General features: G+C 45.3%; 1 protein-coding gene across 1 annotated transcript; it reads left to right on the plus strand.

Annotated features, from left to right (window-relative positions):
• The first annotated feature begins 17,283 nt into the window (after positions 1-17,283).
• LOC115097377 (BPI fold-containing family C protein-like) lies at positions 17,284-46,788 on the plus strand. The gene is made up of 16 exons (XM_029613134.1): positions 17,284-17,394; positions 17,744-17,881; positions 18,760-18,868; positions 21,331-21,459; positions 23,530-23,685; positions 24,625-24,688; positions 26,290-26,350; positions 26,556-26,647; positions 28,128-28,304; positions 31,069-31,098; positions 32,967-33,137; positions 35,427-35,506; positions 37,023-37,062; positions 38,277-38,340; positions 46,143-46,219; positions 46,582-46,788. Exons 2-16 carry the CDS (start codon positions 17,776-17,778, stop codon positions 46,630-46,632), a joined length of 1,407 nt encoding a protein of 468 aa, XP_029468994.1. The 5' UTR covers positions 17,284-17,394; positions 17,744-17,775; the 3' UTR covers positions 46,633-46,788.
• Positions 46,789-72,089: the final 25,301 nt, after the last annotated feature.

Consider the following 72,089-nt stretch of genomic DNA (forward strand, 5'->3'; position numbering starts at 1 on the left):
TAACATATCTCAAATGAAATGAAATGTTCCAATACGTATTAAATTGCTTAAGTCTTAGGTCTTAAGGCAAGAAATACAGGAAAATAATATAACAAATATCACGTAGTGGTCTGTACATTGTTTTAAGACTCCTATGTTCTCTCATTACACTTTATTCCTCATGCTTCAATTAATATCTCTTATCTATCTTGTTATTATAGTTCTTTACATTTTTATGTTTTTAAGTTAGGTTATATGCATTTTTGAATAGCCGTGTTTTTAGCTCACATTTAAATCTCTTTCTATCTGGTATTACATGTAACATTTCGGGTAGAGAATTCCAAAGCTTTGGACCTGCGATGGAAAACACACACAGGCCAATACAGTACAGTGTGCTCCGGTGGAGCGCACTGTTAGCCCAGATTTGGACGCGCGTTTTTGACGCACTAGCTTTACCCCTTATTCAGTAAGGGGTAATAGCGCGTTGATTTTTAATTTTTACTTTTTTTTTACTTTTGGGGCCTCTGACTTAATATCGCTTTGATATTAAGACGGAGAGTGTACAGAAAAGCAGTTTTTTCTGCTTTTCTATACACTTCCCAGGTGCCGGCCGAAATTAACTTTTGGGTAGGCGCTAATTTCTGAAAGTAAAATGTGCAGCTTTGCTGCACATTTTACTTTCTGTATTGCACGGGAATAACTAATAGGGCCATCAACATGCATTTGCATGTTGCGGGCACTATTAGTTTCGGGGGGTTGGATGCGCATTTTCGACGCGCTAGCTTTACCCCTTATTCAGTAAGGGGTAATAGTGTGTCATACCGATATTAAGTCAGAGGCCCCAAAAGTAAAAAAAAAAGTTAAAATTAAAAAAAAAAAAATCGGCCAATGGGTCGGAAGACAGATGCTCAATTTTGCCGGCGTCCATTTTCCAAACCCGTGGCTGTCAGCGGATTTGAGAACCGACGCCGGCAAAATTGAGCGTCAGCTGTCAAACCCGCTGACAGCCGCTGCTCCTGTCAAAAAGGAGGCGCTAGGTACCTAATTTGCATAGGCCACCCTCCTGAATCGCGCACCTGGGAGAGTGGACTGTGCGCGTGCCGGGAGAGCGGGCGAGCGCCCGCTCTCCCGCGTGTTTTTCTGTATCGGCCTGACAATCTCTTACTTGAGTCAGATGTGTGCTCTGTAATGTGGGAACACTCAATAGTTCTTTATTTTGAGATCTTAGTGTTCGCTGAGGTGTGTATGCTTCTTATGTTACATCGATCATACCAGTAATACTAGAATGAATGATTTTGTATATTAACATTAATATTTTGAAATAGATTCAGGATTGTACAAGCAGCCATTGCAGCAAGATCAGTAAAGTTGTATTGTGATCAAATTTCCTGGTTCCTAATAAAACGCTACCTGAAACATTTTGTAATAGTTGTAGTGTTTTCAAGAGACATGTGGAAAGACCAAGTAATAGAGCGTTAACGGTAGTCTAAATTTGAGACAATAAAAGTTTGCAATACAGTATGGAAGTCTTCGAAAGTTAATAAAGATTTCAAGTGATGTAATATGCAAAACTTGGCGTAACCTGTATAAATTAATTTATTGATGTGCTTTTTCATAGTAAGGTTTTCATCCAGCTGGATACCTAAATTCCACACTTGGTTTGTGGGAGTAATTTGAAAAATACCCAAGGCTTCTGACTGAATCTGCATTCATGTAAGGGAAGATGATCAGCTGAGCTTTTATTTTTCCATAGCTTCTTTCCATTTTTTTCCATTTTTTACAAAGGAAAATAGATCTTAAAAGATTAAAAAGAGAACGTGAATTCAAAACAGAGATGGGGCAAACTAACTGTAGCGAAACTCAAACACTGGCCTGGCTTGGACTTCAAAACAAATTGATTTGGAGATATCGAGAAGCACTAGTAGGAAGGAATGCCCTTTGTCTAGACCCATGCTGAGGTGGTCTGTAAGGGATATGAAAAGGGTTTCAGTGCTTCGCGATTTGCGGAAACCATATTGTGAAAAGTGTAGAATTTTCTGTTCTTCGAGGTATTCCGATAGTTGACTGTTGACCACTTTCTCCATGATCTTGGCGATAAAAGGCAGGTTGGAGATAGGGTGGAAGTTGTTTGGGTCTCCAGGGTCCAGGTTTGGTTTCCTGAGAATGGGTTTGATTGTGGCCAATTTTAGAGAGTCTGGGTAGATCCCTTGTGATAGTGAGCAGTTAATAATATTGGTCAGGTATTTGGAGATAGTGTCCGGCACCAGTAGTAGTAGTTTAGCTGGGATTTGGTCAAACGGATGTGTGGCGGGTTTCATTCTCTTTAGAATAGTTTGGATCTCCATCTCAGTGGTAGGTTCAAAGGAATTCAGTGAAATTTCAATATTTGGAGGGGAGTATGAGGAAATGGGCGACGGTTTAGGGTTAGGATGCAGCCGTGTTAGAAAGTTGGATATTTTGCTCTGGAAGAAAGATGCGAGTTCATTGGCTTTCGACTGCGCTTGATCATCTGGGATAGGTAGCGTAGTGGTTTTAGTAAGTTACGATACATAAGAAAATAGAGCCTTCGCATCAAATATAATATTGTGGATTCTGAGAGCGTAAAAATCCCTTTTTGTTCGTAATGTTACATTTCTGTAGAAGTGGAGAGCAGCTTTATATGATATGATAGAGATCATGAGAGGTCTTGAACAAGTAGATGTGAATTGGCTATTTACACTTTCGAATAATAGAAGGACAAGGGGGCATTCCATGAAGTTAGCAAGTAGCACATTTAAGACTAATCGGAGAAAATTCTTTTTCACTCAATACACAATAAAGCTCTGGAATTTCTTGCCAGAGGATATGGTTAGTGCAATTAGTGTAGCTGGGTTCAAAAAAGGTTTGGATAAGTTCTTGGAGGAGAAGTCCATTAATGCTATTAATCAAGTTTACTTAGGGAATAGACACTGCTATTAATTGTATCAGTAGCATGGGATCTTCTTAGTGTTTGGGTAATTGCCAGGTTCTTGTGGCATGGTTTGGCCTCTGTTGGAAACAGGATGCTTGATGGACCCTTGGTATGATCCAGTATTGCAATTTCTTATGTTCTTATGTTCTTAACTCCCTAATAAATATATTTTGTTAGATCACGAATGAGAATAACTGAAATAGGGTTGGCATGGATTCTTTGTCAGCCAGTATGGATTTAATCTGAGCTCCACTGGGACAGAGATGATTGTGACCCATAAAATCTAAAACACAATATTCCCTTGCTATGTTTGCCAATTGTGGTGGCTTGCTGCAACCGGATGCACTCACCCCCGACACAGTGGCTTGCTCCGATTCCGGGCCCTTCTCTTCATAGCAGGAATGCTGCCATCGCATTCTCCTTAGCCAGCACTGCACCACCCTTTAGGTGCACTCATAGATCCCTGGATTAAATGGACTCTGTGATCGGAAGCAGAACCACCGTTGCACACTAATGATGTCACACGGCTGGATATAAAAGGCCCAGCCATGCTCCTTACCTTGCCTCAGCAATGGGTCTCCTGCTCTGCAATTCATGTTGTCAAGCCTGCCTCACCCAGCCTTGCCTCATCCAGCCTCATCTCGTCCAGCCTCGCCTCATCCAGCCTTGCCTTGCCCAGCTTCATTCAGCCTTGCCACGTCCAGCCTTGACCCACCCTACCTTGTCTTGTCCCTGCCCTCAAAGCTCTGTCTTGCCTTGCCTTATCCATCTTGTTCTGACTTTTTCTCCATGTCTTGTCTGTCTTGGCCTGTTTCCCTGGTTCTGACCTCAGCTTCGGATCTTGAACATTCCCATGCTTGCCTCCTGGACCTGACCTTAGCCTTGAACCTTGCCTATGTCTTGCCTGCTGCCAACCATGACCTTTGGCCTGGCTCAGGACTATATCTTAGATCCCTTGAGCCACTTAAATCCTGCTGGTCACTGGAACCTAAGGGCTCAATCTGCGGAGGAGGCGGCGGGTACAGGTGAACTCCAACTGGTCCACTTCAAGGCGCATTCTCCAGCTGCCAGCAGAGGCCTCGTGGTGTTGTGATGAGATAGCATCAACTATGCCGCAATAATAAAGACTCACACTCACACCACTCCTTACAGATTACTAAAGCCATGAGCTGGCGAACGCATGTCTGGTTCAGGCCTTTGCCAGATTGGTCTCCCAAATGTTTGAGCAAAAAGGCAAACTGAATTTCCTGGCTGGTCTTCTGCAAGGTTGCGATCTCTTGCTCTTGGGCTGTTGGCTGCCAGTAAACAAAATTGCCCAGCCCCATCACATGGTAGGAGCAATGGATGGCCCGCACCATTTTTAAAGATGGTGCCGGCCTTCCATTGCTCCTACCATGTGACAGGGACCGGCCAATGGCACCAATAGCCCCTATCACATGGTAAGGGCAAAGGGCCATCGGTGCCATTTTGTTTACTGGTAGCCAACAGCACGAGAGTGGGAGATCGCTCCCAGGACCCCCACTGGACTACCAGATACTTTAGAAAAGTTTTTTTTTGGGGGGGGGGTCAGGAGGGTGCGGGATTCTGAATAATTAGATTTAAATGGTCGGGGTGGGTTTGGGGTTTTTTTTTCTGTGTGCCCTTTCTCCGCCCCCCAAAAACGATAAGAAAACCACACGAAAATATTGTGGAGTTTTTCTATTGCTTTCGGAGACCCCCCAGATACTTGACAGATTTGAAAATATCGTATGATATTTTCATCCCTCAGAAAATCGATTCACATCCCTACTAGGTAGTGTAGATGGTCGGCAGACAGTGAGCAAGTGAGGTAGTCATCCCGATATATGTGCCAGTCCAGTATTTTGGCCTTACAAAAATGGTGATACCAGTATTGTAGAATGGTACAATGTCCAGACCATGTCTTTACACACTGCTACTGCTGCAAGTGGTAGAAATTCTGTACATGTCAAACCAGCGCCAACCAAGAAGCCCCTTTCGTTGAAGGTGCCTGTATTTTCTGAAGTGGCTCGTGCAGCAAAATCTGAGACCGGGTGTGTCAGACCCTTCAAGCAGCAACAGCCTGCACATGGTGGTGGAAGCCATCATAGATGAACCCCCCTGCGGGTGGGGCCAGCAGTGATCTCGGTCGGTACACTCTCCTGGGCTGAGCAGATGGAAGTCCAGGAGCAACAAGAACTGGAAGCAGCAATAATACTTTCAATGTATGGGTGAGGCCGGCGGTCAGCGAGATTGGTGGAGTTGGAGACTGCGGCTGTCAACCCCAATCAGAGTCCTTCCCAGGCAATTAAAAGCAACATCTGCTCTTCATTTGGGCCGGGGCAGATCAAAATCTTTGGACACCATATCAACCAACTCAGTGTCATTGGGTCATCCAAAGCCTGAATCGTATCATCAACAAGCAGAGTGTCAGGAATGGATAATGCCGATTATACCAGAGCAAGTCAAGGAGAAGTATGGAGTGTTTACAACAAAATTCAACCTCATGGTCAGAGGACCCAAGACTTTTAGAGAGCTGTGCTGGAGAATGATAGAACTGCCTATCTTAATTACCAGTTCAGGAAACTCCTCCGGAGCAGAGTCAGTACTTTATGGTGAATCACTTTATGCATCAGGAAGGATGGTGACAGCAGAAGGTCATTCCTCTCTGGAAGCTTCTAAAATCTCAAGTAGTGGGGCTCTCTTTGACCAGCCCTTACCATCTATGGTGAGGGACCAGTCCTGGGTAGTGCCCAGTGCCCTTGGTGGAAAGACCCAATATCTACAAGTTCTCTCAAGGACAGCATCTAATAGACCAAAAAGTTAAAGGCCTTTTTGGCCTTTACTATCATTATATTCCAGTTCATATAATGAATTTTGTGGAAGAGAACAGGGATACCTGGCTGGCAGAGTATGCCGACAAAACTATTATGACAGACTCTAGAAATCCTCAGGGAATATGTGAAAATATGGATTATCAACAGACTTTGGACTGAAAACTGGCAGACCTGCATCTAGGGCAGGAGATCTATAAACACGCTGTCATTTATCACCTGCAAAATAGAAAACAGAGGCCCTACTCAATAAGTTGCATTCTGCCCAATGGAGTGACAATAAAAAAAATAAATCCTAAGCATTATAAGAGTTGCAGAATTCTAAAGAAAAAGGATGCCCCAAGTGAGGACATAATTTCCCTATGAAGTGGGGTAAAGCCAACCATAAAAGAGTGTTCCTGTTGCCACAGAAGGAAATTTGTTTTGTCTCTCTTTTTGTTGTGTGTCTTTTGCTTTGTTCCAGAATATCCTGTTAGCTGTTGAAATTCCAGTTACAGAGACTTTTGCCTGCCCTCCAAGGGAGGGTGAAGAAGAGATATCCCCTCTGGGAGAAGGTGGACTGTACTCTGAAGAGACTATTCTTCATTCACCTAGCTGACCTGGCCTGGACCAAAGGCCAAGAAGAAAAGAAGATTTTTCAGTCTCTGAACTGTGATAGCAATTTGGGGAAGGGACTTATATTTAAATGTGCTCTCATTGGAGGGTTATTTATGCCAGTTCCGATTTGAATTTCCGGCTCATTGTTGATGTGACATATCTTAATGATGACTCTTTATTCTTAGTCTATAAAGTTAAAAAAATTTTTCAAAAAATGAATGATTTATTTATTGTCATTTTTATGATTGCCTATTGCTTTCCTTCGCAGGTGGAGTTTCCTAACAGGATTTGACACCCTTCACATTAATTCTTTATTTAATTACAGGAAATTACTCTGCTGATGAAATAAAAATCCTGTGTCCCAATCATTAAGGAGAAGCCTGTCATTTTATGTGTGATGGGAAGGAAAGAGGAAGTTTTAAGGAGAAGAGATTTCCATTTGATAATAAATTATTCAAATGTATTCAGTTTTGATTAGTGTCCCCTCTCAGGGATGCACCAGTTTGAATGGGCTAAGATCTAATGGCTTTTCCTACAGGGATAATACTAGAAGATATTGTCTAATCAGTATTGTGCAATGTGTTTACAGTCCATCAGGGTGAGTGCATCTACCTCATTCCTGGGTGGTGGTAGCACCCTTTATGTTCCAGCAGTGGCCGTGCCGGCTGTGGTTCATACTAATTACTATTCATCCTATAGGAGATAATGGCCATAGGATGTTTATATAATGTAATGTATTTTATATGTGCCTTTCTTTTAATGTAAGACACAGTGTCTCCTGACTATGCTGGTCATAGCCCCTAGGGAAGGTGCGCCCCCTAGTGATCAGTTGCTTACTATTGTATTTTAAGAAGAACATAAGAACATGCCATACTGGGTCAGACCAAGGGTCCATCAAGCCCAGCATCCTGTTTCCAACAGTGGCCAATCCAGGCCATAAGACCCTGACAAGTACCCAAAAACTAAGTCTATTCCACACTACTGTTGTCCATGTCTACTTGTGAAAAATTGTTTGTGAGTGACTTTCCTCAGACAATTTTTCCATGGGGAGGCAGAGTATGGCAACACCGCCCCACCCCAGTTTGGCCACCAGTTGTCACTGTCCCTGTACAGAACACACTATTAAAGAGCCAGCCATCCCCCTCAGTCCCTCTCAACTGGAGGACTGTGGTTGGATGCCTCAATACTATTTAGCCCAGCCATTTTAGGACACTTTAGGATCAGTTTGAGAAAGCAGTGGAAGGGTAAAGATGTCTAAGCTTTGCATCTGGTGAGGCTGCCCAGCTTCACCCAGATGGAGTTTCTGTTAGAAGTGACTCCTCATTGTGCACTCCCTGCCATCGGGTCCTTCTTCTATTAATTAAATTACAGAAGAGAGAGATTTTTATGTCTGATACCCTTTTGGGGTGAAAGGGCTCTCACCAGGGGACCAAAGACCTGAGAGCTCACTCTAAACCCTAGGTAGGTAATAGGGATGTGAATCGTGTCCTCGATCGTCTTAACGATCGATTTCGGCTGGGAGGGGGAGGGAATCGTATTGTTGCCGTTTGGGGGGGTAAAATATCGTGAAAAATCGTTAAAAAATCGTTAAAAAATCGAAAAATCGAAAAAACCGGCACATTAAAACCCCTAAAACCCACCCCCGACCCTTTAAATTAAATCCCCCACCCTCCCGAACCCCCCCCCAAATAACTTAAATAACCTGCGGGTCCAGCGGCGGTCCGGAACGGCAGCGGTCCGGAACGGGCTCCTGCTCCTGAATCTTGTCGTCTTCAGCCGGCGCCATTTTCCAAAATGGCGCCGAAAAATGGCGGCGGCCATAGACGAAAAAGATTGGACGGCAGGAGGTCCTTCGGACCCCCGCTGGACTTTTGGCAAGTCTCGTGGGGGTCAGGAGGCCCCCCACAAGCTGGCCAAAAGTTCCTGGAGGTCCAGCGGGGGTCAGGGAGCGATTTCCCGCCGCGAATCGTTTTCGTACGGAAAATGGCGCCGGCAGGAGATCGACTGCAGGAGGTCGTTCAGCGAGGCGCCGGAACCCTCGCTGAACGACCTCCTTCAGTCGATCTCCTGCCGGCGCCATTTTCCGTACGAAAACGATTCGCGGCGGGAAATCGCTCCCTGACCCCCGCTGGACCTCCAGGAACTTTTGGCCAGCTTGTGGGGGGCCTCCTGACCCCCACGAGACTTGCCAAAAGTCCAGCGGGGGTCCGGAAGGACCTCCTGCCGTCCAATCTTTTTCGTCTATGGCCGCCGCCATTTTTCGGCGCCATTTTGGAAAATGGCGCCGGCTGAAGACGACAAGATTCAGGAGCAGGAGCCCATTCCGGACCGCTGCCGTTCCGGACCGCCGCTGGACCCGCAGGTTATTTAAGTTATTTGGGGGGGGGGGGTTCGGGAGGGTGGGGGATTTAATTTAAAGGGTCGGGGGTGGGTTTTAGGGGGTTTTAGTGTGCCGGCTCACGATTCTAACGATTTATAACGATAAATCGTTAGAATCTGTATTGTATTGTGTTCCATAACGGTTTAAGACGATATTAAAATTATCGGACGATAATTTTAATCGTCCTAAAACGATTCACATCCCTAGTAGGTAAACACCTGCTGTAAGAGACAGTGAGGGCAGAAGATGTAACCGGTTTAAACATTGTTTTTTGGACTTGAACAGTATGAGGATTTTGGATCCCCTCCTCACTGGGATTGCAATGCTGATGTATAGCCTGATCCCACTCGACTTTTCCCCATAAGAAATTCCCCATAATAATCAACTAAGGATGCAAGAAAAAGATCAGGAGACCCCAGTCAGATTTCCACACCTATGGGACCAGGACAGGTGGGGTGTCCAGAATGGAGATGGAGTAAGGTAGAACTTTTGCTATGAAGTGTGGGACCCCTAGAATAGGATTCCCAGATAGATACTGGGTGAGCTTTGCACATTAAATATAAATAACACCATGGGGCTCTACCTGAATAAAAGGACACCTACCTACAGAGAACTACACTTGTACCCACAGTTAAATTTAATTTCATTCTTATGGACAGATGGACCTAATTTAATGATTGCCAATCAATAAACTTGATTTTACACCCAGACCCCGGTCCTGACTGATTAATCATAGCCTCTTACCTCATGAGATGCGTATATATTATTAAGCACAGAGGAAATGCCAAAAGCGAGAGCTTACTCCCATAAAATGAATCCCCCCAAGATTAAGATTTGATCATGGGATGTGGATTGCTAGCTGGAGCAGCCCCGAAGAGGAATAAATAAGTTTGTTTGCCCTTGGGACTAGACATCTCACTAAGGGCCAAATTTTAAAAGGTGCGGGCGTAGATTTGTTTGCGCAACCCGGCGTGAACAAATCTACACCCGATTTTATAACATGCGCGCGCTGCTGCATGCATGTTATAAAATCCAGGGTCGGCGCGTGCAAGGGGGTGCACAATTGTGCAACTGGCGCGCACCTAGCCGCGCAGCCTTCCTCCGTTCCCTCCAAGGTCGCTGCGAAATCAGAGCAGACTCAGAGGGAACTTTCCTTCTTCCTCCCCCCACCTTCTCTTCACTTCCCCTCCCTAACCCATCCCCCAGCCCTACCTAGAACCCCCCCTTATCGTTGTCGGGTAAGTTGCACCTGCCTACCGGCAAGCGTAGCTCACACACGCCAGCCAATGGCCGGCTCGCGATCCCGGGCACAGCGGCATATGGCCGCTGTGCCTGGAGGCTCCAGCCACGCCCCCACCCTGCCCCTGGACCGCCCACACCCCGGGACATATGCGCGTCCCGGGGCTTGTGTGTGCCACCGAGCCTATGCAAAATAGGTTTGGCGTGCGCAGGGGCAGATTTTCTTGGGTTACGCGCATATGTTACATGCGTAGCCTTTGAAAATCTGCCCCTTAGGTTACATGACTCTGATTAAATCCAAACCAGTTCATCTTACCTATTTCCTATCTGCAGTCTTAAGAGCACCTTGCTCTATACATCAGTGTCAGCTTTCCCCAATCTGCATTTTCCCTGAGTTGCTTAAGTTTAATTTTAGCTACCACAGGTGTACCAGCCGATACTAGAAATAGATCATTTTGAGCTTGGCAATTCCAGGTCATAATTTGTGAGATGACTGGTTCATGGATTTTTTCTGGATCATGATCATCACCGGAATTCACAATGACCATACAGAATTAACACTCAGAGTTGGAAAGTTCAATCAGACTGTGCATCTCATGCTTCTATGTATGTCAGGTTTCTGTTTCTGTAGGTCACAAGCCCTGCCTCTGCTCTCTGCCACAAAATGTTATCCCTAATGTGCCTTCTCTTTTAATTATTTTTGACAGGACATGTGTCTGCAATGGCATTGTTCAATATAAAAAAAGAGAATGAGGAATATAGCATATTATCTATCTATCTATCTATTTATTTATTTATTTATTTATTTATTTAGAGTTTTTCTATACCGGCATTCGTGATTAGAAACCACATCATGCTGGTTTACATATAACAAGGGGGTGTGAACAAAAAACGGAACATAAACAAGTGCAAAGAGATCAAAAGTTACATTTCAACAAGGATCTTATAACTGGGGAGAGAATTAGAGTAAAATAACCGAGTAGTTAGTCAGCTGAATCCACTCTCATAATAGGTGATTTTAATTATATATGTTAATATGTGATTTTAATTATATATGTGATTTTAATTATATATGTTAATATGTGATTTTAATTATATATGTTAACAAAACTACCAAATCCTCTGCATGTGAAACCTTCCTAGGAACTATGGAAGCAATGGGATGGTCACAATTTGTAACTGAACCCACACATAAAGCTGGACATACCCTTGATCTTATATTTGCCAACCATAACAATTACACGATAAATATCTCTCACATGATCTGCCTTGGTCCAGTCACCAATTACTGTAAAAGCTGACATAATCATCCTCAACACAACAATACATAAGCCAAATATCAAACAGACATTCACCTTCAGAAAAAAGAGAGAGCCAGATTTACTCGCTGACACAGTAAAAGATAAACTAATCGATCTCAACTTCCCTAATGCCTCCCTATCATTTAACACATGGGATATCATGGTTAAGGAAATAGCGGACAACCTTAGCCCACTCCAAACAAAATCAATCCAACTCTATCAGCATTCCTTGAAACAAAAGAAACCTTGGTACAATGAAGAACTACGATGCGCAAAACAACTATTGAGAAAATCTGAGAAACTTTCCCAGACATCAGAATCACTTGGAAAATATAGAACACTTCTTTCTCAATACTGGGCTTCTATTAACAAAGTGAAGAAAGAACACTATGATAAATAGATTCAAGTAGTGATATTTAACTCCAAATTTCTCTTTGATGTCATTAAACACCTAATCCAAGGACCTATCGTCCTCTATTTCTAGCAACAATTGCTTCCCTAAAAATGCCGGCAACAACTACACCAATCATTTTTCAGAAAAAATAAACAGACTAAAAAATCAATTCATTGCATACCCAACAACCAGTGTACAAGAAGAAAATCATGAACCAGCTAGATGGACCACTTTTGACAGAACATCTAAATTACAAATCACAAATAATTTCTAAATTAAAACCCACAAATCACTCCCTTGAACTCATTCTAGCCAGCTCCTTAAAACTAATACAAACCACAATCACTCTTACAATCACATCCCTAATTAATCAGTCTCCCATGGAAGGTCTTGTCCCAGACAGAGCGAAACAAGCAGAGATAAAAACTATCCTAAAAAACAAAACTAGCAGCACTAACAATTGGGAAAATTATCGACCTAAATCCAACCTGTCCTTTCTATCCAAAATTCTTGAAAAAGCCATATTATCACAACTTGAAGACTGTCTAGATGACCACCAAATTTTACATCCAAACCAATTTGGATTCAGAAAAAATCACTCTACCAAGACTTTACTCATATCCCTTATGGACCCCATATGATGGGGATTTAACAACAGCAAATCTTATTTCCTGTCAATAATTGACCTCACAGAAGCCTTCAACACTGTTGACCATACCCTTCTATGCCATCAGCTAAGAAAAATCTGAAATGATAGCAATGTAATGAAGTGGTTCACCTCCTGCCTATCAAAAAGGGCATTCCAAGTCAAACTGGGCAACCACATGTCTGACACCTTCCCGATCAACGCTGGTGTCCCCCAGGATTCAGCACTATCCGAAACTCTATTCAACATCTACACGCTTCCACTCTGACCTACTACTTATATGCTGATGACATGCATCATCCATGCACCATCTATGCCAATTCTTCAGTGTATGAGACAGGATTAATCCTCTGAAGGGTCAAGCCAAATATCCACAGACTCGGCCTAATTATATGTTTGGCAGCAGGCAAAAATATATTGAGGTCCCAAAAACTCCACTTATATGGGTTTTACTATTTTCTGTGCTCTGGGTGATTTGTAGTTTGCATTTTCTATGGTCTCCATGAGCCATATCCTTTCTTTTTTTATTGCAATCATCTAAACACCCCTCAGAATGAATTGGTTCACACAAAACAATTGTGTTCATCTCTTGATGATATGAATACAACATAAGGATCCTCATCCGGAGAAAGGATAACACACCTAAAGCTTTCAGAGAGCAGTGGAGACCTGCTGGACATGTTTTGACAAGATTTGCATGGACACGTAGGGCAGACTGGTAAAACACTAGCATGCAATCCTACTCTGAAGGCTATGTATGCACTGGATGACTTTCTAAGTTCCTCCACACTCATTAATGTTAGAAATATTGGTTATACTATTACTAACAACTAACAATTAACATGCTTCTTAAATTACTGGACCAGTAGTCAGTGAGATTTTTGTGACTTTCAGTAGTTTTGTGGCAGCTCTGATTTTTCAGAAAGCTATGTCTTTGAAGACTGTGCTAATGACTGATGCTATTAGGAGGGTGATTGTCTTCAGACCAACGTGAGTTGAAAGGTATGCACTGAGTTAACCCGTGCCTCAATAGTGATAGGCAAACACACAAAGAAATCACCCATTATAAGCACACCACACCCAATGTTTACAAACTTATTCATAAATCTAAGAATGAATCATTCCTGGTATACAATTCATACAATATGCATGTACATTCATGGCTCATCTTCATGACACATGCCAGGGATTTCATACGAGATAAACTGATTACAGCTCAGCCAGGGGAAATAGTTATACAGCATAGCCCTCATTCAAATTCATTCATAGAATAAATATGGTGTGGTTACCCTTTTAGTTCACTTGGATATGCAGAAAAAAAGGTCAAATAAACAAAATGTAGATGATACCTTATTATTGGGCTAACTTCATACATTTGTGACTAGCTTCCAAGAGCTATGCTTCCTTCAGCAAGTCAATATTAATATTAATAGGAACATTATTAATAGGAACATTAAATGACGAATGCACTCTAACTGTGGCAATCAAACCCCCAGAAACCAAGTGGGATGGTACCTGCAGGCAACCAGTCCCCAGAAACCAACTAGATTGGTGCCAGCAGGTTGATGGTGGCCGGTTACTATCCAGCAATGTCAAGGAGGCTGAATGCTCAGGCAACAATCCCACTAGTTTTGGTAGCTATTTAGATTTTTACAATGCTTACTGATAAGGCAGGGAAGCAATAGGTATTAGATTAAATATGAGAACTTGTATATCCATCTACATAGTATGGTAGAGTTTCAAAAAAGGAAAGCAAACAAAACTAACTTGGATAAGCAGTAATATCCTGCAAACATTCACCATTCCAAGCTTCTATGGCTTACAGCCTGTTATATCCTTTACGGTGGCATTTATAATATTAGGCATAAAAGAAGAACCATCCAGAAGCTTTCTTTTAAGCAGCTTTATTTATAGGAATACAGGTATAAACTGACAAAAAATAAAAAATCATAAACACAAAGCATAACACAGAGTAACATTTATCTCCTTACCCAGGGCCAAGCTAAGCCAGACAACCCATCAGTTAAAACACTATTAGTGTATTATTACCTTTCAAAAGCACACCTTTATTTCCACTGATCCGGCTCATTTAGAGACTTTTCTACAAGATAAAACGGAGTAGAAAAGTCTTATTGAGTCTGATTCTAGTAATCTCTTTGGGTGACTTTGAACCTATGAAGTAATTTTCAATTTTAGCAGGACTTTATAGGTTTTTTTTTTGGTTACTTTTCTTCTGATGTGGACTTGTATTCAGTCCTTTTTGATTTAGTGTTTACATTTTTTCCATTTTTATGTATTGCTGTGATTTATAAATAATGCTTGAGTTGTAAGTGATATAAACTCTAGTAAATATTACATTTTAAAAAAAGCAGAGCAATTTCAGTCCCTTCTGAGGACTTCTAGTTTCCAGCCTGCCCTCTCCAAGCCTTCTATAAATAAATTCTAGACTTCTCTTACTGTGTCAACCTTCCTGGCAATATATATATATATATATTCAAGACCTCACATCTTGACTCCAGTCGCCTCCCTCTGTCTAGGTTCCAGGCTCAGATCCAACCTAAAGCATTTCCTCACTTTGACACTTCTGCCAAGGCCTTCGCCCAGACCTCAGGCTTGCTCTCCCTTCCTGCCCGCTTTGGCTGGTCACCTTTTGTCAGGGAGATCACACCTCTTGCCTTCCTCAACTTCTCTAAGTGCAACGAGCTTACCATAGCTTTGCAATTCATGGCTCCTGTGTGAAACTCAATGTTATAAGGCCTATCCTTTGTCAGAATCATCCAAGATTTGCTCTTCAAATAAAACACTCAAAGGATTTGCAAATGAAATTCCCATATTTGATTTTCAGGGACCGCATTGGTCCAGTCCCCCAAGCCCTGCCCCTTTTTTCCCACTGAAGGCCTTGGGCAGTTTTAAAGAGCCTTTTCTTTTTTAGGGTAAACCTCCTTTTACTCCCCAAATTCCCTTTCAAAATTGCCCTCTACAAGAGCTTGGCATGAAGCCAGAACTGCAGCAGTCCACCAGATGACCAGTGACGCCCTGAACTGGGGCTTCAATTGTAACATTCAGTTGAGAGCTATACCAAAATGTTGTACTTCTTTCAATTGTGGTCAACAGTGGCACCTGATTTTAGCCCCTGAATCCTGGCGGGAGCAAGATCACTGCTTACCCATAAAACCATAGCCTTGCCCAAATTCAGGGCAATTTGCTGACATACAGTCAGGGCTGAACTCCAAGCACTCAATCTGCTAGTCTGGACATCATAGTCTGCACTGATCAACAAGCAAAAACAGATGCATTTCATCGGCACAGATTGTATACATTAATCCAAAAGAAGAAATAAGGATATACGTTATAATGCAGCAGGTAATGCAGATCCTTGTAGCACTCCAGAATGAATAACAAGAGTGGGAATAAGAAATTCCTGTCTTTACCTGCTGTGACCGATCAGCCTATCCCAAGCATTTCCAACCCGTCTAAATGGTATTGAAAGCTAAGCAGCCATCTAATAGTACCAAAACATAAGAATGAGACTATAATGAGAGCCATCACATGTGCACATGTTATAAAATGATCACGACTATGTGCGGGCTTCGGGAACTTTGCACACATGGATGTGCGCGCATTCCTTTTAAAATATGGCTTTTAGCGAATAGAATTTATGCGGCTGAATATATGCGTTATATATACTCACTTAGTCATATAAGTTATACGCGGCTAAGTTAGACCTGCTCTAACTAGTTAAGCAGTTAACTTGCTAGTTAATGGGTACATTTAAAAACCACACACACATGGATGCACCAGTTTTTCAACATGCACGCGTTTCCGCACGCATGTTAGAAAATCCGATGCCTGTGCGCACATGCAAGCACCGATTTTGTATCGTCACATGCGGGTGCCCAGTCGGGCGCATGTGGGGGAATTTTTTTTTTTAAAAAGCCCGGCGACACAAGTAGACCTACCCCAGTTCCCTAACCCCTACCTGACCTTCCTCCCTTTTTCCCTCTCCTCCCCAACCCCTAATCCCTACCTATCTACCCTCATTTTTTTTTTTATTATAGAACTTACCTGCTCCTTCGGAGCAGTAGTAAGTTCTGTGTTCCGACTGGCTGCCAGCGTGTGCTTCCCAGGGACAGGGCCTAATAGCCGCTGTCCCCGTCGGCCCCTGCCCCACTCCGGCCTGCCCCTTTGACAAAGCCCGGCACATCCGCGCATACCGGGAGATCTGCGTGTGGCCAGGCTGTTTTTAAAATGTGCTCAGCGCACGCACTGCCTCACCACACATGTATTTCCCAGGATTTGCACGCACCGGCTTTGAAAATTTACCTTTAAGCGCATATGTCATGTGGCTAACTTGTTCCATCCGTATGTGCCCACTATATGCCCATAACTTATGCGCATAACTTGTTAAGTGACTTATGTGGCTAACTGGCAGCTGTTGAACGTAAGAAGCTAAATAGCACTAAACGTTTTTTGAATATTTGGCCCAAATGTTTAGGGGTGTGCAGGCCAACAACTTTCATTTTGTTTCACTTCGGGGGGTATGGGGTTGTTTCTAGTGCAATTTCATTTCCTTGAAGGGTTTCTTTTCATTTTTTCCGTGTTTTGTTTTTTTTACAGGGGGTTTGTGTTGGGAAACAGTGACTGCACTCTATTTACAAACAGCACACACTATTTCCGGAAACAAAAAAGAAAAAGGAAAAAAAAAAATCAAAATTTTAATGGGATTTTTTTTATTTTATTTGCAGATGAGATGTGAGTGCTTCATTGTGGTTTCCATTTCATTTGCAAATGAATGCACATCCCTAGAAATAGTTTAAATAGGCACACTAGTAAACACATGCAAGAAAATATTCAACCTCTTTACTCGTCTTACTTCCTGTTTCATTTCTGTCTCTCTCCACACCCAAAGTCTAATGACAATAACAATTATAATAATTGCACCCTGACTTATTTCCTTAATTTCCCCAGTAGCCTTTATAGGTCTGAAACTCTGAAGCTCCATTCATTGTGGGAAAAGGATTGAGAAACCAACCCAGAAGGCTCCTGGTCCTGGGCAAGACATTACGAGCTCCGTAAGGTAATGTAGGAAGGAATTTATGATACCTGGATCAGTTTTCAAAGGTTTTTCTGATTTTGGATATTTCTTTGAGCAGCATACATAGCTGTTAGACATTTTTATGGGAGTGGGGGGTGGAAGCGGGCCTCTCGCTCTACCTATTGCTTTTCTCACTGGTGGTATATATGCCCTTGGTTTTCTGCTAACACTGAATGAAGGTGTTGCTTAGCTCTTGCTAAGGCTTAACCAACTCTATCATGAAGATGGTGCTTAGTGAATCTTTTATTAGCACCACACCTCAGCCCTGCTGGCTGTCTCACTGATGTCAGGAGATCGCTCTCTCTCTCTGACACTTTACGCCTGTTAACAGATCTCTGAGACGAGTGAAGGGCGAAAGAGAAGATGGGGAAGCTTTACAGTTTTATCCTGCTCTTGACATGGCTCACCCTGTCTGTTGCTGTCAATCCTGGATTAAAACTGAGGGTGACCCAAAAGGGGCTGGACTGCGGTAAGTTGAAAGTTTTCATATAAATTATACACTGCCCCATCACTAAAGAAATATAAGCAGGGCCATGTGGCATTATTCTTGGTCACAGAAGATGCAAGTTGATTATGAGGACTATCAGGAAAAATGGCTGTTTTCAAACTTTGTTTGAAAAAGACACACGCAGACACCAAAAAATCAGGTTTACTATGAAAAAAAAAATGTTTTTCTTCAAAAAATGTAAAACTGAATTTCATCCTCTCCTGCCTGAAAAGCAAAAAGATCCAGAATCCCCATTAGGAAAACCTGGCTTCTCTAGAATAATAGAAAAGTCTAGGATGGTGAGCTAAAGTCCAAAAGATACTAGATGACTGGGTGTTATAGCTTCTGAAATTCAGATATCAGAGCTTCTGCATCTCTCACTTACTGGGCTGGCTTTCTAGAGTTCTAGTAGATGCACTGGTCCTGGATAGAACAGGAGAGCTTGCAGGCTGTGATGCCTTTTAAAGGAGCAGCGCAATAAAGCTATCAAGACAAAACAGGTCCCTTCTTCACGCAGGCCTGCAGGGCTGAAGGAAGGAAGGTTTTTTGGGCCTTTAGCAGGTATTACAACCCACAAAGATTCCAGTTAACTTAAAAAAAAAGTTTGATAATAAATGTATTGGACAATAAATGCCTGAAGAGCATTTATCAGTAATGTGCCCTCTTATTCTTATGGATCAAATTTCCATCAAGCACGAATCTGCACAAAATTCAAATCTGTGTTTGCAGATCCTTTTTTTTTTTTTTAAACGTTTTTTTCCATCCTTACACAGAACCCATCCTGATAACGGAACCAGAGAAGGTGGACTTGATCACGCCAGTCCCTGAATAATCTGACTAATTCTTTTCTTTTCCCATAGCTAATGACGTTGGCAAGATATTTCTGCAAAATTATGTAAAATCTCTCCCCATCCCAAATATAAGTGGTGAGGAAAATGTAAGGGGAAAACTATCTTACGACATCACAGAGTGAGTAATTCATGAAGGGAAATTGGTGATTCAGCTTTTGCAGTTATGTGTAACTGAGCACAGCACTATTTGTTGCTGAAAAATAACATATATTGGCTTTTGCAAAGTTTTGAATTAAGATATGCTAGTGTGTGAACTGCATAATATTGATGTGAGAATAAAACAAAATTTTATCTGAACACCTGACATTTGCATTAATTCAGAAAATGGCAAATTGTAGTATTTTTCTATAATTTAAATCACACGGAATGGTGCCTTCCATTGTGTCTGTGGGAAAAATGCTTGGCAGATAAGGCACTTACAGGCCGATTCAGTACGGTGCGCTCAGGGCGAGCGCACCGTTAGCCCCCGTTTGGACGCGCATTTTCGACACGCTATTATTACCCCTTATACAGTAAGGGGTAATAGTGTGTGGAAAATGCGCGTCCAACCCCCCCCCCCCCCGAAACTAATAGCGCCCACAACATGCAAATGCATGTTGATGAGCCTATTAGTTAGTCCTGCGCGATACAGAAAGTAAAATGTTCAGCCAAGCCACACATTTTACTCTCAGAAATTAACGCCTACCCAAAGGCAGGCATTAATTTCAGCCGGCACCGGGAAAATGTACAGAAAAGCAGAAAAAAACTGCTTTTCTGTACACCCTCCATTTTCCGAACCCGTGGCTGTCAGCGGGTTTGACAACCGACAACGGTAAAATTAAGTGTCAGCTGTCAAATTCGCTGACAGCCACCGCTTATGCCAATAAGAAGATGCTAGGGATGCACTAGTGTCCCTAGCGCCTCCTTATTATCGCAGGACCTCATTTGCATACTGAATCACGCGCCAAGGAGAAGGGCTTGGGCGCCCGTTGTGAGAGCGGGCGCTCGCCTCGGAGTGCCAGCTCTCCCACGTGGTTTACTGAATCGGCCTGTTAGTACAGAATCTAAACAATTTAAAGTCAATTTTCTTACTGTGATTTCAGAAAAAAAAATTCATAATTTGATAGAAGTAATATGTTCTTACTATACTACGATAAGAATGGCCTTATTCAGCAACCATTTTTTTCCATAGGCACAGAATGGGAAACATATATATATATTTTTTTTAATAAGGCTGTATGCTTGATCAAGATGGTTGACATCAATAATGATACAGTTTCTGGGGGAAATAATGTGCATTACGATTAGAGATGTGAATCAGAACCGGAATCGGTTTGGATTCCGGTTCCGATTCACATGTGGGGTTTTTTTCATCGGGCCCGATTGCGGTTTTGTTCATCGGCTGCGCCCGAGCCGATAAACAAAAAACCCACCCGACCCTTTAAAACTAATCCCTTTGCTTACCCCACCCTCCCGACCCCCCCCCCCCCAAAACATTTTACAGGTACCTGGTGGTCCAGTAGGGGTCCCGGGAGCAATCTCCCGCTCCCGGGCCGTCGGCTGCCACTAATCAAAATGGTGCCGATGGCCTTTGCCCGAACCATGTGACAGGGTATCCGTGCCATTGGCCGGCCCCTGTCACATGGAGGGAGCACTGGATGGCCCACGCCATTTTTAAAGAGTATCTGCATTTATTGAAATCTTTACCACTTAATCCAAGGGAATTCATTTGTGTACATAAAACATGCTCTCATTTATGTTTTTTAAATTACTTTTGAAGGTTATGGGAAAATGGGAGGAGTGTTTTCAAGCGACTTTATGGAAAAGTGGATCATAGACATAATTAATAAATGAATTAATAATGCACATTAGAAGATGGTTGTACAGGAATTCTGGGGGACTCACTTATGATTTTCAAGTCAGGTCACCAAAATTTCTGTTTAACTATCTTGATCTAATCTGAATTATAGCAGTTTAACACATCCGAGGTTTGCATTTTTATTGTTGTAGATTCCTCAAACTTGATGACCTTAGTAGAGTTGGTTCAGGCTTTGACCTCCAAAAATGTCATTCAGATTTATGACATTTAATGGCAACTTGAATATCAAAGATCAAGAGTTAGTTTTGGGAGGACAATTTTGAAAGACATTTATGACTCAATGCAACGTAAAGCAATGCAACGTAAAGCATTCAACAACGCCGATAGTCACAATTACAGTAGACATTCCCAGGGGACATGTTTAGGTCAGGAGAGGAAAAGTATAGACGTAGATTGCATTTTGAAATTAATATACATTTTCTTGAAAAAATAAAACTCTGTACATAAAGCAGGTGTATATGAAGGTATGGACTTTATACCAATGTGTGTGCATGTTTGCTTGTAAAATTGGAGCAAAGTCCATGGATTAAAGATACCTCTAGACTTTGTCTCAATGCAGTTTGAAAATTACCCTCATAGCTAACTAGTCAATGTTGCTAAGGTTGAAGAATATGCATCATATACCTCACACATATTTGGGTTAATCAAGGTATTTTTGTGAAAAGATTCATTATGGTGGGATGCCCAACATCATCTAATATTCATATTTTCATTTTTCCCAGTATACAAATAGAAGACCTTACAATTAATGAAAGTTCATTGACTGTTGTGCCTGACGCTGGAATTCAGATGTTCATCAAAAATAGTAAGGCAACCATCAACAGCAACTGTAAAGTAGATCACTGGATGCTGTAAGTACTATTCAGTCAGCAAACTGGAATTCAAAGAAAAAATGAAAAGTTATAGTATCTACATCAACCGTCCATTAAAAATAGTTAAAAAAATAAACAAAAAGATAGTTGACAAAGCTGATACATTTAAAAGGCTAACCGATGGATAATGATGCAAGCGATTGAAGCTTAAAAAGCCTGAGGAAGAAAACAAGTTCTGAAATGTTATATCTTTAAAGATGTGATGACCCAACTATATTGTTGGCTTTTATCTACATCTTATCCTCAATGACAGCTTTTCTTCCTCCTTTGTTTCAGTAGTTTCCCAGATTAGTTCATGCCTTTTAACTCCAGAATTCTTAAAGATAGGCTGATTAAGATATACCATGTTAGTACTGTATTATGGTAGTTATTCATGCTAAAGAACCATGCTAAGAGGACATATTTTATAAATTAACAACAGATAAAATATGTTTCTAAAATAAAGCAAAACCTCCCCAGTTCTGGATGTTTCCTATGTTTAACATCCATGCGTGATACAGCTCTTCCTTACTTAGACGATCAGCAACCATTCTACTAATTAATAGGGATGTGCATGCAAAACATTTTGATTCAGTTTGTTCATTCGGGGATTTTTGGCACATTTTTTAAATTTAGTTTCATTTTCATGTTTTTTTTGTAGTTTATGAGTATAAATACCATTTTATGGGCAGAAAATAAAATTTTATGCATGTACATGCTTAAACTACCAAAACAAATGAAAGCGACTAAACATCTCTAATAATTCAATGTAACACTGTGGTATAAGCAGGTTTCACAATTATGTATGGCACGGTCCTCTTACCAAATCATTCTGGGCAGACTTCTGACTCTTGTTCCATTTCATGTGTTCACTTCCATTAATATGGAGCAATTAAAAAATGCTGTTTTGGATTGTAGCAGGTCAGATTTCTCTGGCACATTGAACAATATGGACTCAGGGGATCTTTACTGGGGTAGGCATCAGGGATCTTGCTTCTCAATTTTCGATCCCGAGCCTCATTCCTCACTGACCCTTTCTCCTCCCTTGTTGCTCTCTCTCTCCACTCTTCTCCTTTTCTTTTCTGTAACAATGGTCTTTCTAACCTTTTGTTCTCCTGCTGCTTTTTCTTTCTACTATGTAAGGGTTTACCGTCCCAAAAATTTCATTTTCTGTTATTCTGGGCTATTTCAGGGGAAGAGGCGATTGGGGGGGATTTCTGTATCTTTTTTTTTTTTTTTTCTGATTTGTCTTCTTTTTGATGTCGTTTGCAGTATTTGCTGTTAGCATGCACTAAAAACAAAAATGAAAGAAAACAAAATGTAAAAATAAATGTGGTTAGTGTTTCTTTTCATTCCATTTTCAAGTGGCATGAAAGGAAACAGCCACTTCTTTGGTGTTTTCATGTCATTTGGAAATGAAAGCATATCTCTGACTACAGATCCTCTCTAAAGGGGTCGATTTTAAGACCCATGCACACATGACGCGGCTATTTTATGGTACGTGCACATGTGGGCGGGTGGCTTCCTCCGTGCGCGAGGGTGGGAAAATTTAAAGGCCACGTGTGGCGTGGCAACGGGAGTAGGGCTTCCCCAGTTTCCTCCGAGTCCGCTACAATTATGGAACAGACTGGGAGGGAACTTTCCTGTACCTCTACCTAACCTTCCTACCCTTTCCCTCTCCTCTCCTCCCCTCCCCTCCCCAACCGCTAACCCCTTACCCCTTCCTAGCTACTTACTGCTCCTCAGAAGCAGAAGTAATCTCCATGCACTGGCCGGCTGCCGGCGTGCACTTCCCCAGGGCAGCATTGAATGCCATTGTCTCGCCCGCCCCCGCCCCTCCCCTCCCAGACCCCACCTCCAGCTCGCCCCTTTTCAAAGGCCCGACACTTTGGCACGCAACGGAGGTTAAGCGCGTGGCCGGGCCCTTCCAAAAATGCGTGCGTCGCGCGCAAGGCCCAACCAAGCAAGTAACCCCACGCGCGCAGGGCTTTTAAAATGTACTTGTGATTGAGCAGATACAAGGTTGTTCCATATTGGTCTAATATGAGCCCATATCCCTTCTTTCTACAGCAAAGCCCGTGAAAAACTTGTTGTGGAGTTATCTGGTGTGTCTATCAAAGCAAACTTCAAAATTTCACAGAACGATGCAGGGATTCCCACCTTCTCCCTCGACAGCTGTCAGTCTGACATCAAGAATGTGGAAGTCAAGTTGCATAAAGCAATGGAGTGGGTATCAGAAGAGTTAATTAACTCAAACTTAGACCAACACAAGATTGCTATATTCTCCCAAATTAGACCATCAAACAGCAGTTGGACAAAACAAAATCATTTTTTCTGCAAAAAACAATTAAAAACTACAGCTTTGATAAAATACGAGAGACATATATAGATCCTATTTACTAGGGGTACTTTGTACATACAAAAATTTCATTTTTCCTTTGCTGGATCTTAAAATGTCGCTTGATGTTTATTTCTGTTTGTTTCATCAAAAGCAGCAAGGGTAAAAAAAAACAACTGGATAAAAGCCCAAAAGAATAACAAAAGGAAAGTAAGGGCCACAACAAAGTTCAGGGCTGCCAAAATTTAAAAATAGAATCCCTCCTTGGCTTTCTCTTATACTCCCCCCCCCCCCCCCCACACACACACACACACATACACCAGATTTCTTTTATCCCTTCCACTGAATCTCCAAAGTCCAAATAGGTCAGCAGCAATCCTCAGTCGCTCCTGCCCTGCCGACTCCCAGTTTGAAAATGGCCCTGGTAAACCCTCCCTGTTTTGAAGCCGCTCTTAAGGGGACCAGCGTTAGGCCCCCCCTTGCTGGTACAATGTGTCCCTGGGAGCAGCCTTTTAAAGGGGTTAACAAGCTGGAGTACTTCAGGCTGGTTTTGGGTCTCCTCTACAGACATTACTACCAACTTGTTTTCTTGTCTTAAACTCTCCGTTAGGGAAGAAACAGGCAGACACACTTTGTGTTGTTTAAGGACAGACCCCTGACACTATGCTGTACCAGTTCTCTCCGTGCTTAGCTTCTCTTCTTGCATGGTCCATGCTTTCAGATCCTGACCACTTTTAAATGTCAGCACCCCAAACTGTCCTAATAATACATATAGAAATTCATGCTGACGGTTTTTGTTTTTTTTTCCTCCTACTTTTCCCTGGCAGAGTGGTCGCCAAGATGTTCAATGACAAGCTGGAGGATTATATCCGCAAGACCCTGAACGAGCGGGTACATTACAACCATCCCTTCCACTTTGTGGGGTGCACTGCAGTAATAACAATGAAGTGTTAATGAAATGCAGAACAATAGATCAGATATGCTAGATTTCTTCTAGTCTGCACTAAAGAAATAAAGGATTCAGGTCTGCAGTACGCCAGGAATATCCAAGGGAACTGCGGGCTGTGCTGCCATCAGCCCCAGTCTAGATTTCAGGATGCACTTGGACCTGCATGAGAGCATGACATGTAGTAGTTTAACTGTATTGCTTCTTACTACTTAATATTTGTATAGTGCTAAATGGCATACGCATTGGTCATTCATCTGGAATGCTTCTAACTCTTAAAAGTAGGGTTTCCACTTGTTATTTATCCCACCTTGTAAAAAAATATTTTGATATCTTGGAGGCTTAAATATCCTGTCCTGTTTGGGTGCTTCCTGTCACCTGTCCATTCTCCAAAAGGCAAATGAGGCAGAGGAGGGGGAGGGGAAGGGGGGTTTGAGCAGAGTAAATGATACTTTGGGATTTTCTTTCACAATCCAGCCTGATTATAGTCCAGCGGCTTTTGTTGCTTGCACTTAGATTCAGTCTTGTGCATAAAAGGCCAGCATCAAATTGTTATGCTGCAATGAAGTAAAGGTTACAAAACTAAAAAAAAAAAGAAGAAAAGAAAACAATTAAGATTCAGTAGCTGGAAAAGAAAATAGGGCCATTGTGTTTTATCCTTATTGTTTCACATTCTCATTATTCTTTTCAATAACAATAATATCATCATATTATTATAATACAAAAATTATTAAATATTATTAAACTTTAGGTGAGATCACACATTATGGGGTAGAATTTCAAAGGGCTACATGCGTAAGATACGTGTGCAACCCTTTAAACCCCCCTCCCCCCCCCGCGCGCGCCGAGCCTATTTTGCATAGGCTCGGCGGGGCGCGCAAGCCCTGGGACGTGCGTATGTCCCGGGACTTTGAAAAAGGGGCGGTCCTTGGGCGGGGCCGTGGGCGGGGAGGCGGTCCGGGGTGTGGTCCAGGGGCAGTCCCGAGTCCTCCAGCACAGCGGCCTTGCTGGAGGTTCGCCCGCCTGCAAGTTACACCTGCCAGAGGCAGGCGTAACTCCGTGGAATAAGGTGTGTGTGGGGGGGATTTAGGTAGGGCTGGGGGGTGGGTTAGATACGGGGAAAAGAGGGAAAGGTGTGGGGGAGCGAAAGAAAAGTTCCCTCCAAGGCCGCTCCGATTTCAGAACGGCCTTGGAGGGAACGGGGAAAGCCATCGGGGCGCCCCTTGGGCTCGGCGCGCGCAAGGTGCACATGTGTGCTCCCCCTTGCGCGCGCCGACTCTGGATTTTATAACATGCGCGTGGCAGCACGCGCATGTTATAAAATCGGGTGTACATTTGTGCGCGCCGGGTAGCGCGCACAAATGTACCCCGTGCGCGTAGGATTTAAAATAGACCCCTATATATTTTGGTTTTTGTTTTGAGAAATTGTCCATCTCCAGTACATTTTATTGCTTTAGTATGGTTCGAATGAAAACGAAACATGAATTCCGCACGTCACAATAAGCTAAAAGTGTACCTTTGTTTCTGATACTTTATCCTACAACAGCTGTGTCCAGCGCTAACAGAAGAGTCCAAGAAATGGGATGCCAAGCTTAGCTCTTACCACTGTGAGTCTCCTCTTATTCATGTGTTCTCGCCCGAGAGGGAAGCTCAAGTGAATACTCTGCTTGGTGAATGGGGAGTGGGGCTATGAGAAAAGGGTTAGAGGGATTTCACTGCTCATTCAAATATAGGCCACCTCTCATTTTCTTGTTTAGAAAATGTTAATTCTTTGTTTGTAATGTATATATGTGTTGTTTTATCTCCACACAGTTCGGTCCAAGGTAGACGACTTTGTTGAACTAGACTATCATCTCGTGACTTCTCCAGTGTTCACAGAGAAGTACATTGATGTGGATATAAAGGTAAGTGAGATACAGGCACATCTACAAGGGTTCACTTACCAGCTCAGTTAGGCCGAGTTCTCTTTTAGCTCTTTCACAAAATGGTTGATCAATAAGGGGGTCAATGTTCAAAGATGCCCCAATTTTATAACATGTGCGCGGTGCCGCGTGCATATTATAAAATACGATATCCACGTGCACATGCGTGCCCAATTTTAATATCGGCACGCGCATAGGTGGGTGGGCCGCAACTCGTGCGTGCAGGGGGGGGTATTTTGTAAAGTACGCCTGATGACACGATCGGGCCTTTGTCCAGTTCCCTCCCAGTCCCCTGACCCCTAAACTAACCCTATCTAACCTAATTTTTTTTGTTTACGAACGTACCCGCTCCTCTGAGCAGGAGTAAGTTCCACGCACCGGCTGGCTGCTGGCAGACGCTTCCCTGGGACAGGGCCTAATGGCCACTGTCCCAGTTGGCCTCCGTCTCACTCCGCTCCACCCCACCCAGACTCCCACCTCTCAGCCTGCCCCTTTCCTAAAACCTGGCACTTCTGCGCATATCAGGAGATACGTGCGTGGCTGAGCCATTTCTAAAATGCGCACAGCGCACATGCGGCCCCACACGTATCTCCCAGATTTTACACACACACGGGCTTTTGAAAATTCAGCTGTTAATAAATAAAGTGACCACCTGGAAGAAGAAAGGCATAACATAAGGAGAAGGAGAAATGCTGAGCAGAGTGGCAATGAATGTGGCATCAGTAAGACCTGACACTGCTAACACTGAAATTATTTCAAATCTGTCTTTAATGCATATGGACTGATTCAAGCTGAGGAACTTTTCTGTAGCTCTGACTGTCTTGCCCAGATTAGAAATGAGAATCTTGCAGATTCCTAGTAAGTAATAGCAACTAGACACTTGACCAAGTGCTCAGCTTAGCAGGGGCATCTACAGTATTCTTGACCACAAAAACAAAAATAGAAGTCTTAAGAATATTTGTGATTTGTGAGGAAAACAGCATTAATATGTAATATGAGGCAAGGCATGTAACAACTGATATATTTGTATTTTGCTGTACAGTATATGTACTTATACAATTAGGAACAATGAAATAAATAACTTTATTATACAATCATTAGAACCAGAGTTGTTATAAAAAGTTCTATAAGGCTTCATCCAGAACTATGAAAGCAATAAGTATAGAGTGCATACTTTCAATTCAATGAATCCATTTAATGTTTGGGTACTTGCCATGTACTTGTGATCTGGATTGGCCACTGTTGGAAACAGGATACTGGGCTTGATGGGACCCTTGGTCTGACCCAGTATGGCATATTCTTATGTTCTTATGACCATAGACTCTTCGGTGTGGTGATCAATGATAGCAACTGACTACCATTCTATTTTATTTATTCAATTTTTCATTCATTCAACATGTTTACAATTGTATTCATAATCACCAGATGCCTAACCTGCCTTTCACACTCTTTCTTAATTCAGGGAACGTTCTACGCAATTAAAAATCACAAAGAGCCTACTTTTGCCCCAGTCCCCTTTTCCCTCCCAGACCAGAGTGATGCCATGCTATATACTGGAGTCTCGGCCTCTGTCGTCAACTCTGCAGCAGAAGCCTATTATACCAGCGGGGTCTTAAGTCACACGCTCACAGATAATGAGGTAAGTAAAACCCTTCTAGAGCAGGAAAACCGTGAGTGCTACTGCTGTGTACATATCGCCTCGACGCAAGCTATTTCATTATTGCAGTTTGCGTAGGGACATTGATGAATGGCTATCAATTAAAATAAAAACAGTGGGCCCAATATTCAGCCGCTATCTGGCTGCCTAAGTTAGCTGGATATACTTATCCAACTAACTTGTCTATGATATTCAGTGGCATGGCTGCACCCCTGAACAAATTTGGCTATCTTAAAGTTAGCCGGATAAATTTATCCGGCTAACTTTAGGGCAACCAAATGGCATTCCTACAGTTATCCTGCTATATAAGGGGGTCGTTCTTTAAAATGCGATGGGCCGTTATTGCGTGCGTTAGGGCCTTATCGCACGCGAGCGGTACAGTTTAAATCAGGGGAAGGGGGAGGGGTGCAGGCGGGCTTTGGGTGGAGTTATGGCCCGGCAGCGCTGTGGGTGACAATGTTTTTCACGTTATCGCTTACAGTACAGCAGGAAATAACTCCACCTTTCCCATAGCACTATGGGGGCAAAAGTGTGAGGCCTGGCTGTGACCGCGGCGGGCGAAAACGCACCACCACGATGCAGCTGGCTGCATAATTTGGCCCCACCCTTTTCTCCCCCATGGGTCAGATAATGGTGAATGCTGGTGTCCCCGTCCTGGAACACTTCTGCCTCTCACTTTGACAGCTAACATTTTAGTCAGATAAAATTTAGCTGGGTAAGTGGCAGCCACTGACTGCAGCCGGATATTCATACGACACTATTCAGCCAGCTACGTCCGAACTTAGCCAGCTAAATGGTGCTGAATATCAGGCCCAGTATGTTTATAAACAGAGAACTTAATCCAAACAATATATTGTGTAACTGCGTCAAATATGATTGACTTGGTTGCACATATTTGGCACCTGCATTTCATAAAAGCTTTTAAGAGAAGTTGATGAAGATTTTACGTAACAAATTAGCAGGGAAAACTGAAACAAACGCTGGGCTTCAAATCAAGGCGTTTTTTTTTTTGTTTTTTTTGCATGGCCACTGGCATCAGGTCTGCAAGATATTATAAGTAAGGCTTGCAAAATAGCATTCACTGCTGCAGACAGTCGTAATGCACCGCAACGTGCATGTGAACCTAACATGGCAAGATGTAGAATTAGTAATAAGGCCAATGTGATAGCAATGCCCCTACCCTTGCAAAACCGGAAATCCTTTATTTTGTGCTATATCACAAACCCAATCTTCTGTAAGATTTGCTATAAGGGTGCCAACGGGCTCCAAACTGAAGCCTCATGTCTTCTTGACCCTTCAGTCAGGTTTTCAGGATATCCACTGCTTATGAAAGAGTGCTGTTTTCATATATCAGTTCTCCAAGGAATGCAAAGATATCTCAGACATATACATTGGGATAGCCTGAAAATCTGACTGGCTGTGAGGTCGCTAGCAGTAGCACAAGTCTGGGAACCACTGGCCTAAGTCTGTTTTACAGAGGAATTCTCAACATAATTTCTAGCACCAAACCAATGCTCTGCCAATCCATAGGAAATTTAAGAAGCAATATAAAAGTGATCAAGTGGATATTAAAGCTGTAAATTAAAGAGAAAAGCTCCTTAAATAAATAATCAATTTAAAAATGTACATTTACCTTATATGCTATAGTTATAGAGTTAAACCGATGGTGGGAAAATACCAACCCTTTGAATGATTTTTTTTTTGCTGATCTAGTAAAACGTCCAAAAGTCTATTTTCCACACACAAAATAACTATAAATGTTCTGCCCCTCCCCTCCCCCGACCCTTCTCGACAAGGCAATCAGTTGTATTCACCTCTATCAACCTGATTATTGCTAAAGCTGAATTCAACCTATAGAAACTCATTCAACTTCACCGAAAGGGTAAAAATTGTCAGGCCAACATTCCAACTTCTGGAGTTAACCAGAACAAAACCCAAGATTTTAACACTTCACCTGCCTCGGCTCCCCAGCTAAATTTTGTCCCAAGTAACTCATGAGAAAAACGTTACCTGGGCTGAAATGATGGAGGAATTCCAAGCTCAGCCTTTTCCAGGGAGCGCTGATATTCAGGGCTATCTGGTTACAGTTAGCCGGGGAAGTCTGGTGGGAAAACCAGGCAACCTAACTTAGGAGCCGACGTCCAGGGGAAATGAAGAGCAGGCTTAAGTTTAGGGGCCTAAGTTTATGTGAATTATCAGCTGAAAAATGCAGGCACTTAAGTTCACCTACAAACAGACTCCTAACTTAGGGGGTCATTTTCAAAAGTCCCTTTTCGCGTGCGATCACTAAATCGGGGCGGAGTCCGCCCCGGAAGGGGAGGCGTCGGGGCGGAGTCCACGATGACTTCGCTGACGGTGAAAAGGTAAGGGCCCTTTTTGCTGTCACTCTCGCGCCCAATAGTGCCACCTTTCACGATGGCGCTATTGGGTGCGAAAGCCGGCAGCGATTGCACTGCGGAGGTGCGATCGCTGCCGACTTTCTCAGGCCTGCCCTCCCCCCCCGCTTCGCCCCCCGCCCCTGGTACCGCCCCCGGTACCGCACGATTCAGGAAGCCACGGTAGCTTAGAATATCTAGGCCTTAGGGGTCTAAATTTGGACACTCGGCTTTTTTTTTTTTTTAATTTATATTGGTCTCTATAGTCTTGTGTTGATAAATTCAGTCTAAACATACCGTCTGCTCTTTTACACCCAGATCACATCTCCATCTAAAAGACTTGTAACTTTGTTTTTTTTTTTTCGTTACAGATCTCTGAACTGACAAAGGCAGTACTTGGGGTAAGTTGTCTTATTCCCCATCCTTTCCTTTTACCTACTTGTAATTATAAAATATTCGAGGACCAGGCTGCAGCCTGGTTCGGAAAATGCAACACATGCACAAGTCAATCAGCTGCGAGGAGGAAGCCTCCTGGAGCTTGGTAGCTGAAGCAGAGGTGGTGGAAAAACAGAACTTTAAGCTCCAAGGCTTTAATTTGTAAAATCTATTTTTTTAAATATTCGATGGGCTTTATTTTAGCTTATTTTGCTGAACAAATGCATCAGTAGACCATGCAAAGATTTCACAGGCAGTCCTTCTGTCTCAGGGGGGAACAGACATATACGGGGGTCGTCCTCCCGGGCCAAGGGGAAATATCTTTTCCTCTGTGGGTGGTAAAATGTTTCTTAAAAAGTAGTGAAAGCACGAAACATTTTGCCAACAAAGACGGTTATGACTTCAAAGCTAAATAGCTTCAAAAGGAAAGTCAGTTCTTAAAAGGAAAAGAAAGAAATAGGTTTGCGTGGGTGTTCTGATATTAGTTAGATTTTAGGGGATAGTGCCAATTCCGAAGGCCCCATGACCTCCCAGGGTTCCCACAATTGGGGTGGGAGGGGCAGAAATAAAGACTTTCCAACCTAGAGGGATTTTGTCTTTCTCTGGGGATCCTCTGCATACCAGTCCACTCAAAAAAAAGTATTTTTTATTGTAAACTGGTGGCAGGAAAACAATGTCCCAAAACAGTGCAAAATATAATCCCAGTGTCTATTCACATTCTCTCTAAACAAGTAAGCTCTTAGGGGAAGGTACCCTTTCTTTCTGGGCCCTCCCGGTACTTTTTGGGTGGTGGAATCTTCTTCTCTGTTCCTCTCTTTTATTGAGCGAGCATTTAACTTATTCGCTTAATCAGCCAGCACTCTGTGGATTCTCCCAGGGTGGGTTGCTTGCCAGTCCTCTGACCCCTCCCTGGTGCACTCATCCAATCCTCTGAATAAATTCCCTTCTCTCTTGGCCCCCCCCCTGAAATGTTCTTCGGGTTGCAAGAACCTTTCCTTCAGCACCCTCTGGACTCCCAGGACTCCTCCCCTCAGCATCTCCCTCAGGTCCCAGTCACTTTCCCTGAGCAGGAGCAAACTCCTCTTTTAAGACCTTTCCATGTGGAGGGGGACAAGGGCCTCTAAACGTCCTTCACAAGGAGAGACACCCGAATACATTCAGCTCTGAGCCAAGGCTGACCGCAACTCTCCAGCTGCCCTCCTGCATCACATGGGTGCTGGGATTTTATACGCCCTGGACAAGCCTTCCCAACGGGGAATGGCGGACCTCCCTAAAACACTGCCAATGCAGAGGCATCACTGCAGGGGATAAAGGTCTGATTGAGACCCCTGACGCAACGAAGGCACTCAGACATATCTGTAAAGGGCAGAGCTGCTCATTGGGGGGAAAAACGTGGAACCCCATCAGAGAATGTTATTCTGAAAGTAAAACTGCTAACAACATTAGGCTGCTCTTTCTAGACAGAGGAGAAGGGCTTGCTGATGGCATTCAAAGACTGCAGGCCTCAATCCTGGTTTCTTTATCATTACCTTGCTAATCTGTTTTCAAAACACCCAGCAGAATTCATTTATATTACTATACAGTGAGATTTTCATGCTTACTTTCTAACACAATTTTCCCCAAGCCCAAGTTTCCTTTATTCCCATTAAAATATAAGAAAAAGTAGCAGGTATATTAATGGTGACAAATGTCTTTTATTCTTTAAACTGTTATGTGCTTAGGAGTATGGTTTCAGTTCCCTCATGCTCTTGCTTCTGCCAGTGGGGGAAGGTGAGCTCTGCTTCCCCGCTTCCTCCTCTCAACCCTCATGGCTCTTGTCTTCACTGCTTCACAGATTTCTGAAAAGCCATCTGAACCACTTCCAGTGACAGTCAAAATAGCAGCCAGTAAGCCTCCGACGGTCACGCTGAGACCAAACAACATGACCGTGGAGGTGGCCGGCCTCATCGAGCTGTCCACCAAGGGTTCCAACTCACCCAGCCAATCCATGATCTCTGCTAGCATGGTAAGTAGTACCAGGGAGTATTACAAGGGGAGCCAGGTTCTTTGAAATTACGGACTGTTGCTTCCCGTTATATCATCCTACTGTTTATTCAGTATTGTTCCACTATTTAAAACAAAAATCTTCCGTCTGTCCTGGTGATAAAAAAAAAATGATTGCTCTAAATCTTAAATTTTTATTCAATTTGTGCTAAGTGCATTAAAAATGTCCTATATACCTTAAATCTACAAAGATATGTGAGTTAATACAACATACAGTAACAGGGCATCAAATAAACAATAATTAACCTAACTGTAAAATCTGGCTTGCTGTTGCACAGGAAAAATATAATAATTTTGGCCTTAAAAGTTGATGGGAAAAAAAGTTTTGAAAAACAAAAGTGTCTTACATTGTTCAGGTTTGACTGCTCACTTTAAAAAAGGGAGCTGAATATGTTTTGTGCCCCTTCGGTGAGGGCTTAAAAGGAGAGGTGCCTGAATTTTGGGAATAAATTGCTTTGCACCGGCACCAGCAGGTAGTCCTAGCCTGATGGGCACATTCATTAAAGCTGTTTCTGAAAACGATGCTTCAGAGGGAGTGAGAGAGGAAGAACTGGGCTCGACACACAGCAGACCTGAAGGAACTCTCATGTAGGGATGAGTGAAGCTCTGCATTCACAAATCAGTTTGATGAGCCCTTGTAAAACCTTGGAGTCATCAGGTTGGTTCACAGACCATACTTTGAAGAGAGAGAGGACATAAAAGCAAAAAGCTTCCCTTTGATATGAAGGTTGTCAGAGATGTTATCCAGCCTTGCCTTGATGACCTTTGTGAAAGCCTTGATATAAGGTCCCTCCGGACGCAGGTCCATGTTGGGGGATTGCTCACCTGCATGAAAGCTGGATTGTCTTTTGACACATCACAGAGAAGTTGAATGTTGATATGTGATTAAAACACTGGTGGACATTTTGAAATTCTTCCCCCCTGCTTCTCTTACGTTGATGGATATTCATTGATGGTCGGGCGTTTCACTTTTTTGTTTTTTTCATATATCTATCTCCAAACATTTGCTAGTCAACCTTTTTCAAAGAATGGCCTCAAAGCAGATTGCAATTAAATTAGAATAAATTAATAGGCACATTAGAAATAACATTAGTTAGTTGCAAACCCTTGTGCAGATATCACTGAACCAATGTCTAAACATAACTGTGCAGTCTGGAGGAAGGCCTGGTTGAACAACTGTACCTTTGGTTTTTTTTCCCCCATAATCGGGCCGATACAGTAAAAATCGCAGGAGAGCGGGTGAGCACCCACTCTCCTATGCACGTGATACAGTAAAGTAATTTATTTAAATTAGGGTCCACGGCAAAAAGAGGCGCTAGGGACACTAGCACGTCCCTAGCGCCTCTTTTTGGATAGGAGCGGTGGCTGTCAGCAGGTTTGACAGCCAACGCTCAATTTTGCCGGCGTCAGTTCTCGAGCCCACTGACAGCCACGGGTTCGGAAACCGGACGCCTGCAAAACTGAGCGTCCCGTTTTCAACCCACGAGCCGCGGGCCCATTAAAAATTTTTTTTTAAAATGTTTTACTTTTTTTTAACTTTTGGGGCCTCTGACTTAATATCGCTTTTCTGTGCACTTCCCCGGCGCCGGCAGAAATTAATGCCTACCTTTGGGTAGGCGCTAATTTCTTAAAGTAAAATGTGTGGCTTAGCTGCACATTTTACTTACTGAATTCCGCGGGAATACCTAATAGGGCCATCAACATGCATTTGCATGTTGCAGGCGCTATTAGGTTCGGGGGGATTGGAGGCGCGTTTTCGACGCGCTATTACCCCTTACTGAATAAGGGGTAAAGCTATCGCGTCGAAAATGCGCGTCCAATCGTGGGTTAACAGTGCGCTCCGCCAGAACGCACTGTACTGTATCGGCCTGAATGTAAGGTAGCACAGTTCATGGTTCAATTGTAAAATTCCAAGCAGATCTGTGGAAATTTGCTGGTGGATAATTTCCAAGTCCACTTTGAGTTTCTGCAGATGAGTGGATTTCCTCAATTCCTGGATAAATACCTGGATTTCTGCAAAATTTGAAACAGGCTGGTTGGGGCTGAAGTCAAACTAAGCCTCACATCTCTCTACATATGAGTCAGCCCTGTGTGCAGGCTGTGCAGTGAGACTGAGACCAGCACCATTGCACACCTGCCAAAATGTCAGTCATCCTGGCTGGTCAAAACCAGGGGAATGTGCAGAACCAGGATGGGTAGTGTTTGACAATGGCTGCACTAAGATGATTTTTCCTGCTGTTTTCCTCTGCAGGCAGCCAGCATCAGTGCTGACCTGGGTATTGCAGAGGCAAATTCCATGCTGAGAGTAAGCGGTTCTTTAACTCTGAACAGGTAATGCCAGACTTCTGTATTTAAATGGTTAATGGAGGCAGAACAAACTTCAACTTGCATAAAAATATTTAAAAAAAAAAAAAGAAAAGAAGAATTTACATTAATATGTTAGCCTGCTGCATGCATGCAAGTGCTGTATTTGCAAATGGCATGTGCTCAGTGACTGCTTATTTCTCCAAGAGAAGGGTAACTACCCATTTCTATTCTTTCTAAAAATGTTGCCTTATTTATTTATTTAAAATATTGTATATACCGCTTCTACAATAAAGGAATGGACTGGGAGGGAACTTCCCTAACCCCCTACCTAACCTTCCTCCCCAACCTCTAAGCCTACCCTAACTACCCTTACTTTTTTAGTTTAAAAACGTACCCACTCGATGAAGCAGGAATAAGTTCCACGCGGCAGCTGGCTGCCGGCACGCACTGTCCTGGCTGGCCACCGCCCTGGCCTGCTCCTTTGAAACAACCCGGCATTTCCACGCATACCGGAAGATAGACACGTGGCCGGGCCATTTTCAAAAAGCATTCGGCCTGACCACAAGTATATCTCTTGGTTTTTGCACGTGCCGGCATTTTAAAAGCGACCTGCTTGGCCAGGCTTCCCAAACCTGTTCTGAGGACCCCACAAGCCAGTTGGGTTTTCAAGAAATCCACAATGAATATGCATGAGATACATTTGTATATAGAGAGAGTCTCCATGATATGCACATTTATCTCATGCATATTCACAGTGAATATCCTACGGTGGGTCCCCAGGAAGTCCTGCACTAAGGGGATAATTTTCATTTATGCACATAAAACCTAAAACAAACAAGTTTATATTTTAAAACTTTGTAAGCATTGCAACTGCTATCCACCAACAGACAATCCAACCTCCCTCTTAAGGAGAAAACAGAATGCCTTTGAGTACAGAGAAATCTCAGCACGTCCCTGTGCAAAGTCCTGTGCTCATCAGATGCAACTCCCTCAGCATGCATACTTTTAGCCCGGTTGAGGGAAGGAAAATATCATGTGTACCTGGCATTTTGGTATGTCTGTGTACTATTTTGCTCTTATTCGCACAAATAGCAGATGCAAAATCTATGTGGGTGCTTCTAGTGCACATATTTTGCAGCTGCTAAGAATTGTCAAAGCTAACATATACATTTTTTTCGCTTTGAAAACTTGCTGCAATGTATGTATACAGACTAAAAGTGACTGCAGACATTGGAACTAACAAGAGCTGTTCAAAATTGAAATATTGATATAGTTACTATCATCATTTATACTTGAGTAGAGCTTGGGTAATTAACTCTGGATTTTACAGTTCCTAAGCTCTTACCACTGATTGTTCTAATACTGTACAGGTTGTCAGTAATACAATCCCGACTTCAGATAATTGCAAATTAGCAAGATGAAGAAAAACATAGGTGTGCTTGCTCTAATATTGTATATTGTAAATGCATTTTTTCCTTTCAAACTGAAAAAAAAAAGTGGGCAAGGCGCAGTCTTATTGTGGGTTTTGTCTTCCTTTTAGCTTTGCAGTGCAGATCACATCAAAAGACAAGGACTCCAAGGTCAGTAGTAGGGTGGGGAGGAGGGCTTAATCCACATTTCAATAAAGACTACTACTGAGGGTGACTCTAGGGATTCAGGTTAAAAGGGACAGGCTGGGCCAGCCCTGGTTTTACCCCCCCTTCAGGGAGATATCTTTCTAATTTCCCAAAGCACAGCAGCACTACATCTCCACGCATACAGCGGGGTGGATGGGCTTAGTCTATCCCCTTTGACATGCGGGTATGTATAGTCGCTCTGCTACTGCCGGACTGAGCAACATCAGGTCATGGTTTCATTTCTCAAAGAAGACCACAGGGAGGGTTAAAGTTCCAAGGGACTTTTGCAGGCAACGTCATGCTTTACCTGCAGAAATGGCCCTTAGAAAATTGTGCGACAGATACAAGTGTAAACTTACCCGCCTACACGTTGTGACGTGGATTTTCAGAGTCACACGGGGGCTGCATGTGTAAAAATACACTAACGCACATATCTAGACTGCACACAGGCATATGATATATAGATAGCTCCCGAGTATGTGTACGTTTTAATGGGGAGGGGAAACAAGAGGCAGTCTAAGGGTGTGCCGGGGTGGGGTTGATAATTAGCTGGACAAGTTGCTATTTTGTAAGAGGTACAGGCGTATACATTACCTAACTTGTCTGAACATTTTGCAGCTGCTATAAGGACTCACACAGTTGAAATCGGATGAGCTTGTTTTTGGGTGGGAGGGTCAGGGTGACGTGCTAGAGGATAGAGGGCATAGGCGAACTCATGAAGGTCTGGGTGAAATGGTGGAGGTTTTGGCAAACTAGTGATACCAAGTCAGCGCGCAACTAAGTATTTTCAGAATAGTGCTTTAGCAGACTTTAAAATCTGTCTGCTTCCTTTTGTAATTCTGTGTTATTATGTGCAAATTTTTACTATGATTTTACACATAAAATATACCTGGTTTTTTTATTGGATAAAGAACATATATGTGTTCCTGCAATGCAATTATAAGCATGCACTACAACATACGTACATGCTTTTGGGGGAGAAATACGCAGTATTTTCTAAACTGTGTGGTTCCCACCATATACTTATGCACACAGCCGGCGCACAGCCGATTGACTGGAAAACTGGGCTCTGTGTGCACGTACTTGATACACAGGGCTCGTATGAAGTTAAAATTAGTTGTTGAGTCATGGAACCTGCTCCCTGTGAACTTCAGACCTGCTTTTCAATTTCGTTACAGTTCTCAGACATGGAGAAAGCTCTGCAGGATTTTATACAAGAAAAAGGTGTTCCATTTGTTAATGGTAAGTAAGGAGCAACATCCCCATCAAGGATAGCAGGAAATGGAAGTGTGATAAGTAATTTTAGAGGAAGAGGGAGATTTACATCCTTCTAAAGTTATGTGTTTTGATGTTAAACCTTAAAGAAAATACTCTTATTTAATTTAACACACTGAGCCATCCATTATTTCAAGTTCCTCTAAATGGTTGGATTGAATTTGCATACACCTGCCTCTCTCACACTGGTCCTGGAGCACTCCCTAGCCAGTCTGGTTTTCAGCATATCCACAATGAATACGAGGGAGAGAGATTTGCATGCAGTGGATTCAGTATGGGATATGCTGAAAACCAGACTGGCGAAGGGGTACTCCAGACTGACCTGAGAAACACTGAACTAATACAGCACTGAGTGAGAAGAATTACATTCTGAAAAACCCGAGGCCTTCTATCCATGCACCGTATTTTTATTGCATCCTTCAAGTTCACAGATGCTACCATCAAAGACCAAAGTCCCCATCTAATGATATAACCCTTCATCAGAAATATAGCAGTTTTATTTTTCTTTTATCTTTGTACAGCATGGAATTTTACAGATGTTTATATCTTAGCAACCTTAGCATAAATGGGAGGGGGGGGGGGGGAGGACTGTAGACACGCAGTATAACAGAGGACATTTGGATGTTGATTATACAATGTTCAGAGCCAGGTAGGGAGGATGTGTAATCAAATATAAATAAATAAATTACCAAAAGGGCCAATAACAGAGGGCGCAGTAGGAACATAGTGAAGTGCACCAATTTTCAAAGCAAAAGTACAGTCGTACGTTTACTGTGAAAATTGCCCAAGAAAAAAAGCACCCTGAAGCTCCAAAGCAATGCGCATAGTTTTGAAAGTCCAAAACCATAAGGCAGATTTTACATGCGCCAAAGCGGGAGATACGCGAGTATCTCGGTGTTATGATCCTGCCCGCGAGGAGAGCGGGTAGGCCCTCACCTCCATGCGGCCAGTCGGGCCGCTGATGCTGCTGCCTCCGCGGCAGCTCTGCTGCAGTGTCCGGGCTCCTCCCCGGCTGCCTCTAGCCCTGCGCTGCAGGGTCTGCCCACCGGGAGCCTTCCCATGTGGCTGAGTCAGCTGTGTCAGCCCCTGTGTCTCCCCGACGCGTCTCTGCCGATCCCGGGGCTTCAGCCAGCAGGGAGGCCGTCCCTGCTTGTGCCTGCTTCTGCCCGGGTCCTTGACCGGCAGGGAGCCGTCCCTGCTGGTGCCTGCAGTTTCCCATAGCTCCCTGCAGCCAGCCTTACCTCTCTGCCTGCAGCCTGCTACAGCTCCCTGCTCGTCCTGCAGCCAGCACTTCTCTCTGCTTCTTCCTGCTTCAGTCCTTGCGGCTGGAAGCCGCTCCAGCAGCCTGCCACTTCTCCAGCTTCAGGGCAGGGCTGCCCTCATGCTTGCCTGGCTTCCATGAGTTTTCCACGTGGCTGAGGACGCCACCAGCTTCCAGCTCTTCACTCCAGCTTCCTAGGAAGTGAGCGCGCGCCTCTCATCTGTTCTTCAAGGGCCAGCCAGGTGTGGCCCCCTGCTGGCTCCTCCCTGGGCGTTGTCTACCTCAGTTCTACAAAGGGATTCAGCTTCCAGTCTGTCTTTGCCTTCACAAGGAGTTGGTCACTCCTGAGATCTTCGTTCCAGGAGCTGCCTTGTATTCCAGCCTTCTGCAAGGTCCAGTGTTCCATGTTTTCCATTGAAGCTTCTTGTCCAGTGTTCCAGTCCTGATGTCTTCAGTGTTCCAGTCCTGATGTCTTCGGTTGTTCCAGTCCTGATGTTTGCTTGTTCCTGTTCCTGCCTTGAGGTCCGATCCCTATCCGGTATCCATGATCCAGTCCAGATGTTACAAGCCTTGTACCGTGATCCTGAAACCCGCCTGAAAGCTAAGTACCTTGCCTTGAATCTCCTGAAAGCTAGCACCTTGATCCTGTGTTCTCCAATGTCCTGGTACCTCGCGGCAAGCCACGCCGTGGTCCGTGACCAGCCCTCGGGGTGGGCTGATTAGGGCCATCTGTGATGCAAGCCATGTACCTCGTTTCCAAGTCTGAGAAGTCCTTGTTCCTGACCCTGTCTCTTGCCTTGGCTGCCGGTGTGCAGCAATCCTCCAATGTCCTGGTACCTCGCGGCAAGCCACGCCGTGGTCCGTGACCAGCCCTCGGGGCGGGCTGATTAGGGCCATCTGTGATGCAAGCCATGTACCTCGTTTCTAAATCTCTGAGAAGTCCTTGTCCTTGATCCTGTCTCCTGCCTTGGCTGCCGGTGTGCAGCAATCCAGCTTCTTCCCTGTTACCTTGATGTCAGTGCCAGATCCAGTTCCTGATCCAGTCCTACTTGTGCTGCCCTTCGTCTCTGTCTGGCTCCTGAGCCTTCTGGCCTGTTGGGCCCTGGAGTGGCCAACAGGTGGGATTCGTCCCTGCGCTTTGGAGCTTCTGCCCTGCCAGCCGTTGGGGCTTCGGATGTCAGTATCCCAGCATCGGAGTTCGCGTCGCCTGGTTCTCTTCTGCATTATCCCGTTCTCTGCGTGGTCCGTGACCTGCCCTCCAAGGCAGTGTCGGGGACGCGTGGGACAGGGTGGCTCGTGTCTCAGTCCCAGGAGTGGTCTGAGCCGGGTACCCTGAGGGACTGTGCTCAAGTCTTCCTTCAGTCCTTGTTCCTGAGTCTACATCTGCACCCTCATTATCTCGCTTCTGAACCTACCTCTGCACCTACAGTATCTCGCTTCTGAACCTACCTCAGCATCTTCAGTACCTCACCTCTGAATCGACCTCTAGTACCTTGCTCCTAAGTCTACGTCAGCACGCCCAGTAACTTGTCTCTGAGTCTTCATCTGCACCTCCAGTATCTTGCTTCTGAGTCTATGTCAGCACGTCCAGTACCTTGCTTCTGAGTCTACGTCTGCACTTACAGTACCCTGTTCCTGAGTCTCGTCTGAATCTATGTTCCAGTCTTCGCTGTCCTGGCCTCTGTCCGGCCTGCCGCTTCGTGCCGTACCCTGCGGCAGGTCCGAAAGGGCTGGGATCGGTCGGAGGACTGTTCACAAGACCAACATTGCGTTGTTGGGTCTTCCGAAGCATGCAGGTCCAGGGGAGGGCCTGTCGCCTGGTCATCACTCCTGTCTTGCTTCCGTCCTACCCATGCTCGGGCATGCCACGCCTTCCGCGGCCCTCTTCGGAATCCTCTGGGGTCGAGCCGCGGCCCAAGGACACACCTCTCTCAGGAAGTGGGATCGCTCTCCTAGCGCTCCACAACACTTGGCCCGTCGTGTGGCCGTGCGGATTTTAAGAGGCACCCGAGTAGGAGCGCGTCTCCTGGTACACACGCAAATCGGGAAGTCAAAAAAGGGCAGGCGTGGGTGGAGTCTGGGTGGGGCATAGGTATTCTGGGTCTATAACCTGAAGTATGCACATAAGTATTTACGCGCACAAGCACACGCTGGGGTCCCCTACTGCATAACTTTACTTCTGCTATGGACGGCGTGTAAGTATTAAAATAAAAGAAATCAGGGCTAGTCAGCGGGATTTGAAGGGTCAGGGCTAATAGGGTAAAATGGAGGCTATCTAGCTAGGGGGGGGGGGGGGTTAGGAAGTCCTATCCTTTATAGGGGCAAACTGGGAATGAACTGGGGAAATGGGTATTTGCGTTGGCACACGTGCCTAACAAAATCCCCCCCCCCCCCAATACGTGGTAGAGGCGGCATTTGCGCTCATTTGCCTGCATCCATATAAAATTGAGCACACATGGTCACACGTACAGCCAATTTTATAACATGCGTGTGTATGTTATAAATGGCTGCATTAATTCACGCAAGCCAGCATGTGCTTGTCCATGTACGCCTGCGCAGCTATTTAAAGGTTACCGACTATATGCGTCCTTTTCTCCCCCAACCTGACCCCGGGAAACGCTTCCAAGCCAGTGAGGGGAGAGGTATGCATGTATCAAATGGATACTTTTACTCTTATACAGGGTGGGCAGTTTTCAAAACAGCCCATTCCCACTTTGAAAATTGCCATCCCCATCTTCTTTACTGCTAAGGTGTCATCTAAAACACATGATCGCATTGCTGGAAGATATCACCTTGTACTGTGCTGCTGAGGAAGCACAAAAATGACTCACATCTAACAGACTATGCACTAGATTAGAGTGGTGTAGGCTTCTTAGGCTCCCCAGCTTTGCAGTCCAGTTCAGCTATGGATTGTGCTCCAGACATTTTCTTAAGTCCCAAAGCATTCTCTGAGATGTGTACCCTTGTCTTTCTTACTGACAGCCGAAGACCACAAATACCAAAATTCTTGGCAATGGAAATGAAAAATTCAAGACTAAAACAAAAGGTTTTGATTAAGAACATAAGATAGTAACATAGTAACATAGTAATGACGGCAGAAAAAGACTAAAAAGGTCCATCTAGTCTGCCCAGCAAGCTTCCCAAGGTAGTAACTGCCGCTCCGTGCAGGTTACCCCAGTGTTTCTCTTAAGGGTAGAAACTGCTGCTCTGTGCCGGTTTAGCTTTTTTATTTATTCTCATCCTCTAGCCTTTTAGGGATTTATTCCCATCTTCTAGCCTTTTAGGGATATGACATACCGGATCAGATCAAGGGTAATCAAGCCAGGAGCCTAGTATCCTGTTTCCAACCGTGGCCAATCCACTGAACTGTACTGATCACTTTATCTTAGATATTCCAGCTATTCAAAATTAAGAAATTTTCTCTGTATGACAATTTCCTTATGTGTTGCCAAAATAATGCATACAGTGGAAAAAAGAAAGATAGACAAATAATACAACTCTGCTCTCCAAATGGGGTGAAGCACTTTCTTTCTGCTTCATTGAACTTCCAGCTCAATTGAAACTGATCTGTGTTGGGCTGTAGCGCCATAAGCCTTATAGGAACGGTGAACACAACCTGTGTGGCTGTGGCATCCCAAGTCATAGCAAGGCTGGGGAGCAGAAGCTGGGCCTGACTATCGAACCTGGCTCTTCTGCTTGAGAGCGCAGAGCACTGTCACTGAATCACCAGGTCAACTCCAAGGTTTGGTGCACTCATAATTGACATTTGTTTCCCCCCAGAACTTTCTGAAATGGATTTAAACAGTTCCCATACAATGTAGCTTAAAGGTCCTCTGAGTAGAAAAATCTAAGATAATCCAAAAAAATACATTCCGCTCTTCAAATGACTGACTATATTCAATAATAATTAATATAAATTGTCATCATATAGAAAACGCTGACCACCAATATGTTATGTGTCTAAAGTCATTCAATGCCTTTATGATTATAATCATTGGTCAATCAGTCCAAGCAAGTACATCTCTTCTTGAAAACATCACTTCAAAATGTTTTTAATTTTTTTATGAATACAAGCAAAAACCTATCTAAATCAAAGTCTTCAGTCTTAATCAACCTTGAACTGTCAAACTCCTGACACTGAGTGTTTCCATAACAGCTGAAACTGCATCAGGTGCACAAAAACATGAGTAAATCTCAGCTCAAGATATGACAGCTAGGAATACTGTCATTATGGCACCAGGAAAAATGAGGTAAAATACAATGGAGGATCATATATATATATAATAATTCTGCATAAAATGATAATGAAAGCTCACCGCAAACATGCAAACACTGTAAAGAATAAATCAAAAACAGCTATCTTACTATTTAGAAGTGGTTGTATCCTCACAGACATGTGAATACTGACTTGCAAACAGCTCCATCCAGCCTAGCTAGCGGGAACATCCTCCCTCTGAATGCTGGAACTTAAAAGTGTACCAGGCTGCAAATGCCAGTTTTATAGAGCCAGCAGTGTGGGAAAGCAGCTGTGAACCAAAAGTCTAAAACGTCAGTGTATGTAATAAATAAAAATAAAATTACAAGGTGCACCAATCTATTTTTTATTCAAACCAGATGGTGACACATTTCAAAGTGATTTTTTGATGTACGTGCCTACACTGATTGACCAATGGTTATAATCATAAACACATTGAATGACGTTAGGCACATGACATATGTGCAGCCAGCGATTCCTACATGATGGCCTTTTAGATTAATTATTGTTGATTGTAATCATCTGTTTGAGTGGAATACATTTTTTTTTTATTATCTTAAAACAGATTTCTCCGGGATATTTCTGTGGATTCTGCAAATCCTGTTACTATAGTACTACACACAGAGAAAGTAATTTGCAAAGGGAATTCTGCGGGTAAAATAGAGCTTTATCTACAACATGGCACATTAGAAAACTGCGCAGCCCACGTGGGGGTACAATTCCCTGCGCACACACTGGGAGGGTTATTTTAAAACTGGCATTTGCAGGTGCTTTGTGCCTGCAGAGTTTAGCCTGAATTTTATGACGGTAACTTTTAAACCAGCGCACGGGCACACATATGCGCATGGTCGTCAGCCCACACCCAGGGATGCGGCTATTTTATAATATGTGTGTACATTATAAAATAGCCTGATTGCGTGCACATGTGCACTCAATTTTAAGTGGACGCACGCCTGTGCATTCAAATGCCACTTCTACCGCGTAAGTGGAGGGATTTTAAGAGACCCACGCGCCAACGCCACTGCCAATTTTCCCAGCTCATGCCCAGTTCGCACAGTTGAGGGACAGGACTTTCAAAGCTCCCTAGTTTAATAACCTCCATTCCCCCTTGTTAGCCCTGACCTTTAAAACCCTGCTCATCTGCCTTGATTTTATAATTCACATGTCATCCATAGCAGAAGTAAAGTTTACGTGGCAGGTAATCCCCAGCGCGCACCAGTGCATGTAAGTATTTACGTGCAAATTTCATGTTAAAATCTCGGAATGCCCACGCCCCACACAGAACCCGCCCCTTTTAGAACCTTTTCATTGGTGCGTGCATCAGCACAGACGCAGGTATACAGGCAGTTTTTAAAATCCACTCAGCGTGTGCTGGCCTGACATATTCATGCATCCCCTAATTTCGGTGCGCGTCAGCCTTTTAAAATTCACCTTTATGTGTGCAAGTCCGCTTTGAAAATGTGCGGGTTTGGCCTTTCTGTGCTTGGACTTACTCAGTTACACTCTGCTCGGAGCAGGCATAATGATCTGCTTGAAAATCAAAAGTAGGCGCATAATCACTTTCCTTGCCCTGAACTCTAGCTCCCTGGAATGCCTACTTTCAGTGCAGGTAAGAGTACACACAGGGGTGGATTCCGGGTAAAGATCGGCCCAGGGATTTTCCCCAAAACCGGCCCAGAAGATACCCCGTGGTCTGCTGAGCGAGGCTCTGTTGCGGCCGCGCTCGGCAGACCATGACCAGAGCGACTGGCCCTCTGGGGGATGCCCGATAGGCCAATCCGCCCCTGAGTACACAGGAAATTACGCACATGAAGGGTTTTATGTGTATAACGTGCTTTGAAAATCAGGCCCTGTACTTACTGTGCATACTTTAATGTGCATGGGGGGGAGGGGGGGAGAGTCAGTCCAGATCATGGGGCCTGGGTGGGGTTGGGGCTTAACATGCAAACTCTGAGGTTAAATTCAGGAAATTGTATACATTTGTGGGCTATGTGCCCAGGTTATACCGGTCCTCTATACAATTACCCTTGAAAAAGCATTAAGAACTGTAGAACTCTAGCATGGCATTCAGCTTATGCTCATAAAACAGCACTATGGCAAAGGTGGTATTACTATAGATATTTTTAAATATTAACACCTTTCAAAGAGCAAACATTTAATATTTTTTGAACTGACAATGGGCAATGCAGCCATGTCCGAAGTGTATGCATGTAAGAATGTAAAATTTGTATTTTTAATTTTTTTTTTTTAAAGAAAAACTGAAGAGTGGGCTCATCTTTCAAAACTCTGAGTATTTTCCCCTGGTTAATCCTGTCTTCCATACATACCAGGTAAGATTTTTGAAACCTTTTTGGGTTTTCTATTTCTGTAGCTGTATATTCAATTTAAAGAGAGTGGAAGGCCAGAAGAGAACAAAAGTTGTTAGAGAGATGTATTCTAAGGACCATTTTGGGCACGGTGAAACCTGGACTTAGTTGGCTGCGATACCTTTTAAAGGATCGACAGAGAAGGTGCTGCAGTGCATGAGCCTTCGAGCCCTCTCGGGCCTCTTCTTCAGGGAGAATGTAAGGGTAAAGCAATAAGACAAACGAGGAGCTAGAGGAAGTGAAGGCCATTGCAGAAACACTTTGAAAGGTATGGAATGCAACCTAATAATGACATTTATATGTTGTGTTTCATTATTTTTATTCAGGATTTTATGCTGCTCAGCTCAGACATTGCGTGTAGCAATCCAAGATCCTAAACGCTTCTTACCAGGAAGAAGACAGAGGAGAACAGGATCCAGCCTAAACTGCGCCTCAGAGTCGAGCAGATGGCTAAATTTATGCCACAGCTTCCAGTTCTACCCAAACTAGCCTACAATTGTTTACAATTTAATGCTGTTCACTGGGTCACTCTCAGGAGAAAAAAAAAAAAAGAGAATCAATTAAACTTATTCTTTGAACATTAACGACTCTGGAATTTTCAAAATTTCAATGCTAACGATGTGCACATGCAGTAGTTTTGAATGATTCCACCCAGGATTGGCCAAGTGGTTTGGAGATGTTACATGAACTCCAAGATGGGCTCGCATTTCTATACATGATCAGTTCTTTTATTTTTATACATTTATTAACATTTTCTGTCCCTTCATAGCCATACACGGGCACATTTCAGCCTTGACTCTCTCCTTTTTAATCTAAGACTACTATTACTACTTCAGTAGCGCTACTCAGCCTCACAGTTCATCAGAATGAAGGGACATAGGAAGGCTTTAAACATTAAACTTCAAACAAAGCAATTGTGTGCAGTGTGCTGCGGCAGTCAAAAAAGCAAACAGAATGTTGGGAATTATTAGAAAAGGAATGGTGAATAAAACGGAAAATGTCATAATGCCTCTGTATCGCTCCATGGTGAGACCGCACCTTGAATACTGTGTACAATTCTGGTCGCCGCATCTCAAAAAAGATATAATTGCGATGGAAAAGGTACAGAGAAGGGCTACCAAAATGATAAGGGGAATGGAACAACTCCCCTATGAGGAAAGACTAAAGAGGTTAGGACTTTTCAGCTTGGAGAAGAGACGACTGAGGGGGGATATGATAGAGGTGTTTAAAATCATGAGAGGTCTAGAATGGGTAGATGTGAATCGGTTACTTACTCTTTCGGATAGTAGAAAGACTAGGGGGCACTCCATGAAGTTAGCATGGGGCACATTTAAAACTAATCGGAGAAAGTTCTTTTTTACTCAACGCACAATTAAACTCTGGAATTTGTTGCCAGAGAATGTGGTTAGTGCCGTTAGTATAGCTGTGTTTAAAAAAGGATTGGATAAGTTCTTGGAGGAGAAGTCCATTACCTGCTATTAAGTTCACTTAGAGAATAGCCACTGCCATTAGTAATGGTTACATGAAATAGACTTAGTTTTTGGGTACTTGCCAGGTTCTTATGGCCTGGATTGGCCACTGTTGGAAACAGGATGCTGGGCTTGATGGACCCTTGGTCTGACCCAGTATGGCATTTTCTTATGTTCTTATGACTTTCAACTATGACACATCTGTGGCATCGCCCCTGTAAAGAGGATTCCCAAAATTAAAAATAAAAATTACCTGCATTCTTGTTGGAGTGTACGAGCTCTGAGCCTGTGGCAGAGAGGGAGCCATCTCCCATGAAAGTCCTGGCACTGGATAATTGCGGTGATGTGGCAGCAGAAACAGGACTAGGCCGCGAAGAAAGGGGAACCCAGCTGCGCACCGTGGTTCAGATCTTCTTAATGAGACGAAGAGCAGCAAGGCACAGTAAACGGTGTCAGGCCACAATGGCAGCAGTTGGACCCTCTTTTTTTGTAGGCCTACCTGCAACATAGAATGAGGCTGTGATGATAATGGTGAAGGCCAGCCCTTCCCCTGCAGACCTGAGCAGCTGAAGGGAAGCAGGAGTAGCGACAGGAAGACGTGAAGGAAACAGCCGAGCAGGAGGAAACAGCTGACTGGCAGCAGTCAACTGTGATCACGATTGCTACCACTGCTGGTAGGTTTATCTTCCTGCAGTTTCCGAACCGCTTCGGTGAGTCACTGTCATTCTGCTGCCGCAGTTTCTTAAAAAAAAAAAAGTGGCAGTTGGCGTTGGAGGGCCTTGGGGAAGCCCCTTAGGTGATGAAGCTGGCTAGGCTGCGGTCCCGCTGACGTCACCGATAATGTCAGTGGGCACTCACAGCTCCGGGGGGGGGGGGGGGGGGGGGGAATCAAATTAAGACAAAATTTAACTTAAACAAAGGTGGTGGTCATGTGAGGGGACCCGGCCACCTGCACACCACCATCTCTCAGCCTCCAAAATTGGTTTTAAAAAATGGAATTTGTGTTGTTAGAGCCCTGCAGGATTTGGCAATTAAAACCCCCTAAAACTGATAAAAGATCTGGGAAATCAGGTGATGGACACCAGGATGGACCCTAAGGAAACCTGCCCAGCCATTGCTTGGTTTATAAAATTAATAGCTTAAAAGAAGTCAATGTTAATGTTAATAGAAAGGTGAGAGGAGGCAGTTAAGGAAAAGTGAATACAGCAATGAACATAGATATGCCTGAGAAAAGTTTCTGATGCTCATAAAAGTATTTCCAGGGCATGTTTAAAGAGCACAATTTAAATAATTAGCATAATGGTAGAATCCAAACACCCCTAAACTCAATGGTCAGCCCAAGTTATCAGGTGAAACAAGTATCATCATAGCAACCAGGTCAGAGACCGAAGCTGTAACCCGGGATATCTAGCAACTAGGGATGTGAATCGTTTTTTGACGATTTAAAATATCGTCCGATATATTTTAAATCGTCAAAAAATCGTTAGGGCCACGATACAATACCAATTCCCCCGATTTATCGTTAAAAAATCGTAAATCGGGGGAAGGGGGAGGGCAGGAAACCGGCACACTAAAACCCCCTAAAACCTACCCCCGACCCTTTAAATTAAATCCCCCACCCTCCCCAACCCCCCCCCCCCCAATGCTTTAAAGTACCTGGGGATCCGGCGGTGGTCCAGAACGGCGGAGGTCCGGAACGGCCCCCTCAATAGAATCGTGTTGTCTTCAGCCGGCGCCATTTTTCAAAATGGCTGCCGCAAAATGGCGGCGGCCATAGACAAAAACGATTCGACGGAGGAGGTCGTTCCGGACCCCCGCTGGACTTTTGGCAAGTCTTGTGGGGGTCAGGAGGCCCCCCCAAGCTGGCCAAAAGTTTCCTGGGAGTCCAGCGGGGTTCCGGGAGCGATTTCTTGCCGCGAATCGTTTTCGTACGGAAAATGGCACCGGCAGGAGATCGAGTGCAGGAGGTCGTTCAGCGGCGGTCCGGAACCCCCGCTGAACGACCTCCTGCACTCGATCTCCTGCCGGTGCCATTTTCCGTACGAAAACGATTCGCGGCAAGAAATCGCTCCCGGAACCCCGCTGGACTCCCAGGAAACTTTTGGCCAGCTTGGGGGGGCCTCCTGACCCCCACAAGACTTGCCAAAAGTCCAGCGGGGGTCCGGAACGACCTCCTCCGTCGAATCGTTTTTGTCTATGGCCGCCGCCATTTTGCGGCGGCCATTTTGAAAAATGGCGCCGGCTGAAGACAACACGATTCTATTGAGGGGGCCGTTCCGGACCGCCGCCGTTCTGGACCACCGCCGGATCCCCAGGTAATTTAAAGCATATTGGGGGGGGGGTTTGGGAGGGTGGGGGGATTTAATTTAAAGGGTCGGGGTGGGTTTTAGGGGGGTTTAGTGTGCCGGCTCACGATTTTAACGATTTTTCACGATAGTTTACACACCCAAACGGCAACAATACGATTCCCTCCCCCTCCCAGCCGAAATCGATCGTTAAGACGATCGAGGACACGATTCACATCTCTACTAGCAACAGCTTAGCCAACAGCAAGAGAAGAGGCTGGTGCAGCATCATGAAGTCAAGACAAATCACATAGAAATATAAAGAAACTACAAAAGGGCCAACACAAAATATTACAATAAATTATCTTACATCATTGCTAGAGATCCCAGATAAGAAACAGAGGCCACAGACATCATTTAATAGGTAAATCACCTAGCACCTGGAATTATTTGCCAGGAAGACATCAGCCAGAGCAGTAATCCCCAAGTATGATAAATCCTTGACCATTGAGAGCTAGGAGCAGAAGCTTTGGGAGATTTGCCTTTAGCAGAGGCATGCTGCTTTGGCTAGTCACGTAGGCCTATAAAGTGCATTAAAACACTACAATGCTGCCAAGGGCAGTGGGGAGGGTGGTGTGAGAGTGTGTGTGAGAATGAAATATAGCAATTAAAAGTTATTATTTATTTATTTATTTATTTATTTAACAGTTTTATATACCGAAATTCTTGTAAGGGTTTACAAATCAGTTTGGTTTACATTGAACAGAAACAGTGCTTCAGTAAATGAAAGCAATTACATTGAACATTGACAGAGCTTCAAATGTGAAACAATTACAAAGAACTAAAAATAAAATATCTTATTAACCAAAAACAAGCAGAATAACATTTAACATTTGTACAGAAAACAATGTCTCAAAGAGAGTAAATATAATACATATGTGATCGCAGAGGCTTAGGTCTTGGACTAAGCAACAGAAAACTAGGGGTTGACGCTAAGGTATAGCACCAAACTGAAATCTTGGAACAGAGGGGCATAAGGGTGTCACTGTACAAATATAATAAACGGCTAGTGGAGTGAGGATTAGGTATGTGAACAGTCATTATTAGTATATTAGTATATTATCAGTCAAGGTAAGGAAAGGTGAGGTAACAGTTAAGAATGCAGCCGACCCACGAACATTAGTGTCAGCTTAGACAAGTGCCTGAGTGCCTGATCAGTACTGCCCACAAAGCCATGCTAAGGAAGAGCAGGAGAGAAAACCATTAATGACACAGAGTTTCCTGATGAGTATACCTGATGTGTATCATTGATAAATGACACTGCTGGAGGGATAGTTACTTAGAAACAATTCTGAGTAACAAGAGGCACACTAGTCAAGCAGGTCATATTACATCACCAGAGAGAACTCATTTCATTTAATGGAGAAGGATGGAAAAATACATTTGACATACATTATATTTTTCACAGGAGTCCTCCGCTGCAACAGAGGGAAGTTGCCAATCTGCCTCATCAGCCTGAGATTGTGATTGTATGAAACATCATAGGGACCTGCCCTTGTCATTAAGTAGGGAAGTAATTATTCTTTGATTTTTTATTTAGTTTCCAGTTCCCAATAAGTCATCTTAGAAATAGGGATGTGAATTGTGTGATCGATCATCTTAACGATCGATTTTGGCTGGGGAGGGGGGGGAAATCTGATCGTCATGGTTTTTTTGGTTAAAAAATCGTTTTATCGGGGGAGGGGGAGGGCAGGAAAATCGGCACACCAAAACAACCCTAAAACCCACCCTGACCCTTTAAAAGAAATCCCCCACCCTCCCAAACCCCCCCAAAATGTTTTAAATTACCTCTGGTCCAGTGGGGGGGGGGGTCCCAGCGCAATCTCCCGCTCTCGTGCCACGGCTGCGTTAATAGAAATGGCGCCGGTGGCCCTTTGCCCTTACCATATGACAGGGCAAAGGTAACGCCGGCGCCATTTTGAATATTGGCAATAAGGCCCGCGTGCAGGAGGTCGCTCCCGGACCCCTGCTGGACTTTTGGCAAGTCTTGTGGGGGTCAGGAGGCCCCCCCAAGCTGGCCAAAAGTCCCTGGGGGTCCAGCTGGGGTCCGGGAGCGATCTCCTGCACTCGTGACGTCGGGTGCCAGGAACCAAAATGGCGCCGGCGCTACCTTTGCCCTGTCATATGGTAAGGGCAAAGGGCCACTGGCGCCATTTCTATTAATGCAGCCGTGGCCCGAGAGCAGGATATCACGCCGGGACACCCCCACTGGACCCTAGGTAATTTAAAACATTTGGGGGGGGGGGGTTCGGGGGGGGGGGGGATTTTTTTAAAGGGTCGGGGTGGGTTTTAGGGTTGTTTTGGTGTGCCGGTTTTCCCGCCCTCCCCCCTCCCCCGATTTATGATTTTTTGACGATAAATCGGGGGAATTGCTATTGTATCGCGGCTCTAACGATTTTTGACGATTTAAAATATATCTGACGATTGTTTTAAATCGTCAAAAAAGGATTCACATCCCTACTTAGAAACACTACAATAGGGAACACACAGACTTTAGCTGATAGAAGGCGAGACAGTATCATGGAGTTAGTCTTTCTTTTTTGATTTTGTTTTTCAAGTATAGAGTAGTAAAAAAAAGAGGAAAATCACAGATCAAGCATTACAGCCGATGCTTCCTAGCAACAATGACAACCAACTCAAAGAGAAATGAAGCGCCAGTCCGATAAATGTGTGCACACAGCACCTCACCAGCACTATACTGGATAGGAAAGAGCACAAGAAAAGAGAATAGTATATTCACAAACCAAAAGGAAAGAAAAACAGAGACACATGAACACAAAGAGTCAGAGTAAAAGCTGAGAACTATATAGTGAAAAGAACAGAAAGAAGGGAAAGAGAAGGAAGGAAAGAAATTCACACTTATTGAGTACCATTCCAGAGGAAGAAACTCTTGATTACCTGAAAAACATAAAAATTTCAGAAAGACTGCATTTCTTAAATACACAGAACTAGTAGTAATTAAGAACACTTTTAATTGTTAATGAAAAAAAAAACAGAAAAATTATGCTTATCTGATAGTTTCACTGCTGTAGATTATTAAGAACCGGTCTGAAATTGATAAAAGAAAAGTTAAGTGCTAAAAACTGAGCTTCATAATAAAGAATATTTTTTTTGACAGAATATATGGTATTAAATATAAATTTGATTTCTATTATTGACTCCCACACACTCTTTTCTTTTCTTTATCCCTGGTCTCCCTCCTTAACATTGGGAGACTTGATTAGGTGGTTTTGGGCCCCATTTCACACAAACCCAATAGGGGAGAGAGAATCTGGCAGTCACCCTTTTAGGATAATACCAAGGATCTCCTACATTTCACTTTCAGCCAAGGACACTATAGTGGGAGGAGGTCCCACCTAAGAGGGCAGTTTTACACCCAGTTCAAGGCCTATCATTGCAATGGCTTGGCTAAGTGAGTTGGGAGAGATCATAAAATACGGGAAAATATCCTCAGGAAGTTGCAAATAAAGGCTCCAGGCACCAGACAACCAGCTCTGGAGGAAAGGAGTAGAAGGAAGCTGCTGTACCAAAGATTAAAGATGTGAATCGGAACCGGAATCGTTTCGGTTCCAGTTCCGATTCAAATCCTGCATTTTTTTTCATCCGGCCCAATCGTTTTTTTTTTTATTGGCTGCGCTCGATCCGATAAACAAAAAACCCACCCCGCCCCTTTAAAACCACTCCCTTAGCTTCCACCACCCTCCCAATCACCCCCCCCCCCAAATGTTTTAAAATTACCTGGTGGGCCAGCGGGGGTCCCGGGAGCGTTCTCTCGCGCTCGGGCTGTCGGCCGATAAACAAAAACCCACCCCGACCCTTTAAAATCGCTCCCTTAGCCTCCACCACCCTCCCAACCCCCCCAAAAACATTTTAAAATTACCTGGTGGTCCAGTGGGCCCCAGGAGCGATCTCCTGCTCTTGAGCCGTTGGCTGCCACTAATAAAAATGGCGCCGATGGCCCTTTGCCCTAACCATGTGACAGGGTAACCATGCCATTGGCCGGCCCCTGTCACAAGGTAGGAGCACTGGACGGCCGGCACCATCTTTAAAAATGGCGCCGGCCATCCAGTGCTCCTATCATGTGACAGGGGCCGGCCAATGGCACGGTTACTCTGTCACATGGTAAGGGCAAAGGGCCATTGGTGCCATTTTTATTAGTGGCAGCCGACGGCCTGAGAGCGTGAGATCACTCCCGGGGCCCACTGGACCACCAGGTAATTTTAAAACTTTTTTTTTTGGGGGGGGGGGGGGGTCGGGAGGGTGGTGGAGGCTAAGGGAGCGGTTTTAAAAGGTCGGGGTGGGTTTTTTGTTTATCGGCTGACAGCCCGAGCTCGAGAGAACGCTCCCAGGACCCCGCTGGACCACCAGGTAATTTTAAAACATTTTTGGGGGGGTCGGGAGGGTGGTGGAGGCTAAGGGAGCGGTTTTAAAGGGTCGGGATGGGTTTTTAGGTTGTGTCCTAACTAGAGATGTGCTTCGTTTTTTTCTGCCGGGTCGTTTTTTGACTCGGATACTTCGTGGTAAATTTCGGGTTTTCTCGTTTTGTTTTTTTGAAAAACGAAACGAGGAAACCCAAAACCGGGCCAAAAAACGAAACGGCAAAGGAAGCTTAAAAAAAACCCACCCCAAGCATTTAAAATCAGTTTTCTACATAAATACAAACTACCCCCCCCTATCCCGATCCCTCCCCAAGACTTACTAAGTACAACCCTGGTGGTCCAGCGGGGTCCCGGGTTCCATTTGCCCTCCGTGCCCGTGCTACTGCAAGCCGTGCTCTTTAAAATGGTGCCGAATAGCCTCTGAACTACCATGTCACAGGGGCTACCGGCGCCATTGGTCAGCCCCTGTCACATGGCCATCGGCACCATCTTGTGCTCCTGTCATGTGACTGGAGCTGACCAATGGCGCCGAAAGCCTCTGTGACATAGTATGGGCAAAGGCTATCGGCGCCATTTTGATTACTGGCAGCCGACAACGAAATCACTTTCGGACCCCCGCTGGACTCCTAGGGATTATTGGCAAGCCTTGGGGGGGTCAGGAGGGGGCTCTTGACCTCCCCAAGGCTTACCAATAATCCTGCTCGGGTTTATTGTAGTCCAGGAAATCTCTGACCTTTGTGATCCCTTCCAGAATTAGGTGACGATGAACCGTGGGGGACGCAAGCATGCTCGCACCAGGCATGGATTGAAGAGCAAAAGCTCGGCTAGAAACCATTGTCACAGCTGCCAGGATGGTCATGGAGATCAAGTTTTGGGCTTTAATCAGATCTTCATAGAAGACTGGCAGCCAAGAATGGTTCCTGCTGTAACCTCTCAGACAAAAAAGCTGCCAATCATATTGTAAGTTGCACAATTGGTGAAGATAGTAACAGGCCAGCATGTGCCACTGCGGAGGTGGGTCTGCATAAAGGAGCCTCTGCATGGTCTGGAGGCGGAAAGTTCAGACCTGGCTTTGGATAATACCAGATCCTGCCTACCCTCTCCCAGTGGGAGGCTCAGAACACCAGCAGAGACACAGTGCTTCCCGGCCCAGAAGAACTCTAGCAACCTCCTCTGGGTCAGGGCCAAGAATTCATGGATTGGACTCAGGGCAATCAACTGATGCCAGAGCATGCTTGCCACTAGCTAGTTGATCACCAGGGCCCTTCCCCTGAGGGATATCAACTTGAGCAGACCCGTCCACGATCTCAGGCGAACGCCTACATTGTCTTCCAGCTTGCACCAGTTGACAGGTGGACTCCTAAGTTTTGCAACATCTCCCTGCTCCAAGCTAGATGACAAAAAGCTTCGAGGAGTGTATCTACCTGTCATCCTACTAAAAGCCTGGAACATTTGGCCTAGTTGATCCTCATCAAGGATGCAGCAGTGTACACCTGCTGACACTCCTGCATCCTCACTAGATCAACCGGGTCTCAGGCCAGAAGAGTACATCATCAGTATATGCCGAAAGTGCTGTTAGGGACCAAATGACCTTCACGAGGCACTCTGCAGAACTGTACAGGAGTTGGAGAAGACCCAAGAAGCATGGGCCAAAACCAAATGCCTGCAGGGTTTCCCTGAGGAATCCATGATCCACCCTGTCAAATGCCTTCTTTTGGCGAGAAGGGTGATCAGCAGACCAGCCCTGCGAGTGAGATGGATCAGATCTCGAACCAAATAGATGTTATTAAATATGGTCTGGTCCAGGATCGTGTAGAACTGGTCAGAGTGAATCATGTCGGCTAGCACAGACTTAAGCCGTAGCAAGATGGCTTTGGCTATGATTTTATAATCTATGCTGAACAGCAAGACTGGGTGCCAGTTCTTCACATCGTGCAGGTCATGCTTCTTAGGTATCAGAGTTAACACTGTACAGCGGCATAACAGAGGTAACTGCCTGGTCTTGAGGGTTACATCTAGGGCCCTCAGGATGTCAGGCCCTAGCTCACTCCAGAAATGATGATAGAGCTCCACAGTCAGCTCATTGATGCCTGAAGGCTTCTTGTAGGGCATCAGACCTAGGGCTTCAGAGAGCTTAGCAAAACCAAGAGGTGCATCTAATCACTCACTGTCACCCTGCCTGACTGTGGGAAGCTCCTCCCATAAAACCCTGCAGGCATCTGGGTCAGTGGGATCCATAGAGAAGAGCATCAAGTAAAATTATCTAGCTCTGGATTGAATACTCTCTGGATTGTTAAGGAGAGACCTGTCTGCAGACAGCAGGCATGCTATCTTCGTCTTAGTCCCCCCTTCTCTTATTTAACCCTTAGAAGAAGTGTGTGCCATGATCCATATCCCAAAGGGTTTGGCTGCATGACCTGATGTAAGCCCCCCAGTTCCGATGCTTGACTAGGTCGCTGTGCTTCTTCTCAATGTACAGGCTCTGCAGACCTTGATCCTCAAGCGCAGGCAGGCGCTTCTCAAGATCAAGTACTTCCCCTCTAGATACTCGATCCCAGCATCACGCCTCCTGCTGGCACCTCTTGCATACGCCTGACATAGAGTCTTGAGACAGATCCTCCCCACGTCCCACCACCACTCAGTGAGGAAAAGTCCGCCTCATAGCCAAAATTCTTGAACCAACATCAGAAAGCCCAGGTCTTCCAGTAAGGAGTTGTTAAAATGCCAATAGACTGCTCAGGGCTCCGCCGATTCCAACCCTACTGTCACAGTCACCACATTGTGATCTGTGAACAGCACCAGTCTAATGGCCTAGACCAGGCTCGTGACATCAGGTGGCTAGGTATATAGAGCCTGTAGATTCAGGATAGGGACACCACCCCCTCTCTCACCCTAACAAAGTTGAAGGTGTCAGAGCACTCGGAGTGGTGTTCTTGCCAGATGTCTACGAGGGAGAAGCAGCAGACTAACTCCCTCAGGACAGCCAAAGAGCCCTGGTGTGGTTCCTGGCTGTTCCTGTCCAGGGCCTTGAAGGTGCAGTTAAAATCACCCCTGAGCACCATCACTTCATTGACATCCAAGCTGTCAAGTTATGTTAAATCTGGCTGAAGAACTGCTGCCTACTGGGCCCTTCACTTGAAGCGTACACATTAACAAAATTAACGATTCCGCACTCAATCCAAACTCTGATGTGCAGCAGTCTTCCTGGCATGGCGGCCTTCACATAAAGTACCTTAGGCTGAAAGGTCTCTACAGTGTCACCACCCCACAAAATGTAGCAGTGAGGTGATTAAAGAAGACACAGTCTGTAGTCTCCAAAACCCCACCCTACAGTTGTAGACATTGAGTGTGCCTATTAGGGATGTGAATCGTTTTTTGACGATTTAAAATATCGTCCGATATATTTTAAATCATCAAAAATCGTTAGAGCCACGATACAATAACAATTCCCCCGATTTATCATCAAAAAATCGTAAATCGGGGGAAGGGGGAGGGGAAGGGGGAGGGCGGGAAAACTGGCACACTAAAACACCCTAAAACCCACCCCGACCCTTTAAAATAAATCCCCCACCCTCCCGAACCCCCCCAAAATGCCTTAAATTACCTGGGGGTCCAGCCGGGGTCCGGAATGACCTCCTGCAATCGAATCGTGTTGTCTTCAGCCGGCGCCATTTTGCAAAATGGCGGTGCAAAATGGCGCAAAATGGCGCCGGCTGAAGACAACACAATTCGATTGCAGGAGGTTGTTCCGGACCCCCGCTGGACCCCCAGGTAATTTAAAGCATTTTGGGGGGTTCGGGAGGGTGGGGGATTTATTTTAAAGGGTCGGGGTGGGTTTTAGGGTGTTTTAGTGTGCCGGTTCACGATTTTAACGATTTTAATGATATTTTAAAAACCCAAATGGCGACGATACGATTCTCTCCCCCTCCCAGCCGAAATCGATCATTAAGACGATCGAGGACACGATTCACATCTCTAGTGCCTATGCTAAAAGCCATCCTATGTTGATGTTATTCTCAAGTCCTTACTTGAAGAGCTTGAGGCTATTATGGAACTTACAAGAACAGACATGTTTGGCAGTCCTGTACAGTTTGATGGCTCAGGGAATGGCCTAGACCAATCACTGCAGCAACTCTGCATTTGGTCACTTCTCCAACGCCAAGCGTTCCTTCTTTCTGAGGTGCAGGGTTCCCACCAGAAATTGAAATATCTCCTGCTTCGGGATGATGAGAGCCTCAGAGTCTGTAGGCTCTGCACTACCTACAGACTCGTCATCTGACTGCTCATCATCCCTTGCCTCCCTACTGCTGAGGATTTTAAAGCTTTCCCCATGATCAGGGAGAGACTTCCACCTCAACTTGATCTTAATTGGTCTCTCACTGCCCCAAGTTGGTGTCTCTGATTGTGAGGGACCCGTGGGCTCCCCAGTAGTAGAAACTGGATGCACTTGGTATGGTGCCTCCTGTGCTGAGGAGAAAGTTTCCAGCAAAGTGACAGGCACTCTCTCCAGGAGCTCCTCTGGAACATTTATGGTCACCATTACTGGGACCTCAGGAGATTGGCTAGTGAGAGGAGGAGCAAACTCTAACTAGGCTACAGGTGTTGCTTCCTCTCCCTGGTGTTTCAGCGAAGCCAGTCTCCATGGCCAAGTCTGGGGTCATTGAGAGTCTGGAAACCCTTTCCTCCTCAGCTATCATCTCTGGCTCTGCCTCTTCTGAGGTCAAATCTGCCCCATTGATTGTCTTGATCTCGGTGTCTGTGATCAGGGTAAGACCTGGCTCCTCCTCCTGCCCAGGTGGTAACCCTGAAGGGGCTCTCCCTCTTGTCTTCAGCAGCCCAGGGTTTTCCTCGGCGGTTCCTCCAGAAGGAGGATTTTCCACCCCTCTGAGCCACAATAGCGGAGTGGGATCTCACTAAAGGAGATCTGCTCGGGGACTTACTTTGCCCATGAGAGCTGATGTTTCGGGGATTGGGTTTCTGATGGTATAACTGCTTTGGGGTCTGATGTTTCAGGCCTCTGCTCTGGGCTCTTGCTGGTAATTGGGCCTGGATTCTCTGAGTCTGATCCCGAGTCCCTTGTCCCATAAGGGACCAACATCCTCCTCTTGACTTTGGGAGCAGGCTTTGCCTCCCTTGTGAACTATCCCACATCCAGTCCACTCCTGGTTCCTCCATTTCCCTGTTTCCAATCCTTATTTCTCCTCCAGCAGTGGTATTGTCAAGGAGTGAGGTGACATGGAAGGGGTTGGCAGGGTTTTATGCTTCCTCCATGGACTCAGGTATGGACATTGACAGGGAAGGCATTTGCTCTCCTTCCTTAAGCTGCTCCATTATCTTTTCAGCAGCAGCTGGATCTTCAGAGGCTCCCCATCCCCCTTGCTGAAATTGGGGAGGGGGGAGGCAGCTAAGTCCTCTGCTGATAGCATTGGGATGGCAGCCACATTCTCATTAGATGCAGTCCCGTGCACAATGGAATTCACAGAGGTGGCTGTTACATTCCCATCAGTCCCCTGCAAGTTGGATTTTGCAGGGGTGGTTGCCAGTTTCTCATCTGAGACAGTTCCCTGCAAGTTAGATTTTGCAGGGGTGACTGCCACATACTCATAGGGGGCAGTCCCCTTTGAGGTGGTTTCTGCAGGGGTGGCTGTCTCATTCTCATCTAAGGCGGTTCCCTGTGAGGTATTATTTGCAGGGGTAACTGCCTGAACAGTACTGGGGTGAGGAGCAGGCCTCTTTGGCATGGTGAATGGAGAGACTGCATTTTCGCTGTCACTCTGGCATGCCCTGCTAGTTTTCTTTGTAGCTTTTTTTTTTTTGGCATGCTAGAGGAAGTTGTCAACTTATTTCCATACTTGGCATTAGGGGTTCTGGCTGTGATATTCCTAGGGACCTCTGAGATGGTTTTAGAGGACCTCCCTATTAAGGCCTGCTGTTCCTCAGCACTGGCCGTTATGTTGGGGTGATGGGCGTCTGCAATTCTGGCAGTGGAGGGGGAGGCCCAGGCTGGGTCAATTGGGAGGTGATAGGGATGCTAGGATCTTGGCTCCCAGAGGTACAGGTGGAGTTTGGGGTGGTGGGCTTTGCAGCTGCTAAGGTGTTAGTAGCAGCTACAGATGAGGGGGCAGCAGAGGAGGGCAGCTTGGGGGTGGCAGACTTATTGACTTTCTTTGCCTTGGGGCATAATTTGTGGGTATGCCCCATCTCCCAGCACAGGAAGCACCTCACTTTCTCTGTGCTGTAGTAGATAGTGTGTGGGGCCCCCTCATGTGGGATAATAAAAGAGCCCTCCACTTCCTCCCTTCCCTGAGGCAGCTTCATGGTCACCTGCAGTCTATTGGAGAGGACGTGACGTATAGTCCTGTGCCTGAACCCCTGGGGTATCACAGTGATGGGAGAGCGAACCTCCCCCAGGGTGTGCAGGTGACACATTATTACTGCCTCAGGAATACAGAGTGGAACATCTGATAGTACCACCTTGGTTCCTGAACCTCCAGAGGCTCAACTGATATGAAGACCCCCTCCACAACTATGCCCTTTATAATTGCCATATGTGTGGCGAACAGCGGACAGAGGAAAAATACTATTTTTCCATTCATCCTGTCAGCCGCCACAATGGCTGCAGTACCCACCATGTTGGCCAGTGCCATGATGTGGTCCTTGATAGTTGTCCCTCCCATTGCTGGACACCTTACCCTATGCCTCCGGGTTAGCCCGTGGAAGGGGTAGGTGATATATTGTATTGGATATGGGGCTCTACTGCCTGATCCTGGCTGTTGTGCTCATCCTACACCCCTCCTGACAGAGCCACCAGCTGCTGCACCTGTCACCACCACCGCATAGGATCTTGTTTGCGGTGGTTTGACTGCAGTAGAAGTGGATGCAATGCCCGGGGAGAAACTTGGGCTCTGAGCTTTATCTTTATTGTGCTCTGCTGCTGCCTGAGGTGTTTTAGTAATTTCCGCAGCAGCATGGACACCGCTTGTCTCTCTGGCCAGTGACACAGCCACCTCTGAGGTGGAAGGAAGGGTTCTGTTGGCCAGAATGGCTGCCTCAGTGGTGGAAGGAGCTGAGGCAGGAATGGCGTTTTCAGTGGCTGGCATAGTAGTGCCAAGTACTAAAGGTTCTTCTAAAATAGGGGTCTCTGTGCTGGGACAGGAGGTTTGTGTCCAGCAACAGCAGAGATGTTGTTGGGTCAGATATGGGGGGGCTGCAGCTGATGTTGTTGCTGCAGCTTTTGGGGTGCCAGCCAGAAAGTCACGGATGTTCTTCTTTGGTATTGACTTCCAGCTGACACCTTTTTTCCCCCCCCAGCTTTCTTAGGACTGCTTAAGAACATAAGAACACGCCATACTGGGACAGACCAAGGGTCCATCAAGCCCAGCATCCTGTTTCCAACAGTGGCCAATCCAGGCCATAAGAACCTGGCAAGTATCCAAAAACTAAGTCTATTCCATGTTACCGTTGCTAGTAATAGCAGTGGCTATTTTCTAAGTCAACTTAATTAATAGCAGGTAATGGACTTCTCCTCCAAGAACTTATCCAATCCTTTTTTAAACCCAGCTACACTAACTGCCTTAACCACATCCCCTGGCAACAAATTCCAGAGTTTAATTGTGCGTTGAGTGAAAAAGAACTTTCTCGGATTAGTTTTAAATGTGCCAAACGGAGAAAGTTCTTTTTCACTCAACGCAGCTTGAGGCTGCTTCTTCCCCATTGCCCAGGCTGTTCTTTCTATTGAGATATAGGCATTGGCAGTGGGGACTGGGATTGAAGCAGCCTCTACTGAAATTAAAAGGGAGGTAAGAAGCATGGCTTAAAGTGTGACTTTTTTTTTTTTTTTAAATTAAAATTAAATGTGTAAAAACAAGTGAAATGACAGTGAAGTTTTAACTGAACAAGTGAAGCTGTGCTCCAAAATTAAAAAGAGAGAGCACAGGGGAATGAGAAGTACAAAAAAAACTGGAAATAAAACTTGCTTAGAAGAGAAGGCTGCTTGGCTGCTTGGGGAAGGCTCCCAGCAGGTGTCTGATCAGGGCTCAGCCGGGCTTCAGAGCTTGTGGCCTACCTGAAGAGCTGAACCCTCCCCCTCCCAGAGCTCCAGGAGCCTCAGTGATTAAATGAAGAAAATTAAAAGGTAAGAGCTTGCTGCTCATTTAACTCACAAAACTAAAATACAATTTTAAAAAAGGCAATTTTGGGGGGAAGGGTTAAAATTAAAAAACGAAATCAAACAAAACAGTTGAAATAAAACTCTTCCTTCACTTCCAATGGGAGGCTGAAGGAAAGCGCACAACAGAATGTAAAAGTATATAAGAAAGGAAATGCGCTTTGAAACTATTTAACCCCGCCAAAAACAAAACTCACCCTAAAAATAAATCCCTGAAAATACTGTCCCTGCCTAACTAAAACTTCACCCTGAAATGAAGAAAAGTCTGTGTAAGTGAATGGGGGAAGGGGAGAGAGAAGCTGCAGTCAGTATACAGCCTCAAACAAACAAATCAAACCAAAGTCTAAATAAATAAACTAAACTCTAAATAAGAGTGAGGACTGATGCCTCAACACAAACTGAACTAAAATATATAGAATTATAAAGATAAGTAACTGAAATTATAAAATTATAAAGATAAGTAACTGAAAATATCTGAAAATAAAGGTTTTTAATCACTTCCTCAGGAGAACGATGTGCACAGAGGGGTAGATTTTATAAATATACATGTGCGCATACTTTTGTATGCGCACCAGGTGCAAACAAAAGTATGCTGGATTTTATAAGATACGCGCGCAGCCGCGAGTATCTTATAAAATCCGGGGTCGGTGTGCGCAAGGGAGTGCACATTTGTGCAACTTGTGTACGCCAAGCCCTGCGCGTGCTGCCCATTCCCTACCTAACCTACCCCCCCAGCCCTATCTAAACCTCCCTACCTCTGTTGCGAAAGTTTCGCCTGCTCGAGGCAGGCGTAACTTTGCGTGCACCAGGCCGCCTGCTGCGTGCCATGTTCCGGTCCGGAGGCCGTGGCCACGCACCGGAACGCTCCCGGGCCGAAACCACGTCCATGGCGCCGCCCCTGGATGACGCACCAACCACATCATGCCCCCCGATGATGTGCGGATCGCGACACGCCCCCCCCCCCCCAGGAGAGCCCCGGGACTTACGCTCATCCCGGGGCTTTGCGCGCCCCGGAAGCCTATGCAAAATAGGCTCGGCACGCGCAGGGGGGTTTTAAAAGTGTTACGCGCATAAGTTAAAATCCGGCCGAGAGCCTCTCTCTAAGAGGTAAAGCCAGGCCTGGATCAACCTGTCCTAAAAATCTGGAGCCACTTGGCAACCCAAGTCATATGTAGCCAACCTCAAACCTGAGGTACTATAGCAATACTAAATCGTAGGAATCACACAGAATAATGACCTATGAAAGGGCAGCGCTAAAAAGATTACAGCAGGTTCTGAAACAAAAAAATATACTGCTGTTGGAAAACACAATGCAAATGATTGCCAAAGATCCCTACACACTAGCAGAATACACGAGCTTGCCATGATCACACTTGCAGAAATCAGAGAGACCACCATCAAATACAGAATAGTTGACATAGTACCATAGTTACGTAGTAATGACAGCAGAAGAGGACAAGATGGCCCATCCAGTCTGCCCATCAAGCTTCTTATGGTAGTAATTGCCGCTCTGTGCAGGATACTAGGGATGTGAATTGTTTTTTGACGATTTAAAACAATCATCAGATATATTTTAAATCGTAAAAAATCGTTAAGAGTCGCGATACAATAGAAATTCCCCCGATTTATCGTGAAAAATCGTAAATTGGGGGAGGGGAGGGAAAACCGGCACACCAAAAAAAATCCTAAACCCACCCCGACCCTATAAAACGAATCCCTTACCTTCCCCCACCCTCCCGAAACCCCCAAAGCTTTTTACGAGTACCTGGTGGTCCAGTGGGGGCGCGGGGACTGATCTCCAGCTCTCGGTCCATCGGCGCCATTTTGGCTGCCTCTCAAAAATGGCGCCGATGGCCCGATAAAAAAAAAACCACACGACCCTTTAAAAACGACCCCTTAGCTTCCCCCACCCTCCCGATCCCCCCAAAACATTTTAAAATTACCTGGTGGTCTAGTGGTGATCCCGGGAGCGATCTCCCATTCTCAGGCCGTCGGCTGCCACTCATAAAGATGGCACCGATGGCCCTTTGCCCTTACCATATGACAGGGTATCCGTGCCATTGGCCGGCCCCTGTCACATGGTAGGAGCACTGGCTGGCCGGCGCCAACTTTAAAGATGGCCGCCGCCGTATTTAAAGATGGCCGCCGCCGTCGTAAAGATGGCCGCCATATGCACGTAACCCTTTTAAAATCCGACCCAAGGTGCAAGTTAATCTTAAATATTAGAAACATATTAAGTGGATTGTATTTAACATTAATATGCATTTGTATGTTATAAGTAACAACTTCTAGTTTGGTGTGTTCTTATCAATCAGCTGTTTTTCTCATTCTCTTTATCTATATAAAAAGCTTGTTTAAAGAGCCAGGTTTTCAGATTTGTTTTGAAAATTTTCAAATTCCTCTGTATTAAGGAATGAATTAACATCCAGTGTCCAGAAACTGTTTTTTCTTTATCCTGACCCGAATATTTTCTTTTTAGTTAGTTTTACCTAGTTTTTAAGATTAATAATGTATAACTTTTAATACCATTGTTTGATGTATATTTTTGCATTATATCATTGATTTGATTTACTTTCTGTAAACCGTTGTGATGTAAATACGAATGACGGTATATAAACATTTTAAAATAAATAAATAAAAATAAATTTAATGTTTTGGAGAAAGTAGAACTATTTTACCAATTATTATTGGCCTAGCCTGAAAAAAATTATGCCAGCAAGCCTTTGACCTAAGGCAGCAGATCTGCTGCTTATACAAAAGGAAAACTCTGTTGACAAATGACAGTGCATTGTCTGCAGTTCCTTACTTTCACAAGTAGAGGAGGCACGTCACCATCAGATTCAGGAAACTTTATTAGTTTGAATATTTGACCTTCTGCTGCAAAATTAAGATGTGACATGGTTTAAAAAATAAGGAAAAATACATACTAATATTAAAATAAAATTATAAAGTACACAGGCTAATTACAGGGTTTTGCAGATTTTCGATATTGTCTCTGGTTTTGTGACAGAGATCACATTTTCCTTCTATAGCTGCTGTATCTTCCATTTTCCCTAGGAGTATACAGAGATTTTCTTGTTCATTCTTTAGTGGATGGTCTTTTAATTTCTCTGTCAGTTTTGGGAAACATGCATCTTTTGTGTCTGAATTTTTTACAACACAAGAGGCAATGCTTTTCTGTTTCTATTTTTCTAGTGCCTCGCTGCATACACAGTCAGGCTTCTTGAGGTTTCCCTTTCAATGTTTGTGTGCACATTTTAAATTTGTGGTCACTTATTCTGTACATGGTCATGTGCTCATTTCCTGAAATAAGAATGAAAGATTCATAACTGCTTCACTATTATGTGACTGATGCTTAAAAATGATAAAGAGAAATGGGCCGGATTTTAGGAGGTACTCCCGGGGAACCCGCGGGCAACCCGGTGCACACAAATGTATGCCTGATTTTATAACATGCGTGCGCAGCCGCACGCATGTTATAAAATCCGGGGTCGGCGTGCACGCAGGCGGGTGCACAGTTGTGCACCTTGCATGTGCCGAGCCCTAGGGGGAGCCCCGATGGCTTTCCCCATTCCCTCCAAGGCTGCTCCAAAATCGGAGCGGCCTCAGAGGGAACTTTCCTTCTGTCGCCCCCCCAGCCCTACCTAAAATCCCCCCTAACCTTTGTTTAATAAGTTGCGCCTGCCTCTGGGCACTTGGCCAGCGCAGAATCCCCCGGCACTGCCGCTGTACCTGAGGCCTCGGTCCCGCCCCTGCCCCCACCATGTCCCTTTCACAAAGCCCCGGGACAGTCCCAGGGCTTATGCACGTTGGCGGGCCTATGCAAAATAGTCTCGGATTTCGGATTCAGGAATTTCCCTTCGAACAGTACCCTCTTTTCAGCTGAATGTAGTCTCAGGGTTTCATTTGAATCAGACACTGGAGTTTAGGGATGTGAATCGTTTTTTGACGATTTAAAATATCGTCCGATATATTTTAAATAGTCAAAAATCGTTAGGGCCACGATACAATACCAATTCCCCCGATTTATCGTCAAAAAATCGTAAATCGGGGGAAGGGGGAGGGCAGGAAAACCGGCACACTAAAACACCCTAAAACCCACCCCCGACCCTTTAAATTAAATCCCCCACCCTCCCGAACCCCCCCCCCCAAATGCCTTAAATTACCTGGGGTCCAGCGGCACACTAAAACACGGCACACTAAAACCCCCTAAAACCCACCCCGACCCTTTAAATTAAATCCCCCACCCTCCCGAATCCCCCCCCAAATGCCTTAAATTACCTGGAGGTCCGTAGCGGCGGTCCATAGCTTAAATTACCTCCGTAGCCTTAAATTACCTCCGTAGCGGCGGTCCGTAGCTAAATTGGGGGAAGGGGGAGAGCAGGAAAACCGGCACACTAAATTGTGTAGTCTTCAGCCGGCGCCATTTTGCAAAATGGCCGCCGCAAAATGGCGGCGGCCATAGACCAAAACGATTCGACGCAGGAGGTCGTTCCGGACCCCCGCTGGACTTTTGGCAAGTCTTGTGGGGGTCAGGAGGCCCCCCCAAGCTGGCCAAAAGTTCCTGGGGGTCCAGCGGGGGTCCGGGAGCGATCTCCTGCCGCGAATCGTTTTCCGTACGGAAAATGGCGCCGGCAGGAGATCGACTGCAGGAGGTCGTTCTGCCGGCGCCATTTTCCGTACGGAAAACGATTCGCGGCAGGAGATCGCTCCCGGACCCCCGCTGGACCCCCAGGAACTTTTGGCCAGCTTGGGGGGGCCTCCTGACCCCCACAAAACTTGCCAAAAGTCCAGCGGGGGTCCGGAACGACCTCCTGCGTCGAATCGTTTTGGTCTATTGCCGCCGCCATTTTGCGGTGGCCATTTTGCAAAATGGCGCCGGCTGAAGACTACACGATTTAGTGTGCCGGTTTTCCTGCTCTCCCCCTTCCCCCGATTTAGCTATGGACCGCCGCTATGGAGGTAATTTAAGGCTACGGAGGTAATTTAAGCTACGGACTGCCGCTACGGACCCCCAGGTAATTTAAGGCATTGGGGGGGGGGGGGTTCGGGAGGGTGGGGGATTTAATTTAAAGGGTCGGGGTGGGTTTTAGGGGGTTTTAGTGTGCCGTGTTTTAGTGTGCCGCTGGACCCCCAGGTAATTTAAAGCATTTGGGGGGGGGGGTTCGGGAGGGTGGGGGATTTAATTTAAAGGGTTGGGGGTGGGTTTTAGGGGGTTTTAGTGTGCCGGCTCACGATTTTAACGATTTTCACGATACTTTACACACCCAAACGGCAACAATACGATTCCCTCCCCCTCCCAGCCGAAATTGATCGTTAAGACGATCGAGGACACGATTCACATCTCTACTGGAGTTACCTGCGTTTACTCATTTGGATCAGGATTTGCCTCAGGCTCGCGAATTGCATAGATTGGATGTGAAGCGGATCCTACTCCAATCTGGAGTTTACCAATGCCTTTCGATAGTCTGATCACCTGTTTGTCTTATGATGTGGTCCTAAGAAGGGACAGAAAGCTTCTAAGGCTACCATTGCTAGGTGGTTGAAGGATGCTATACCCTCGACATACATCGGTCTTAGGCGTTTAGTACCGGATGGTCTAAGGGTGCATTCAATCAGGTCTCAGGCGGTGTCTTAGGCGGAAAGTCAATTTGTCTCGCCACAGGAGATTTGCAGGGCAGCTACCTGGAAATCTTTACATACCTTTGCGAGGCATTACCATTTGGATGTCCGGCACTGCTTCAGCAGCAGTGTTCTTTGAGCAGGAATCTCCAGGTCCCACCCCATTTAGGGTAGCTTGGGTACATCCCAGTGGTCTGGACTGATCCTGGTACGTACAGGGAAAGGAAAATTGGCTCTTACCTGCTAATTTTCATTCCTGTAGTACCAAGGATCAGTCCAGATGCCCGCCCATGGAGCCTGGGGAGTCCGCTCGGTATCGTTTTCATTTTGCAGGATATTCTCAATGAGGTAGCATTCATGTTACTTATAGACATGCTCCCTCCATGTACATAAATTCCATAAATTATGCAGTTTCTTTTTCTTAAGTGGTTTGATATAGCCATTGGTTCTTATGTTAAAGATTATGATATTTTTCATTCTGCTATGGTATGGATTATACTGAAGGATCGCAGGTGGCACACCAGTATAAGAGGGGATGCCTTTCAGTTTTTTCTCTGACTCCATCTGCTGGAAGGGAGACACAACCCAGCGGTCTGTACTGATCCTTGGTTCTACAGGAATGAAAATTAGCAGGTAAGAACCAATTTTCCTTTATATATGTATGTAAATTGTTATGGCCACCAGCCGCGGCGGTCTGTGACAGGGGCTGGCCTCCCATCCGCGGCATCGGGCTACCTCCAAGGCTCCTGCTGTCATGGCCACTGGCCATGGCGGTCTGTGACCGGGGCAGATTACCTACCCACGGCGTTGTACCACCTCCGAGGCTCCTGCAGGAGCAGGCACCAACCGCAATGCTCCCTTCACGGCCGTTGCCGCTGCTGAGGTCTGGACGCATGGCCTCTTCCCTGCCGGGCTGACTCCTCCCCCTCCAGATCTGCTTAGAGCCTTGCGCGCGGCTGAAGTGTAAATTTAAAGGGGCCACGACAGGAAGTTGTCGTGGCTGCTCCCTGGGACTCTTCCTTGAGTTCCTGTATTTAAGGTAAGGTCTGCTCCTCAGACCTTGCCTTGGTATCATGGCTTCTAATCTGGTTAGTTCCTGAGCTCTGAGTTCCTGGTTCTCGCTGTTGGTCTGCTTCGATCCTGTTCCTGTACTTCTATTCCTGCTTCTGCTTCTTCTCTCTCGTTGGACTGATTCTCCTGGATTGACTCTTGGACCAGCTTCTGACCATTCTCCTGGATTGACCCTGGACTGGCTTCTGACCATTCTTCGGCCTCCACTCCTGGACTGGCATATGACCTGCTGGAGGCGCCAGCTGTCTGGATCCCACGACCTGCAGGAGGTGCCTGCATCCAAACCTATCTTCAGTCTTCAGCGATTCACCTAAGTCCAAGCAGCCCGGGTCCATATGGGCTGTGTGAAGCACACCAGTTCGTAAGGTGAGAGGCATCGTGATTTCAGAAATGTATCCCGGTAACGGGGTTCCCCGGATAGAGGTAACCCGTAATGGGGGTCTCCGGTGCTTAGTAGGTAGTCCGAGCTGGTGTACCAGTTCTTTCCAGATAAAATTCCCTCCGGCACCGGAATCAATCAAAGCTAGCGTCTGGAAGGAACCTCCAGGATACTCCAAGGTTATAGGAACTGTACATTGAGGAGCAGGATTAACACAGCCTAGGGGTATCTCCTCATTTCTCCCTAGACTCGACCATTTCCCGGTCTTGCAGGACATTGAGCAAGGAAATGACCCTTAGTACCGCAATATAGGCAAAGACCCTGGATGCGGCGTTGTTTCTTCTCTTCCTCGGTTAGAGGCGCCCTTCCAAGTTGCATAGGTTCCTCCGAGGGACTGCCGGTGGCCGAGGATGTTTTGTGAGGTACTACCATAGACCTGGAGAAGGAAGGTGCCAAGGAAACGGGACGACGAAGCACTCGAGCCTCCTTGGTTCGTTGTTGCAATCGTCGGTCTATCCTCCCTGCTAAGTCTATTACCCCATTCAGGGTGAGGGGCAGGTCGCGAGCCATCAACTCGTCCTTGATACGACCTGCGAGTCCTTCCAGGAAAATACCCCGTAAGCAGTCATCCTGCCAACCGAGTTCCATTGCCAGAGTACGGAATTCAATAGCATATTCTGCTAGTGAGCGGGACCCTTGTCTTAGCTGCAGGATTTCAGTGGTAGCGGTAGCTGCACGAGCTGGCTCGTCAAAAGTCTGTTTGAAAAGAGTCACGAAATCCTGTAAGTTGTGCAGCATGGCGTCTTGTTTCTCCCACATGGGAGAGGCCCACAGCATGGCCCTCCCATCGAGTAAAGACAAAATGTAAGCTACCTTGACGGCATCGGACGGGAACTGCCCCGGTAATAAGGTGAAACGGATGAAGCATTGGTTCAAAAACGCCCTGCACGATCTGGCATCCCCGGAATAACGTGTAGGCGCTGGAAGCTGAGTCTGAGCGGGAATTTGAACTGCCGGTGGAGGCAGAGGTTGTGCCACCGATGGAGGATTGGCGTCCAAGCGGCTGGCTAAACGATCCACCGTAGCAGCCAAGACTTCTAGGCATTGCTGTTGCTGCTGGATTCTTTGAGCCATGCCAGGGATGGCCTGCACAGGAGAGGAGTCCGCCAAGTCCATGGCCTTTGCAAACTGTTATGTTGTGAAGAAAGTCAATAGTGGACCCTTGGGCCGGCTGATATGGACGACGTCCACAGTTGGTAATGAGCCGGGAGGCGGAGCTTAGCTGGAGCTGAAGGATGACGTCTTCACCCTGGAAACCCGAGACCCCCCCAGGAGGGGCCCGTAGGGGTCCGAGTCGCTGGGACTTAGGAGAATCGTGAAGAAATCCGAGGATCGTAGCTGGCTGAGGGCAAGGAGAATCGTGAAGAAGTCCGAGGATCGTGGCTGGCTGAAGGCAAGGAGAATCGTGAAGAAGTCCGAGGGTCGTGGCTGGCTGAAGGCAAGGAGAATCGTGAAGTCGGAGCTGGAGTCAAGGCGCAGCAGGAACGAGCTGGAACCTGAGCTGGAAGCAAGGCACGGCTGGAACAAGCAGGAACCAGAGCTGGAAGCAAGGCACGGCTGGAACAAGCAGGAACCAGAGCTGGAAGCAAGGCACGGCTGGAACAAGCAGGAACCAGAGCTGGAAGCAAGGCACGGCTGGAACAAGCAGGAACCAGAGCTGGAAGCAAGGCACGGCTGGAACAAGCAGGAACAGGGCAACTAACCACTCAAGGAGCGACCACGTTGCAAAGGCAAGGTAAGGCAGTCAGACGCTGGTTTAAATAGCCAGCCAGCGTCTGACGTCAGGAACGGGGCGTTTCAGCACTTCCGGGTGCTGGACCTTTAAGAGCCCCCTCCTCGCGCGCGCGCGTGCCCAGGCAGTGGGAGGAGTCAGGCTCGGCCTTCGGCGGCGTCTCCACGTGGAGGGAGACGCTGCCATGCGGCCCTACAGGCCCCAGACGCGGCGGATCGCGGCAGCCCCGGGGGAGCCGGCAGAAAGGTAAGGACCCGGTCGCTAGCCTGGCGACCGGGACCGCAACAATATGTACGCCGGCTTTGTATTTGGAGTAGGTGCTAGTAAACATCTTGAAAGTGAAACAATGACTGAATGGGGGTCTGGGTGAAATGGGTGGAGTCATATGCAAATTGGGAGTTATAAGCCTGTGCTAAATAGCATGCTTACCCTCCACACTGTGTAGTGAGAGTTTACTAATTGGATGCTATTTAATATCTGCTAGAAACTGGTGTTAACATGAACATGTTATTTATTGTGTTTAAGCAAAATAGCACGGTCATGCTAAACTGAGCATGATCCTTTCTCTTGATTCCTCCTGCTGGCTTCCTTGTGGTAGATAAGGGAGCAT

Source organism: Rhinatrema bivittatum, chromosome 8 (assembly GCF_901001135.1).
Source record: "Rhinatrema bivittatum chromosome 8, aRhiBiv1.1, whole genome shotgun sequence".
Lineage (NCBI taxonomy): Eukaryota > Metazoa > Chordata > Amphibia > Gymnophiona > Rhinatrematidae > Rhinatrema > Rhinatrema bivittatum.

Bases quoted from the DNA above. Each gene is read 5' to 3' on its own strand.
- LOC115097377 (XM_029613134.1), top strand. From the start codon at position 17,776: ATGGGGAAGCTTTACAGTTTTATCCTGCTCTTGACATGGCTCACCCTG. The intron at 23,686-24,624 runs GTGGGTATCAGA...TTTCCCTGGCAG, and splicing joins AAGTTGCATAAAGCAATGGA to AGTGGTCGCCAAGATGTTCA. The intron at 26,648-28,127 runs GTAAGTGAGATA...TTCTTAATTCAG, and splicing joins ACATTGATGTGGATATAAAG to GGAACGTTCTACGCAATTAA.